The sequence below is a fragment of the Vicia villosa genome, unplaced genomic scaffold, assembly GCF_029867415.1.
Source record: "Vicia villosa cultivar HV-30 ecotype Madison, WI unplaced genomic scaffold, Vvil1.0 ctg.001451F_1_1, whole genome shotgun sequence".
NCBI classification, from domain to species: domain Eukaryota; kingdom Viridiplantae; phylum Streptophyta; class Magnoliopsida; order Fabales; family Fabaceae; genus Vicia; species Vicia villosa.
In genome coordinates, this window is record NW_026705622.1 from 200,281 (window position 1) to 272,369 (window position 72,089).

Genomic DNA, 72,089 nt, shown 5'->3' on the forward strand with positions numbered 1-72,089 from the left:
GTTGCCTAAAGAATAATGACTATTCTATCCTTCCCTAAAGACTACCTACCCTCTATATGGTAGGGACAGTTTTATGGCGAACGATATTTCCTCGATGACCCTTAACATCCAATGAAAGGACTACCTACCCTCTTTATGGTATGGATAGCCCTTTCAATCAGAAAAGTTTAAAGAATAGAAATCTTAAAATTAGGGTAGTTGCTACTAAATTGCTTGCTCTGATTTAAATTCAAAAACCTTTTTCACGCTATCTTCAAATACTTTCAAAAACAAGGCTACGCTTATTTACAAGCTAAAGTCCTTAACAAAGTTTTTACTATTCACACACTACACTTCAAACATTTTGAAAGCAAAAGTGAGCTAAGCAATTAAGAGCTCATGGATAACCATGGATACAAAGGGTGCTTACACCTTCCCTTTGTATAACCTACCCCCCGAACTCAAAGTCTTTTAAAAGGTCTTTTTCTGTTCTTTTAGCCTTTCCAATTGGATAAAATAAAAGTCGGTGGCAACTCTTGCTATCCGCATATTTCAGAAAAGTCGGTTCTCCCACCGTATTACACCAATGAATTTGATTGTTGAATGCAGTATGGATAATTTCCTAAGTGAGCAATATATCAAACACGTGGTGTATAATAACCAAATTGAGTTATAGATCAATGTGTGGTGACTAGTGATGTGTTTGTAGATTTTATCACACAAGTTTAACACTTTGATTTATTTATCAATTTGCGATTATAACTAGAAATAAGCACAACGTAAACGAAAAGATAAATGTGATACAGAACACGATATTTGTTCAGGCAGTTCGTCGACCATCCTTGCTACGACTACATCTGCCCCCAATTCCTAACGGGAATTGGGATGTCTTTCATTATTGATTGAAAAGAGTTTATACAAGAAGATAACAAAGCAATAACGATAAAACCGATTATGTTGATTCTTTGTATCTTCTTCTCCTTGATCTTAAGCGAGATCAAGTGTCTTCCAAGAGCTTGTCGTTGATTCCCTTTCTGCAGTGTTGTGAATTGATCGAACCTTTGTTCTTCAACTTCCACACTCAGCAAAATTGTTGATGAAGCCTCTTGACAAAAACCCCCAAAATTCACCAATCTTGAAGGACAAAATCCGCAGATTTTATTCACCAAAAACCCCACAAATCTTCACCCACTAGGAACCTTCAATCCCTTTCCATGGACGTTATCAATCTTGATCATAAACCCTCACCACAAGAATTGTTATGTGTAATTGTGTTGGAGTTTAGAAGAAGAAGGAAGATGAGAAGACTTTGTGTATCTTTCAGTTGTTGGTGTTGACTTGAATAATTTACAGAAAATTATATATATATATATATATATATATATATATATATATGTGTATGTGTGTGTGTGTGTGTGTGTGTGTGTGCTAGCAGGATAGGCTGAAGACAGAGCAAGATTTTCATAAATTTTGGCGCGATAGATCGACCTACTAGATGCTTGGGTCGACCTAAATAAAATAGATTCAAAAGTTAGTTGATTGTCTTCAGTTACGTTGAAGTTCTGGGTCGACCTAAAGTCAACAGAAGCTTGTTCCTTTGATTTTCATTCTTTTAGGTCGACCTAAGTGATTGGTTGAGTCGACCTAAATGAAGCAGAATTGGAAGGTAATTGAATCCTTTAGTTTGTGTCGACCTGGGCTGAAAGTAGGTCAACCTAAATGATCCAGAATCTTCCATAAGATAAATGCAATAGTCTAGGTCGACCTAGGTTTAAGTTGAGTCGACCTAAGATGTCTAAAAGTTCCAAAAGCTTGTTTTTCCTTATGTCATTCACTTGTTGCTTGATATTTGTTCAATGAAGATGTTTGCCATGAATCAAAAACTATTGTTGAGTGAGTGCTTGCACTTACATCAAGTACCATTCAACAATCAGATTTGGAAGCACAAAATACAACCACACACACAGAATTAACAAACCATACCTCGAGAGGCAACTTTTCGGCGAAGAAGAGTGGTAGTCCTTCAAGGTTTAGTGAATCCAAAACCCAAAACAGAAACGGAGAAGCTTCAATATGGCGGAGGACTGAAACGGTACAAGGACATGAAGGAGAAAACGAAAAAGAAGTTTCAAAAAGAAAGAGTACTGAAGCGTTACAAGAAAATGTGAGAGGTTTCTAGATTTTCTGAACATATGAATGACTTAAACTCAATAGCTATTCCTCTAAAGTCTTTGGGCAGTGCAACAAGTACAGCACATGATACTTCTCTTAGTTCCCTCACGCAAAACAAATCCCCACCACTCATTTCTTTGGATTCCCTGGCACTTGCATCTCCACCCTTAGATCAAAGAGCTGTTGGCACAGCTTCCAATTGCCAACCTGGGAACACGCGAAGCACGCGGGATGAGCTGTCTCCCACTGTCGTTTTGGCTCATTCAAAGGGAAAGCAAAACCCTAATGTTTCTGGGTTAAAGTGGGATGGGCCACTCCAATGGGCCTCTTCTAAATCTACAATACAAGATTTAATTAAACCTGACCTTGAGGACAAGGTTGCTTTTGGACCGGATGGTAGTGATATTAGATCCAACAGAATTAAACTCAAGCCCAAGTGGATGCAAGATTATGTGACAAAATAAGACTATTTTTTATTTATTTTAATTGTAATTTTCTTTTATTGGGCTAGGCCCATTTTTTACAGCCTTTAGGTCTGAACCCTAGAGTATTTATTTGGTTGTCTCCTTCTTGAGAAGTTAAGAAAATTATCACAATCTATTTCTTATTTCTTTATTGTTGCTACAAATTTGTTTTTCCTTAGTTAACCTAGATATAGATTCAATAGTTGCTCAATTTCTTTTTATCATCTTTCTTGAAAACCCTATCCCAAGGAAAGAATAATTTTAAAAATTCACATAATTTAGACTAAACATGATCAATTTCACGAGACAAAATGAATAATTACAAAAATTCATAGAATTTAAAAGAAAATTTATAGAATTTAGAAGAAACATGTGTAACGAACAATTTCATATTTCACTACTTCAATTCCAAACTCATTCGCATGTATAATCACTTCACCAATTAGAAGGAAAAAAAAAACTCCTAAGATAAGGATAAAACTGCAAAACAATATCCTCGTTTTACATGAGAAAAGTTAAAATAATTCGAATCGCATCAAGAATGAGAGAGAGCGAGGGTTGGATACAAGTGAGTTCAAGAAGGAAGAGAGATAGAGCACCGAATCGCATCAAGAATGACAATCGCATCAAGAATGTTACGTTCGAGATGGGTAACGATGGAATAACGACATGCTACGTGAACAATCTTCCGGATGGTGTGACTAGGAATGAGGTAGAGCGGAAGTTTGCTAGGTGGGGAAAAGTTACAGATGTGTATATAGCAAGAAAAAGAAACAGGTCGGGAAGAATCTTTGGTTTTGTCAGATATGCAGGCATAAAAAATCACATATGGTTAGAGAATCAACTCAAGGACATTTGGTTTGGAACATATAATACTTGGGTGAATATATCTGTTTATGCGAGAAAGGAACAGTATAGCAGCAGGGAAGCTACTGAAAGACAATCAAATTCAAAGCGCAAAAGTGTGGCGGATCAAAGAAACAGAGAATTCAAAGGCAAGCAAACAGTCCAATGGATTCAAGGAAATAGAAGGGAAGGAAAATCATATGCAGACGCAATCAGGAATTACACCGGATAACATAACAAAGACGAAGAATTCATATGGAGACAAAAGGACTCTAAGGAAATGCAAAAGGCAGCATCACAAATGGGTGGAGGTATATCTATAACAGTAAACGATGAAGAAATGGAGTGGGCAAAGAAAGGTTACATGGGGGTGGTACGTAATGCAGATGTTATAGAATCCTTACAACAGAATATGATAGAAGAAGGAATTGTCACTGTAAAAGTTATACCTTTAGGGGGAGAAAAGGTGTTTCTAAAGATAGACGAAGAAGAGAACTTCAGAGAACTATTGGAGGATTCAAAACAGTTTTTCAACAAATGGTTCAGCTTAGTCAGAGCTTGGGAACCAAGAGATGTAGGGGCTGTGAGATTCGTATGGTGTCGAATATACGGAGTTCCAGTGCATGCTTGGAGGAAAAAAGTGTTTTCAATTTTAACTTTCTCTTTAGGAAGTCTTGTAAAGCTCGACACGGCAACAGAAGATATGCTTCGTTTAGATATGGCTCGAGTATTGATTAGAACACCTAGTTTGGAATTTATCAACTTAAAAAGGAGAGTTCAGATTAACAAAGAGAGCTTCAACGTTAGCATAATTGAAGAGGTTTGCGACTGTATAAGCTATGAAGGTGAAGCGCTAGAGTGTGAGAGTCCTGATGATGAAGGGTACGATACTGTAAACTCGGATGAATCCTTCATCCCTCCATCAATTATGTCCAAGGAAGACGAAGAGGCAAGAAAGAAGTTAGAGGAAAACTTTTGGAAATTAATACAAGACGAAAAGTCGGAGGATCGAAATTTTGATGGGCTCGAGGAAGGAGTTATGACAAGGAAGAACGGGGAGAACAGATCGTGCACCAATAGAAGTGATGGAAAAGAAAATTCAGAACAAGCAAAGGTAGGAGTAAATGAAGAAAGAGAAATTATGAATGAAAAAATAGCAATTAATTACATAGAGTCAGAGGTAGGAGGCGCAGACAAAAGTTTGAATAATGGGGGGGTCGGTGCAGAGCACGGGGAATCTGAAAGTGGAGATAAGGAAAATTTACAAGTGGGGCAAAGCATAGTACAGGTGGAACATAATAGAAGTGTGGATCATAACATTTTAAAAAGCCCAAATAAAGGAGTGGATATTGGACAATTGGGTCTCAACACAATTACAAGCCCAAAGCCAAAAAGAGCAGAACAGAGAAGCAGAAATGTTGAAGCCCAGCAATCCTTACACGGAATCGAAGAAGGTTGTGCCAAGGAGAGGAATTTGAGCAAGGAGATGGTAGATTATAAAGACAGGAGACGAAGGAGATCAGAAATTTTGAAAGCTAAGAGGAAAGAAAGAAGGAAGAAGAAAAATGAGATTTTAAAATGCAGATGTAATTATAGTAAAAGCAACCAAAATCAGGTATCTTCTACTTCTGATTTAAATTTAGTGGGTAATGAGCCCGAAAGAAATAGCTGGATACTGTTACATGGAGAAGCAGTAGAGGTGGTAAAAGACGTGTGGGATTTAGGAAAAGAGATAGGCCTAGTACACAAAGGAGAAGAAGGAGAAATAGTGCAAGAATTGGCCATAGGAGTGAAAAGGGGAAGCGGAACGACCTAAATTTGATTAGGTTTTCGGCTTGAATCGGGGTTAAAATAGATATGTCAATGAAGATTATCAGTTACAATATAAGAGGTTTAGGAGGGGCTGCTAAGAAAAAAGAAATTCAGAATTTAATCCGAAACCATAATCCGTCTATCATGTGTATTCAAGAAACCAAGATGGAGAATATAGAAAAAAGGTTGTGTTGTTTGTTGTGGGGATCAAATGATTTCGGATTTGCTAGCAGACCATCGGTAGGGAGGTCAGGAGGAATTTTGACAATTTGGGACAAAAGAGAAGTTGATGTCCAAAGAATTCAAAACTATGAACATATGGTGTGGGTGGAAGGGGAATGTAGAACAAATAGTAAGAAAATTCATATTGTGAATATCTATGCACCGTGCGAAGGAAGAAGGAAGCGTGAATTATGGAATAGTTTATCTTCAAAAGTAATTGAGAAGAATGGAGAATGTATATGTGTGCTTGGAGACTTTAATGCAATCAGGAACGAAGAAGAAAGAAGGGGTTCAACCGAACATTTTAGAAGAGAGGAAGCGAATGATTTTGATAACTTTATTACAGGATCAGATCTGATAGATTTACCTCTCTGTGGCAGTAAGTTTACATGGTCCAGGGCAGGGGGTACTGCCATGAGTCGTATAAACAGATTTCTAATTTCGGAAGAGTGGTGTAGGTCGTGGCCCAACTGTTCTCAATGGGCATTAGACAAAGAACTCTCAGATCATCAGCCTATTCTTTTGTGTGACGCAACCCAAAAGTGGGGGCCAAAACCGTTTCGCATGTTAAACTGTTGGAAGAATGTTGAGGGGTATCATAACTTTGTTAAGGAGCAGTGGCAAGAAATGTATTTGGAAGGATGGGGTATGTATGTGTTTAAGGAGAAATTAAAAATGATAAAAGGAAAATTAAAGGATTGGCACAAAACTCACACTCAAAACTTGGAAGGCAAGATTAAAGAGGCAAAAGAAGAGATTAATAAGTTGGAGCTAAGAGCTGAAACAGAACATCTAACAGTAGAGGAAATGAATAGAAGAAGAGAAGTTTCAGCAGAAATTCATAGATTATCAAACTTAAACTGCAGTATTCAGTGTCAAAGGTCTCGAGTGAGATGGTTGAAAGAAGGAGACGCAAATTCCAAATATTTCCATGGCTGCATTAACAAAAGGAGGAAAGATAACGAAATATTGTCAATTGAAGTCAATGGCAGAACGGTGAAAGAATCGGAGGAAATAAAAAGAGAAGTATACGATCACTTCCGGGATCTGTTTAAGGAAAAGAGGGATAGACCTGTTCCAGCCAATGTAGAATTCAAAAAACTGGATGAAATGAACAAGGAAAGCTTGGTAAAGGAGTTTACAGAAGTAGAAGTGCGTAATGCAATTTGGGAATGCGACAGTTCGAAGAGTCCGGGTCCAGACGGTGTTAATTTTGGTTTTATAAAAGAATTTTGGGAGGACATTAAAGGCGATGTTATGAAGATGATGTCAGAATTTCACTCTAATGGTCGATTTGTAAAAGGAGCAAATTGTTCTTTTTTGGTTCTTATCCCAAAGAAGAAAAGCTCGCCAAAGATTTCAGATTACAGACCAATTTCATTGGTCGGATGCATATACAAAATTATATCTAAGGTCTTGGCAAACAGATTGAAAAAGGTGATCATTAAAGTCATTTCTGAGACACAATCAGCATTCATTTCAAGTCGGCAGATTCTTGATGGGATTCTTGTCGCAAACGAAATCGTGGATGAGGCCCGGAGAAAAAAGAAAGAAGTGATTCTTCTTAAGGTGGACTTCGAAAAGGCATATGATTCAGTCAATTGGCAGTTCTTAGAGTTTGTGATGGATAAAATGGGATTCCAATATAAATGGAGGAGATGGATTCTTGAGTGTCTTAGCTCATCTGCATTGTCGTTTTTAGTAAATGGCAGCCCCACAAAAGAGTTCAAGATGGGTCAAGGGCTTAGACAAGGCGACCCCTTATCCCCGTTTCTATTTTTGATAGTGGCTGAAGGCTTTAACGTTCTGATGAAAAAGGCTACTGAGTTGGAGAGGTTTGCAGGGTACAAATTTGAGGCAGGTAATGAAAGGTTGTCACATTTACAATATGCAGATGATACACTGATCATAAGTGAAAAAAGGTGGACCAACATCCGGACTATTAAGGCAATACTACTTCTGTTTGAGGCGATGTCCGGATTAAAAGTAAATTTCCAAAAAAGTTTAATTGTCGGGATTAATATTCCTCAATTCTGGATAGAAGAGGCTGCCAGCATCTTAAACTGTAGCATTGGAACACTTCCATTCAATTATCTCGGTCTACCAATAGGGGCAGACCCAAAACGGAAGGATACATGGGCTAAGGTGATAACCACGGTGAAAGCTAGGCTCTCTAAATGGAAGAACAAACACTTATCCATCGGAGGACGGATTGTTATTTTAAAATCAGTATTGTATGCGATTCCGGTATATTTTCTCTCTTTCTTCAAGGCTCCGACAGGTATTGTATCTAATCTAGAGTCTATTTTCAAACAATTTCTTTGGGGGGCTGTGAGGAAGAGAGAAAAATTAATTGGGTTAAATGGGACATGGTGTGTAGACCAATTGAAGAAGGGGGGTTAGGGATTAAAAATTTAAGGGTGTTCAACAAAGCTCTATTAGGAAAGTGGAAATGGAAGGTTTTAGTTGAAAAGAGGGGTATTTGGTACACTGCGTTGCTAAATAGATATGGGGAGAATAGGTTGGATCAGATTCCAGGAAACAACGAATCATCAAGATGGTGGAAGGATATAAGTCAAATAGACTTAGGAGGGGTAGAGAGTTCGGGCGAGTATTCAGTGAATGAAGTCTATAAAGGGTTAATGTCAGAAGACTCCTTGCCACTAGAGCTATATTGGCCGAAAGTTTGGAATAAGGCGATTCCTCTAAAAATATCTAGCCTAGTGTGGAAAATGTTTCATAATAAAATCCCTACAAAAGAGAATCTTGTTAAAAGGGGAGTGTTAGCTCTTGAGGAGGATAGGTGTGTAGGCGAGTGTGGGAAGGAAGAGTCGGCATCTCATTTGTTCTTCGAGTGTCCTATTTTTGCAGATGTTTGGAGTGCTATTTGCAAATGGATAGGAGTGCATACAGCGTTTCACATTGTAGGTTGGCAGCACATGGAACAATTCGAAAGTCTACTTGGATTAGGAAGAACGATATTAAAGAAGCTGGTTGTGATCTGGTTTGCATGCGTGTGGTGCATTTGGAAGTCACTGAACAATAAAAATTTTCGGAATGAGGAAATTAATCTTGAAAAAATCATTGAAGAGGTCAAGCTGTCATCTTGGAAGTGGTTAAAATTAAAAGCAAAGTGGATAGAATGTGATATAGGCCAATGGTATATGTCACCTAAAGTTTGCCTTGGTATCACTGCAGTCTGAATATTCTCTTCTGTCGATGTGTAGAGATCAGTGGAGGTGCTATGTAGTACATTTATTCTTCGAGCTAGGTGACTATTCCTTAAGGTGAAGGCTGGTTGTTCGTCATTTCATCATTGGATCAGACCGCAGTGGCAACTCGGTTGGGTCTGTTTGTTCTGTGTGTTTGGAAGCAAGGGAATTGGAGCATTTCATAATTGTTTATAATAAAGGCTGCAGTAGATCCCAGAGGTTATCTTTACCAAGGGTTAAAGGGCCTTTTGGTAAGTGACCTTTGGTTTTTATGATTTGAGATGCTTTATAGGTGATTATGCAGTAGGGGTGGAATTCCTTTTGGTTAGGTCTCGTTCTGTTAGCGTCTAGAATGTGTTAAAAGGATAGGCCTTGTTCTGTTAGTGCCTAGAAAGTGGTAGCTTCTGTGAATATTATTGGTTCTGAGCTTGTAGCAGTGGACGCGAGATCCATACTCACGGCTGATAGTGTCGACAAAATGAGTGGTTGTTGAGAGGCTTCCCAGTGCTGAAGGTTTTGTTATCGAATTTCTTGAGTAAGGTCTGGTATTGGCTTGGTCTATCCTCGAGGCAGCTGATCGGAGGGAGCGGAGAGGGTGATATAATAGGCAAGATGAGCAGACGGAAAGCTCTAATATCATTATTTTTTGTCGCGTTGTCTTTACTGAACACTGCAGCATTGATTTGGAGTATAATGGTATCAAATCTGTGATGTTATTCCTAGTATGCTAGGGGTTTTTTGCGAAATTATCAATCGGTGCAGCAGGGTGGTGATAGTCTCGGAGCACGTAGGTATTATCCAGAAATATGGTTACTGTATCGTGGGGTATGTCATTTGGAGGTCCTGAGCTGGTGCATCTACTGGAACAGAAGTGAAAAGGAAATTGATTCAGATTTTAATAAAAGTCAGGGACAGTGGCATGCAGATTTCTATAATTCAGAGCATTCATAGTTTGGCGTCGCAATAGCGGTGTGCCTATTATATTCCAGCTAGTGATGTTAAGGGTGCTGTGTGGGCATATCAACATCCAAGTACTGGCTGCATCTGGCTGCATGTCAAGTTTGAAGTAAGTGAGTTTCGGTAGGTGAAGCGAATCGGTATCTTTTAAATATGAAAGAATTGGAGATCGGTTTGTTGCTAAGTAGGAAATTGTCTCGAGTTTTGGTGGTGCTTATTGATGAAGAAGCCGAAGAATTGTACTGTTTTAACAGCCATGGTGTGCTCTAATTTTGGGGAGAGTAGCTGTCTGCTGGGCTGAACTTATGGTCTGTAATTAGTTTATCAGTTGGTGTGCAGCAATTTATTTTTGGCATGTACTATTGGTTAGTGTCTTTAATATTCTTATGCTTGGTAACATGGTGTACTAACGTTTTGTAACTATTACACTAGCATCTCTTATGCTAGTTAAAGTATTAATATGAATGTCTTTTTGCCTTTTTCAAAAAAAACATGAGAAAAGTTAAAGGCCTTGGCTTAAGAAAGAATACTCTAAACCTATTCGTGTAAATGTTACAACAGTTCCCAGAGAAATGCTGGGATAACACTTTACACAGGCAATGCGAAAAGGCCTTGGCTGAAGAAAAAAATACTCTAAACCTAATCGTGTAAATGTTACAACAGCTCCCAGACAAATGCTGGGATAACACAGGCAAACAGTCTCCGAATTACAAGAAATATCAAACAATTGACAGCAACCTAGATGCACCATCATCACCAAAAACAATTACACATACTTACACGTGCCTATCATCTAATTCTACAAAAAGTGGTTTCTGAAAATTTTAGTGTCTGTGAGAATGTTTTCGGATGCCATAAGTAACCTCTTTTGTTTCCCCGCTCCTTCTATGAATCATCCTTAGAGCAAACGAAATGCACCCAACAGCGGCCATAGCATAAAATGCTCTGTCAGGAGACAAAGCAAGACCAGAAAAATAGGACCAGTATCCAGCTATGAGATAGACAACGTATAGTCTAACATTACTGAAGGGTACCCCAGGGATAGACAAAAAGAATGAATTGAACTCAGGCTTCGAATTGCAGATGCCATGAAGTATGACGCCAATGCAAAGTACTGAATCTAAGAGCCATGGGAGGCTCTCACCCATTGCCAGTCTCTACAAAATTGATAATTAGAAAAATATTAAAACAAGAGAGAATGTACTGCATGAAGGATAATCTAGATCAGAGATACATAAAATTCTGGGTCAGAGATCTTATTTTACCGGCTTGTTAATAAATGGCCGAGTTTTAGAGTATTTGCATGAGTTTAAGAATGATAAGGTAAAAAGAATTGGCGTATCTTATACCTGCAACCAAGCTACAACAGAAGGGGCAAACATCAATGTTGCGAGAAGATGCAATACCAACAAACCATGGCGATGGTGAAACAAATCTAATTGTGCTTCACCAAAACTTTTTGATGAGTCTGGACTGTTGGAGTTGTCTTCTGAAGGAAAAGTCCGGTTAAAACTACCATCAAAATTGTACTTCTGTCTTTCAGATACCTTGTAATCATCACTATTACTATCGATAGTTTCATTATTTTGTTCATGGCTGCGACATGATGCTGTCAGAAAACTGCTACAAAAACAAAAGGAAATTTTAAGTCACAGCGGTCATACACATGTTCATGACATACGAAAAGGAATTTGCACCAAACTCTGAACCCTAAACACTACTACACTTAGCTTAGCAACTTCCTACAACATGCAAACTTAATTAAAAAAATTATATGTAAATCGATTAATCCATTATTCATTCCTCAGATTAAAAATGGTATTAAAGCATTTTGAACTAATATTGCATCACAACAGAAGACAGAGGCATAGGAAACAGAAAGAAAACAACATGCAGTATATACATATTCTCTAAGCCACCACCAACACAGAAAAAAATTACAAATATTCGCATACATGCAGATTTAAGAACTATCAAAAGTGAGTACATTTGCAGACTTCACAGCAACAACTATAAACAAATGTGATAAATGTGGATTTACCTGCATAATGCATTGTGACAGCAAAAAAAATGAGCAGCGAGAAGTATAAGGAGACCAAAGGATGGGTGAACCAAGCATGCCAAGGTCACTGCAGTAAGGGCTGTAACAAGTACTGGATTTGCTCTTAGAACCCGAATCACCTGTTTAATGTAAGCATCCCATGTGCAATGGTTAATGTGATGAACTTGAAGCAGAGTAAAACAAAGGGTGGATAGTGAGTCTTCATCAAACCTTCTACTAGTATAAGTGCCCCCCCTCTCTTATCTACTTTCAACTTCCATTTAATTACCCCTTCCCTCAAAAAGAGTATGGAATCCACGTATAAGTTAGTACTTTACCTTAAGAGAAAAGAAGCTAGACAAACGATTAAAAAACCTTCGGAGAAATATAAATCGAACATTTTGTTCCCACATTTGCCACCTGCAAAATAAAAATATTCATGATATATATCATTCAAAAGGCAGCAGCATGATTGGCAAACTTATAAAACTCCCAAGAGTTAAAAGAAAAAATATTCACAGAAAATATGATTTGCTAAACCAGATTGCTATTAAGATATAAACCCTGCTTGACTTAAGAAGATTTGTATCAATAGCACAATTTAAGGAAGTAACCATTAGTCTACTAACCTTGCCTTGATGAAAATATGTGTAACAGCAGCCACAAAGAATACCAAGTGAGATATCAAAATTATAATGGCTATAAGCCCATTTGCTACGATATAACAAATTAGAGAGATGCTGGTGAAGCTAACAAATGAAGGAAGTGGTTGAGACATAAAGAAGGAAAGAAACAAGGCAAAGAAAATAGGTAGAATGGCTAGGGGAAAGAAATGTGACATCAGTGTCAAATTGGTTTCCACCGCAGTCAGCATTGACGGTATTCGAAGATTAAGATCCCAAGAGTATGCTTGTTGCATTAGAGCAAAGAAAACAACAGCAATAGAGAAACCAACAATCTGCACAAACGACATTAAATTATCAAAATTAGTCAGCATGAATTGGCACAAATGTATAAGCATGGATATGGTATGGAGATATGAAGGAACAAGCAAATATTAAGAACATTTGGATCATATGTATGATGAACAACTTACCTTTGCAAATTACTCAAAAACACATTGCACAAAAATAAAAAAATAATAAAGAATTGTCAATGGAAATATAACAGTATATATTCTAGGCATCAGAAAATCGAAAGTAAAAATCATTGAATAAATTGCAAGATAAGTAAATGTGAAAATAAAGGTTATGGAAATTATTACCTTTGAATTATACAATAGCAGAAGCCTACTTGCAGCAGCACTGACAGAAATTGAAATGCTACTTTTATAAGAACAATGTGGGTCAACCTGTAGAATAGTAGTGAAGAAATTCAACAAAAGTGATTTCAAATGCTAATAATTTAAATTTGCTATGTTGTCCCTCCACTAAATGTATTGTTGTCCCTCCACTAACTGTGACGCATGACATGTCGCTTAGTTTTTTTTTTTGTTCAAGAATTAAAGGGGAAAAACAGTTCAATTTAGTTTATTGGGTGATTCCTACCAGAAGAAGAACAATGGTTTTATCAGATTGCTGAGTGGAACTCCATTGTGCCGGTGAGGAATCAACAAAAATTGTTTCACTGTTCAAATTTGGGTATATATGAAGCCCAGATATGTCATCCCAAGCAAGTGCAACAGGTGGAAAACAGCGCAATTTACAGAGCCCTGAAATACCAAGCTATAGTTGTTAATAAATACTATGCAAAAAAACAATGATCACAAATAAATAATGCATTCAACTATAAGAAGAATTGTTATCGTAAAAAAAAACTATAAGCAGAATTGTTATCGTAAAAAAAAACTATAAGCAGAATTGTTGATCATGTTCAACATAATAGTCAAATACTCCTCATTATAGATGAAATCATTAAGTAACATTATTTAAGCTGTTGGAGATCATTGCAAAGTAAGAAGCAAACCCCTCATTCTTGATAACTCTCAACAACTTCCAAATTCTCCATGAAAGTCTAACAGAGCCCAGAAAGAGCTCTGGTAATATTTGATAGAAATCGGTATCTTATTACTGGAAAATGGGGAGGAATTCCTGTTGATTAAAGAACAATGACAGAGCTTTGAGGATCAGCTAAATTCCCAATTCCAAAAGGCCCTAAATCATTTGAATGACTAGATGGCCACTCTCTAATCCTACCTACCATTTACTAGAAAGTGGGGAAGAATTTCTCTTGGCTATAGCACAATGATATACCTGCCTCCCAATGCTAAAAGGCCGTAAGTCACTCAAATGACAAGATGCCCACTCTATCTTCCATCCTACCTATTTATAGGCGACAAGCCTTCTTTGAACAGGTTGTTAGCTATGAAGCACTGACTCTCTTAGGCCCTGTAATGAAGTGATTGTATCGAGTGATTAGTTAGTACATAATGAGTCTCAGGACCCAAAGATATGGAGGGTCTATACACACAAGGGAAATTCAGCTAAAGGTGAGTGAGTCTCAGCTGAGCTGGCAGTTTCTAGAAGTGAGAGAATAATCATTTCTGTTTAGTTTGTAATAAAAGGAGCAGTGGGTCCGGTAGTCTGGATATCTAGGAATATTCCTAAGTTTGTTAGAATGGAGAGCATACACTTTCTGTAGGGGCTGAGCCCTGTGGCCGCAGAAAGACCTCCTTTCTCTGTAAATCCCTCATTTTCCATCAATAAAAATGAATCTCTGCCTAAATTTTCTCTTATAATTGTGTTAAGAGTCTCTGGTTCCTAAGAGACCAGACATGAACACCGAACAGGTTCCGTGGACAGTTCAGAGATTGAATTCAGTTGTGCAACTTAAACAGGTTCATTGGGTTTATTGCTTTATTAATTGCATTTCTTTTCCATCTTTTGTAGGTTGCAACCACTAGAATACACCAAAGCTCCAATTTAAGCAAATAATTAGGTCAAGTATTAGGGTGGTGTGCAACAAGCACGATGAAAAACCCTCTAATATAATAAGATTGGTGACCTAATAAATCTAATACCGTATTCCTAATATTATAGTAAACATTATTGTATGATGAGCATTCAGACGTGTTAATTTGAAGAAGATAATATCACTCTGTTAAACTGGTTTATAAATACATTCACTTGGCCGCATCAAAATGCTTTATACTAACTAGAATTGGATTGAATAAAAAATAATCCCTTCACACAACATACAATTCCATGACCTGCAAAATGATTTTCTGCTGGTTTTAGCATGCATGTTGGAATGTTGTCCATATAGTAAATTAACGAATGTCATAACTCTTGAGAACATGTACGCCAAAGATAATATCATCATAAAAAAAACTTTAAGAAATTTCCCAACTGGAAGTGGATTAGACTTCTTACTACTACTTTCAAGGTCTCCAGCCTCTTCTTCTGGAAGTCCAGAGTTTCTAATTCCACAACTGACAGTATTCATGAACAAAGTAACAGGAAGAAGGCCCAAGCTAATGGAAAATGACAATTTAACAGCGAGAGGATGAGATTCCTCCAACTGCAATTCCTGCATAACATTCAAAAGTTAAGCATTAGACAGTGAAAAAACATCACTAACTGTTACATCCAAACTTAAGCTTTAGACAGTGAAAAAACACAATTAATTGAGATTTAGGAACGAATGTTAAACTCATAAGAGCATATTTTACTACTGTTGTAAATAAACGTTTCATATTTATATCTTTAATTTGACTGCTGTAACTTAGTATGACAAATGTTAGGAATATTTGGTTTGCCCAAATAACAGTAGATTGTTGTAATTCGGACAAATACTACTTGTAAGTATCAAAGTAAAGGACTTACACTAAAATAAGTCTGTATGTTATGAACTACTTAGAAATTAGAACAATTAAATAAATTAAAGAGTTGAGCATTGGTCTTGCAATGAAAAATACTCAATAAATAAATATAGGAGAATCAAACTGCAATGAAGTTCACAGGTTAGTCAGTACTGCATGAAAATAGAAACCTTTTGAGAATAGGTAGATTGGAGCATAAACCATGGAGATATATCTTTATTTCCTTCCTCTGGGTTAAAGAACTGTCCAACTGCCATGGATGCCGCTGGTGGTGGTCTTCCTGAAACAGTCTGAGCACTAAGTTGTCACTATAGATATACAAATAAGGATCCTACATTCAACTAGAAACACAACATAAGAAATTCATCATTTTTCATTAAAAGATGTGTTAATGACATGACGTATTCTATTATTACCTTATTTCCTACATATGATTTAATTTTCTTAGATATAGTTGATTCATAGCTGTCATTTTTCTTAATTTTTATTTTCTGGGATTTCTTTTCTCGAGCCATGCTTAGAAATTTTAGGCCTTTGACAAAAAATATTGGAGATACATAACATAATATAAATTATTAATCCTCATTTTTTTGTTTTGGACTATTGAACTGCAAAACCATGTTATCACGCTTGAGAATTCACTTTTAAGGAATGTCAAATGGTGAGCAATAATGCATTTCTTAATGCTTAAAGAAAATAGTTCAGTTTAGATAATGTACCGGACGAGGTGCAACTGAGATTGTTAAAAATCTGAAGCCATGCATATCTTCAGGTCCTAGCCAAAATACAGCAGATGGAGGAGGTTGCTCGGTTTGACTGCCAGGTTCAGGCTATAACAGTATTTGCGTATTCAAATTTTTGAGTAAGAATACCAAATTAATTAAATTTCTTCCAAATATTATTTGAGACAAATATTATCACCTCCCTCAATAATTATAATTGTAAGTTCTAATGTACTTAAACACTAATTGAAACAATAAATAAATCAAAGGAAGCACAATATACCTGCCGTGGTGCTGGACCTGAGGGAATATGCATCATCTTAGACGTTATTTCCACAACCTTATCATTGAGAGGCAAACTTGAGGTTGATTTTCCCTTTTCAGGCCACAAGTGAAGTCTGATTCCAGAACATGGCTCAAGATTGGTCACTAACACAAAATGACTTTTTCCATTTGAACCCTACATACCCAGATTAAAAAACTGAAAAAAAGCACCATGGCATGATTTTATTTAACATTTTGACAAGTGAACTATGACATGATTATCTATGGTGTAAAACAGAAATTTGAAAAATCAAGAATTCTTGGAGCTAGGAAAATAACTTAAACATTTATATCCGAAATTTGAAAGAACATGATTTTTATCCGAGTCAGCCATGCTTAATTAACAGAAACATTTATACCTTCTATTTGCAATTTAGCAATGTTCAACAGATCAAAACTAACATTAGTTTATTTGAAGTTGAACAACTAATTTCAAGATATTCTATGCAAAAAGTTGAGTGTCTAAAGAGATTTAGTTTATTGAAAGTTGAACAACTAATTTCAAGATCTATGCATAAAGTTGAGTGTCTAAAGATATTTAGTTTATTGGAAGTTGAACAACTAATTAAAGATATATATTTTATGCAGAAAGGTGAGTGTCTAATGAGAGATTGTTTTGAGTAAATATCTCAACTGACAAATAGAATTTACGAAAAAGAACTGTTACAATAATATCATTATTTCTGAAATTATTACTGAGAGCAAGAGTTCTCTGGTTATAACAGAAAATAAAAAAAGAACAGTACACGGAAATTTTATGAATCCGGTCTCTATAGTCTCCAAACATTCCCATGTGTAATTTAAGCAAAGCGTAACAATAAGATGCATCATTTATAACAATTTTTTAAAAAGGAGGCACATGGCAAGTGAGCAGTTTATGTGGTCATTTTAGTCGTAGTCAAATGTTTGCATCTACAGCCTACAGGATATCGTGATGTATATAGATCTTTTTGGTATTATGCACGCAATAATTTACAAGTCTCAAATTTCAGGAGGTCCAGTATAGATTAGTGGCAGTTTAATCATGACAAAACAAATGGATGTCCTATTTAACTACGATTTAAATATAGACCCTGCACAGATTAGTCGCAGTTTAAACTTTAAACGTGACAAACATTATATAAGGTACTATTTAATCCGAATTAAATCGTGACAAATTTTGAGCCTTGTGCAGTAGTCTGTCGTTCATACCCTCAAAGACTGCCCTATTTATAGGCACAGAGATGGACAGCCTAGTTGCATTGTTGAAATTTTCATGTTCTTTTTTATATCTAGAAATTCCCCGCTCATAGGATATCTCAACCTCTCCTTATTTCTACTTGACAGAATATCAACACAAACATTTTAAAATAACATTATTGTATAATAAATTTTAGATTATAATAAATGATTTCTCAGAAGTGTATTTATTTTTTGACAGAATACAAGTGATTTTCATATTTCAATATACTCCATTATTTATTTTCTTATTGAATTAGGATTATTACACTATATATCATATCATTTCTTCATATTTATGCATTAATATAACCAAATTTTTTATATTTATAAATCAACAACCTTAAAAAAAAAAGTAAATTACCAAAATACACAATTTTTTAACTTAAAAATCAATATTTTTTTTCACAATTTTTTTTAATAAAGCTGTTGGTTTATAAATATCAACAATTTGTATCCAAGAGCATTTAGATTTGGATGAGATACTAAGATATCTCTTCCAATTAGGGATGAGAATAGGCTGGACCGAGTCAGCCTTTGCCAAGCCTAGGCCTGTCTGCCAGAAAAATCAAAACCTACTCTGGTTCGTAGTCTGTCATAGGCTTATTTTTAAGCATGAATCTGACATTTTCGAAAAACTGGTTAGTCTGTTAACTGCCTACTTAAAAGTCTATTTCATTTAGACATGTAAATAAGCAATTCAAATAATGTTTAAATAGACTAACAAACTAAAAGACCAATAAGACTAAAAATTTGTTTCTATTGGCTTATCTAAACTTATGTATTAGCATATGTTTTGTGAGACTATTTGTTTAGGAAAACTTTTGAAAACAACTTACGGCATTGTTCATAGGGTGTTTTAGACTTATTTTCATAAGTTCTTCAAAATAAATAAGTTTTATTTTTGTATTTTAATTCGAAGTACAAAATAACCGTTTTAACTAAATAAGCTTATAAAAAAATCTAGGTCTTTCCTAATTAAAAAAAAAAAAAATTATTGGTCTAACCTGTGTAGGCTAGGCCGTAGGTCCCTGTTAATTGGTCTAACAAATTCCCACCCGTACTTTCAATTTAACCAGAAGTCCTAGGTTTGAATCTAACATACAACAGTGTTAAACTCTCTTGAGTGAGAACTTTATGGTAAGTTGCGCAAAGAATTGAAGCCTAGACGAGTTGTTTACCCACCCACTTTTTTATACAACCACTTAGTAATTATGAATATTATTGTAATTTGACATATTTATTCAAAAATAATTTACTTCATAAATCTATCAACAAAATTCTATCATAAAAATAAATTATTTATGCATTATGTTTATTACATCAATTTACAGTAAATTTTGTTTTCTTATTACACTTTTTGAAAAACTGTTTAACATTGTTTGCTTTTTTGTTAGAATTCAAATATGTTAAACATCCTTTTATATTGTTTAGTAAAACCAATTAAATATTATTAGATTTTTATAATTGATATTTTTATTTATTAAAAAACAATATATACTAAATTGAAACTCTTTTTACTAAACAGTTCAATTTAAAATTAATATCATTAGTAATAATATATTTTAATTTTATCATTAATATATATATATATATATATATATATATATATATATATATATATATATATATATATATATATATATATATATATATATATATATATATAGAGGAGGGATCAAATTACACCCGAAGAGTTACACCACGAGTTACACTCGTTCAATAACTACATCTCTGATATTATGTTTCAATCCAACGGTTGAATTTAAAAAATATTAATTCGAGATGTAGCTATTGAACGAGTGTAACTCGTGGTGTAACTCTTCGGGTGTAATTTGATCCCTCCTCATATATATATATATATATATATATATATATATATATATATATATATATATATATATATATATATATATATATATATATAAAGAGAGAAGCAATCATTAATTACAATAATTTAAAAAAATGTAAATTACAACAACACTGATTAATTTAAATAAATATCAAAATTAAAATGATAGTTTTTTGGTGAAAATAGAAAGACGTACGTTACTAACTTATTCCTCAGTTATTTATTTGATTGTTAAAATAGAATAAAAATAAAAGAAGTTGCAAATTTGTATCTGATTATTTAAGAAATTAAGTTATTTGATTGGTAAGGAAGGATAAAATGGAAGAAAAAAAAGTAAGTAAAGAATAGAATTGAAATAAAAAACTGCTACACTAAAACTTAGGGTTGCATCTAAAGTGAGGTATCTATTATATGCTTCACTAATGAGGTCTTCTGGTATTTTTTTTTTTTATCTAATGGTTAGTTTTAAGGATACATAGGTGAGGGACTTCATTGAACACTCCCCTTAAAGCAAATTTTAAAATGAGGCTTTTAAAATATGTTTTAAAATAATAATTTTGTGGTTTCTAAGAGTTGAACTCAAGACCAAAAAGAAGAAAAACCAACATTTTACCAACTCTAATATGATAATATGTGTAAGTAATGTGTCATTATATATTTTTATAACTAAATAAAAAAATCTGAGGCCTCTTTTAAGCTCAAAATTTTGAGGCCTAAAACTCTAGTCTAGGTTGCTTGGCCCTTGGGCCGGCCCTGCTCTGCCAAAATTCCTATCATTTTGATAACGATTTTCCTCTTTATATGTTGAATACTTATGATATTGTATTATAAACAAAAAACAGATAGACTAAACAAATACCAATTTTTGTATGTCCAACCACCGCCTTCGACCATCCATTGCTAATACAGTCACCTCATTTATCTGAATGTATAAGTCTCTGTCTAGGCCCCCATCATTCCAATGAATATTGTGAGGACATGTAACTGACCTCGGCATTTGAGATCCTGCAGCAATTCAAAATGTATAAAGTCTTCACAATGTGGTAGGATGTAATCAAAATTACTACCATATGTTAAATATTAAAATCTATAAATTTAAAGAAATGTACAACTGAAATAATCGAGTAACAAAAGTAATCATTTTCCTATGGACTAAAATATTACAGAAAGTTGTTTACTGCTTTAGTTATGACAAAATCACAAACAATAAACATTCAAAAGAGACTAAAAGTTATTCCAATATAAACCCGGCTGATCTGTTGCAGAAGAAAGTATCCAGAAATAACATAATGATGTCTTCTTTATCCAGTACCCACAGATCAAGCATAATTTAACTTATATATTATGAGCATATGCTTCAACAGCAATAAGCAATATAATAGTATTATAGAACTAAAAAGGAAGCCAGAAAAATTTTAAGCCAAGTTAGATAAGAATCCAAGACTAAATTAGAAGTAATCATAAGATTCGTGATAATAAAACTAGAAACAGCAACATATAATACCAGAGCCGTCTTTTGTATTCTGGACTGGATTGTTTATAGACTGTTTAGAAGAGGGTAACAGCATCATCCGGTTGAAATTATGGGATATTCCACTATGCAGCATTCTTGCCAAAACTTCTAGCCTCTTCCGAGAATCAGAAAGAGGTTGTCCAGTTCTGGCATCTATCAAGCTAAGAATGGTGTGTGATACCTAGATAAGAATGTAAATGATAAATAGAACATGAGGGAAAACCAAACTTTAACCCTTGACACGTGAAAAAACCACTTACTTGAACAACCAGTTGATTACACCACATTATAGCCTGATGTTCCATTGACAACCACACATTTTTCATGGCTGTACTGCTGATCATGAAGCCATGTGTTGGTGGCACAATATTATCAAGTGATGCTAACTTTGAACGTACCTAAAGGAAAGAAAACTAAAAATAAACTACCATGCAAAGGTTCATATATAGAAGTCATGTAAATTAATTTAAAATTATGTTAAGATGAGAAGACATTAGGAGAGAAAAGTGGAAATATGATTTAGTGAAACTGAATACTAACTTGAACATAACATAGAGTGATGTCAGAGTACTTTATAAATAATATTTTGAAATACACTGAGGATAAAATAGTACTTTATCCAATCAACCAAGCCTTATCCCACTAATCTCATTAAGTGGGGTCAGCTACATAGATCAATAATTTATGGCATAATGTTTTATCAAAAACCATGTTTCTTTCCAATTCGTTAATCTCAAGATTTCCCCTAATAGCTTCTCTTATGATTTTTGTAGGTCTTCCCATACCTCTAATTGCTTGGCTACCCTTATGGTCTCCTCTCCATACTATATAATTCCCGGGCTTTCTCTCCACGTGCCAAAATAACGTAAGACTATTTTTCACCATTTTTTCTAAGTGTTTCCCCCAACACTCTCTAATATTGTATTTATAAACTTATCGTGTTTAGTCTTATCACACATCCATAAAATAGTATTTTAATAATTACAAAATTAAGTTAATAATTGATATCATCCCATTCCCTCTAAATTGGAAAGGAAAAAAATGGCGGTGAATAGAGGAATGCATGCTATTAGATACCATTATATTCCAATTTTTTTTTAAATATCCAAAAAAATGGAACACCTTACAAAATAAATAAATGCTTAGTTTTGGTGTAATTATTCATCCTAACTCGTAAGATACCGTTTTGTGCATAATTGGTAATAAAAATTGAAATCTTTATTTTACAAATTTTGTTTTATTATTTATTAATAATAGCTTATGATTACTGCATTACATATAGAGTGGAGTGGAACATAGTAAAGCATTAATATTATTACCTGATAATCATTGTATGCTCCAGAAATAGATACAACAACAACGTCGGAGAGTACTGGATTAGACACAAATTTTCCTGTGTTAGTGGTTTGCACCTCGTATCCTTCTCTCCATTCTGAATTTACACGTGCAAAGTAATGACCCAGAGAAGGCTGCAATGCCACAGGAGGTGATCTGAATAAAATTCAGGTAATCTTGTCAAACATTTAAGCAGACCATAATTAGAGAGAAGGATAAGGGAAACCAAAAGAGGGGAAACACTATACTGATGTGGGGTTGAGAGTGTAAGAACAGTTTGAACTACTGATTTCCTAAGATGGGGATGGATAACAGCAGCTCTAGCAACAAAACCACCCATAGAGTGACCAACCAATATGACACTTTTGGGCAAACTTCCAGCATTCGCAGCACCTTCTTTTATTCGAGCATCATAAGACACTTTATATTGGTCCAAAATCTGCAAACGATGTTGCATCATAACAATGTTGAACAAAGTGATCAATTTAGGAATCACTGCCTCAAGCAAGTATAGTAAGATAGTGAGATAAGTACAAACTTCAGCACTACATGAGGAAAGAAAGTAGTGCATGGCACAAGTCTAATAAGGTATACGTTAAACTACTTGAAAAAGAAAATAATGTCGTTCACAGTAACAACATAGCCATCCAGTTTTTTTCTACCACAAGATGATCAAAAACTGGAATCAATAAATAAAGTTTGCATGCCCTAAGGCAGAAAGAAAAGGCTGGAGGAAAAATATTCAGAGTTGTCCATTTAACCAAAATCAGTCTAACATGGCACCTAATTCAATGGATTTTAGTCCACGGGTACTCAACAACAAGAAACACATTCAGGTTTTGGAGTCTGTGTTTCATTAAAGGAAACAGTCTGAGATCACTTTGATGACAGACACAATTCAAAACAAATCACCCATCAACAAACTATTAAAAAAATTCCGTCCTCAATATTACAAGCAAGTCATATTTATCCAATATTCATTTATAAAGGATAAAAGTAAGATACCTTGTGTATAGCATATACAACATATTCAGTGTGTTCTTCAAGAATTGCACCATCCATGGCAGAATGTTCGCCTTCAAGATCAACGGCAAACCAGTCTAACCTGCTAGTGTATTGGTTAGGTAATTGGAAATTGGAGAAACTGATATCTGCATCTCCTTCTTCGGGTATTTGGGAAGCTTCTCGGTAAAATGAATGCTCAAGGGGACCATTTTGATATGCCCTGTCAGATTCTGCTGCCAAAGATCGTACCTATTATGTGGATAAAAGCAGATGAGAAGGTTCATAGAAATATAAAATTCTGGGCAAAGATAATACCTTGAGTGTTAATAAATAATCAATTATAGAAACAAATGCATCAAAAATCATTATCCATGTTAACTTAATAACTTTTATGGGATCTATATCATATTTCTCCACTTCTAGCCAAATTTTAATGTTTTCATCTTTTTCTGTTTTTTCAACTTTGCTAATACAAAAGGACGGGGAATTTTACTACTATAAAGAAATTTAAAAAATCCAGATAAAAAACAATCCAATAATGAATATAACCCTAGATTCAATCAAATACCTTGTCCAGCAAGCAAGCAACCCCAAGGCTTTGAAAATAGCTAGCTAGAGATGCATATTTTTGTCTACATGCTATCATACAACCTAACAAATTAATCACACATGAATCAATCTCTTACAACTAAACCAAATTCTTCCATAGGAATTAGAATGATGAATAAATACCACAAATTCCTAATTAATCTTTAGATCATTAATTAAATTGAAGGGTGTAAAACTTTGGTCTCTAACAGCAACACCAATGCTTTTGGGATCTCAACACGAATTGCATCGCAATCACACCAGCCATGTTTGTCGCGATTTCCAGCAATTTAAAGAATCGCAAAATTATCGCATCCACAATGTAAAACCTTACCAAAATGACACATGCAGGGATAAGTTCCCAGTTTTCAGTTTTTGCTACTATCATTTATACCAAATTAAGAAATATCTCCTTTAACATGTTGAAATAGTTTCACATAGTCCATAAAACCAAACCAATAAACAGCACCGAAATTCATAAAAGAAGAAAGAAGACCTTGCCTGTTTGTAGCTTCCCCCATTGCCTGGAATGAAAAGAACAGGTACACCACTAAGCTTTTTAAGATGCTCCCTATAATCAATCTTTTTCCAACCTTCATGATACAAGTACAATCCATACTTCACCGGCGTAACACTTTCCGAAGACGTAATAGGAATGTAGGTCGGATACATATAGGTCATAACACATCCATTCGAAATCGGCTTCAATAAACCATACAAAGCAGCAAGACAAATCCCTACTACCACAACAATCAATACTCCAACCCTCACTTTTCCTCTAAACGTCGGCATTGTGGATCAAAACTTCTACTCCGAAATCTCTAAATCACTACAAACTTCGATTTCACCTCAAACTAACTAGCTCAAAATCGAAAAAATCGAAAAACAAAAGTACCTAAAATCACAACAGAAATTCAAATTCAATAAACACAAAAACAACTTAGTTTGACTAATTAAGCAACAAACTCTTCCAGCTCCACAGCCAGATCACGAACTTACAGTTGAATTCAACTCTAAACTCTCAAATCAAGATTCATATAGTCATGGATCGAACTGATTCTGCTGCATAAAAACAAATCAATTATCCACAGTTAAAAATGAGATCTAAAATTTCCGTGCCAAAACCACAAGCAAACAAAAAAATCAAAAAAGGAAAGGAAGAAAAATCCACAAACAGTGAAAACGAAAACTACTAAATCAAGAGCACAGAGTTCAAAACAGAAAAAGCAAGTTCAATCGTAATGGATAGATCTGAAAGAACTCGAAGAGGGAGAGAGTGAGAGAGAGATTACCGAATCGTGAGGATGAAATGGCGTTAGGATAGCGGTGACGGAGGGTGCAACAGAAATTGTTATTTATATGAATGGAAGTTGGGATTGGGATAGGAGAAGAAGCAATGAGGAGTAGTCATGGTGAGAGTGACAGAGTCAATAATGAAAGAGTTGATGCAGCTAAAGCACTAGAAAACACTGATTGGGATCTAACTGGAGTTTATTTAATTCATGTATTATGTAACTCACTCCCGTATGGTAGGCATTAAAATTATTGCCTTTTTTACAAGCATTGACATAAAAAGAAATTACTATATTTATAATAATCAAAATTAATTTATGGCATATACCATAAAATTTTGTGTTGCATTGCCCAAATTAAAGAAGAAAAAAAACATTGTCTTAAGATAAGTAATATCATACTCAACTTCAATAAATATAAAATGTTATTTGTATTTTTCAATTTATATATATATATATATATATATATATATATATATATATATATATATATATATATATATATATATATATATATATATATATATATATATATATATATATATATATATATATATATATATATATATATATATATATATATATATGGAGGGTTATATTGACTCCAAGAGTAAGTGTTCAACACATACTCCAAATCATAACTATTGATTTTCATTAATCCAACGGTTTTAATTAAAGTTTTATATATAAAAAATATTTCCAAAAATAATTAAATTAAATGATCAATTAAAACCGTTAGATTAATGAAAATCAATGGTTATGATTTGGAGTAAGTGTTGAACACTTACTCTTGGAGTCAATATAACCCTCCACATATATATATATATATATATATATATATATATATATATATATATATATATATATATATATATATATATATATATATATATATATATATATATATATATATATATATATATATATATATAAATATATATATATATATATATATATATATATATATATATATATATATATATATATATATATATATATATATATATATATATATATATATATATATATATATATATAGGGGACGACTCAAGTGAGAACACTTTGTTATTATGAGAAATGAGAACAATGAATCACGACCATTAAATTTTTGATTTGTTGATTTTAATGGGCTGGATTGGTTTCTCTTTCTATGATCCTTAATATTTATTTTAAATCAATATAGCAAGAGAAAACAATTCAGCCCATTAAAATCAACAAATCTAAAATTTAATGGTCGTGATTCATTGTTCTCATTTCTCATAATAACCAAGTGTTCTCACTTGAGTCGTCCCCTATATATATATATATATATATATATATATATATATATATATATATATATATATATATATATATATATATATATATATATATATATATATATATCGGATCAAATGACACTAAAGTGTAAAACTTAGTAATATGACACTTCCGATATATTAAAGGTAGTGATCAAAATTAACGGTTTTGTTGAAATTTTGTAAGACATTAGTTTTGATGCATCTCGTTGACATATCAAACGATTTTCGATTAATGTTAAATTTTATAGACATGTTCTATATTATAGTAGCTTTCAATTCAACAGTTGATTATGTTATATGATAAGTGGTAAAGAGTTATCAGAGATGTCATGTTACTAAATATATGGATAGGATCAAATGACATTAATATGTCAAATTTAATAACATGACACATCTGGTAACTCTTTACCACATATAAGTTTCGAAGTATTGTTTGTTTTTTGAGCTAAGATTCATTTTGGTCCCTCATAAAATTTAGATAGTCCAAATTAATCCCTAAGAAAAACGTTTTTATTTAATCCCTTAAAAAATTTAATTGAGTTAAATTAGTCTTTTTGTTAATATAGTTTTCAAATTCGTTCTTCTTCCTACATTTAAACCGTGACTAAACTGCCATATATATTATTTATTTTCTATTATTTTTAAATCTATGTAATACTCATTTTTTTATTTTAAATTTTATTTAGTTATCAAAGAAAGCTGAAAAAAATAAAATAGACTAACATATGTATTATTTATGTTGATGTGGACTTATTGTTTTTTATTTTTAATTATTTTTAAATTCATGTAATATTCATTTTTTTTAATTTTTTTAATAAGATTGTATAACAGAAAACAAATTGTTACAAAAAAGGAGTGGGTGGATTACACTAAGACCCACTCAGCTAGAACAAAACCTAAAAAATGGCAAACCAAGCCTGTTCTTTACAAAATCGACTCTCAAAATTAGAAATCGTAATAAAGTTAGTGTAATCAGGAACCGTTGTTCCCTATACTAGCCAGAGAGTCGGCACAGCTATTTCCTTTTCTGTAAATGTGAGTTGCAAGAAAGGACATATTTTCCGTATTTAATTATTAGATGTTTTATTTATTTAATTATTATTTATGTGGTAATTAATTATTCGGTGTGTTTTGTGATTATTTGAATATGTGTGATATTTGAATAAGTGAATAGATGTGTTAAAACTAGTAATTAGTTCATGGGCCTAATTAAATGGAATGAGGAGTTGGGTGGGTTAAGCCCAAATGACAAACTAGAGATAGTAAGGGTTATGTGAAAAAACCTAGAATTAGAGAGATAGAAAGAAAAGAGGCAAGAAAGAAGAGAAGAGAAGAGAAGAGGAAGAGGAAGAGGATAGGAGTTCTTGAAGAAGAAGGACTAAAGATTCAAGGTAAGGGTGTGAATCCAAGTGATTATAGGTATATATAATTGGGTAATGTTGTGGGTAATGATATGCTATGTGTATAATCTTCATTCTCTCAATTTCATAGGTTAGAGTTTGGTGGATTTCATGAGATTTTGTGAATCAAAGCATGTTTAATGATGTTATGATGTTAACCCATGAATAGAAACATGTTAGGACCCTTATATATGTGCTGGAATTCTATTTTGGTTGAGTTTTTGTGGATTTAGAGAGATTCTTGTATGCTGTCAAATTGGATATGGGAATTCTGTTTTCACCCAATTCGCTCTGCAAACCAAGTTTGCTCCGCGAACACCTATTATTTGTCATCGCGCCGCGGACAGAGATGGCGCCGCGACCTGACATGAATTTTAGAAAGTTTGGCATCTTGATTCTTTGGCTTGTGATTATGTATGCCTATGATTTTAGAAGTATTTCCATGAGTTTTAATAATTTATTCAAGGTTGTTTGAATAGGTTTAGAATCGAAAATGGAAAGATACATGATACTTGTGTTTTAGTGTGTGTATGATGTGAATTTATGGAATGTGTGAATAACATGAATTAGCTTGTGTGCTATATGTTATATGGAATCATTAACTGTTAAGTGTATACTTATTTAGTGATAATTGTGTAGTGTGCACATTTTGGTGAATAGTTAGAGTTGTACCAATTATGTGATATGCTTGGATGATTAGGATTGTCAGATAATAGAAATTGCAAATGTTTTGTAATTGTATGTATACATGAAGCTTGAGTTTAGCGAATGTATACGTTGTTGGTGGTGATTGTTGAGAATGACATGAATCGGCTTATGTGTTATAATGAATTGAGGTGAAATGTGAACAATATGTGTTGGTATTGTTTAGTATATATTAGGATGATGGGTTGAATTGGTGAATACTATGAGTATGAAGCGTACATGAGTAAAGACATGTTACTTGAATTGTATTTATGTAATATGTGAATTGATGTTGGGTGGTAATAACATTGTTGAGCTATGATGTTATATATTATTGTGATGCATGTAAATGTTTAATGTTATTTGGACGCATTTTGATGACATTTACATAATGGATGTATGTTATACAATTGGTGGATAATTCATTGTGTTGAATTATTATGGTATGCAGTATGTTAAGATTGTTGAATGATCTTAATTGCATATGTCTTGTGGTAATTGTACATGCATTCATGGTGGCCTTGATCCTTAAGGGAAACAAAGGTGATGAACTTTATGTTCTTTGGTAGTGTGCCCATGTAAGGTGTGAGCTACGGTTTGCTTTGATCCTTATGTGGAAACATAGGTGTAGCTTTGTTTCTTTTGTGGATTCGGAAGCGGTGAATTATATGTTCATATTTTGAGGGCTTTGGTCTTGTCCGGATCGGAAGCGTGGCTCTGGTTTTGAATCGGGAGCGGTGAGCTTGATACTCACAATGGTACCACATGCATGAGTCACATTAATTGTATTTCGAATCGCATTGTGTGTTATGTGACTATTTGAATTGATGTGAATTGCTTGTGTGATATTTGGAATTTGTATTATGTGTGGTAATCCATTTAACATGAATTGTTGTTGTGGTGTTGATGCGATATATGTGATTGAAACATATGTGATGAATATGTGAATTATGCATGTATTGATGATATATGTATATATATGAAGATAACTTGTATACTTGAAAATATTATTATGTACATGGTTTAGCAATTATGTTGATTACTTGAAATTGAATGAGCCATGTCGTATGATATAAACATATGAATCTTGATTAATGCATATTATACATGTTTATATGAAGTGTGGTGAATTCTAGGAATGTATTTGTTGTTGTTATACATTTCCTATATTATGCTTATTTATAATGATTTGAATTCTCACTCTTTTGTTTGAATGATGTTCAATGTGATATCGTGCAGGTTTCGAGGATAGTGGTGCTTCGAATGGAGCTTAACTTGGAGATTTAGATCTCTTGTAGAGTGTCTTGACAAAGTATTCATTCGTGCCCTGGTCATGTAACACTTGGGATTTGGTTTATTATTTCTATTTGAATTGATATTATGAGAGATTGTTTTACTCATATGTATGTCATATTTGTATTATGTTATATTCTGGATGTGTGGCCTTTGAGCTAAGATAATTGTGATATGGTGGATGATGTATGAGAATCATCTGAATTTACCATGTATTGATGAGATGATTATTCCGCTGTGGTTTGGCATGTTAATTATGAATTTTTAATTCCGTGTTACTCGTATGTGACCATTGCATGTTGGAATGTTATATTTTGATAAATATGTGCAATGCCCTCATGAGATGCATGCTTCTTTACTATGATTTATGCAAATGTATGTTTTATTTGTTTAGTATAGAATTGGGGGTGTTACAGTTGACACAATTAATCCATCTTGTACGGATTTTCCAAGGAACGTTGAAGGGGGGAGAGAAAGCATGAACCACCGCTACAGAATCGGTTTTTAACCAAATTTCCTCTAGCTCTTCTCATGAGCGAACTCAATTGCAAACATTGCACCATTGAGTTCGGCAATGAGAGAGTTGGAAACTCCAAGAAATATAGCAAAAGCTCCAAAAACCTACCATCAAAGTCTCTAGCAATACCACCACAAGCCGAGATACCCGAATTGCCTTGAGAAGCACCATTATAATTGGTTTTAATCCAATCCTACGGAGGCGGCTTCCAAATAACTTCTAAAATCTTAGGAGTGCAAGGAGGTTGAATAGAAACTTTAAAATACTTGAGAATTTAAAAGTCATGAATATTAATGAAAGAATGAGTTTTGAATATGTTTCCTGTCAGCCCACAAGCCGAGAATCCAATCCTACGGAGGCAACTTCCAAATAACTTCTAAAATCTTAGGAGTGCAAGGAGGTTGAATAGAAACTTTAAAATACTTGAGAATTTCAAAGTCATGAATATTAATGAAAGAATGAATTTTGAATATATTTCCTGTCAGCCCACAAGCCGAGATGATTCTAGAAATAGCAGAGGAAGGTGTGGTTATTTTTTCCTTGAATCTTTGATAATTACGAGCTAACCAGATCGAATTAAAAATTTGAATAACCACCACATTGAAAATTAACTTGCAATGATTAGACCAAGCCCTCTTGTAAATGCACCAAATATCCTCCCAACAAAAAATCCTAGTATTGATGCGCAAAGAAGAGGTAAGCCATTTCCAAATATGAGCAGCAAAAAGACAATCGTAAAACAAATGAGTAGAACTTTCTTCTCCAGCAAAGCACAAAGAACATATTAAAGGAAAGGAAAAACCTCTCATCTTGAGTTGATCGTCTGTGGCTAGCTTATTCAATAGCATCCTCCAAACCAGAAAAGATTTAGAAGGCGGGATAAATTTCCCCCAATCCCATCTCCACCAATCCAACTGAACGCCTGGTATACGCTTAAAGTTATAAGCATCCCGAAGAGAAAGCGCACCCGAATCAGAATGGTTCCAAATCTTATTATCCGGGCGAAAGTCGAAAGGAATGTGGCAATTCCTTATACGGTTATAAATCGAAATCGGAATATAATTGGCTTCATTAGAAAAATTCCACTTACCATCAATAATAAAGCTAATGACCATTAAAGAGTCAGCAACCGTAGGTGTCTCTAAAGCAAGCTAAAGCGGTCGCCACACCACCGGTCTATCCAAAAATTAATCTGCTCACCGTTTCCCAGCAGCCCAGAAGAGTTGTCGCATATGGTCAGGATTTCGGCTTTGATACTCGACTAGATCGAAGAGAAGATATGGTGGTTGATGACATTGTGTTTTCTCAAAACACGACTTCTAAGCGAGGTGGCCCAAGTCTCATCTGAGTTGAAGAAATCTCAATCAAGTTTTAAATTAGCAGCCTCGTTAAGTATGTAAATATTGTCATAAGTATGTAAATATTGCTAACTTTAAAATTAAATACTCCAATTAATAAATTATATATTTTTCAACTCCAACTAATTTTTCTAAAAATATTAACAATTTCATCTAAATTAAGTTTTTTTCACTAAAATGAATATCAATGATATAATTTTTGAGTTGATTGTAGAGCCAAATAAAAAACAAATTGAATAGATAAAATTGAATTAAATTAATCAAATTTTTTTTGTTAATAAATCACTATATCCATGATATTTTTCAAAACAAAAATAAAGGAAAAAAGAGAAGGGAGTAGAATATATATTTTTTAATTTTTTATTTGAGAGACTAGTGTGTAGAGAAGTTTGGTTATTTTTTTAATTTGAAGCAGTAAAAAAATAATCAGGACAAGTTAATTGTTTTCTAAACATACATATAACATGACAATATTTATTAGTTAAAAGCCAATTGGTTAAAAATGTAATATTAGTTGTTAAAAACTTTAGGATTAAATAGTCTCTTGGTCCTTATAAATTAGCGAGTTTTTGAATTTAGTCCATGTATTTTTTTTTATTGTCTAAGTTCCCATATGTCAATTTCTTTTTCACTTTGGTCCCAGAAATTAAACTTGCATGCGTATCCACTAAACCACTTATATTTTTTGTCTAATACATGCAATACATTTGTAAATGATAGATATAAGCAGCAAAAATTTTATTACATTAGTAGCAAATTGTCTTTTATATAGTAATGTTAAATTTGATTTAAAATGTTATAATTACCTTTTAAATTTTGTTTAAAATGTTTAAAATGATATGCAGTAATTTGTTTTGTTATGAATAAATAATAATATATGATTATTTATATACTAAATAGTTTGACACGTTTTATTTATCATTTAGCTATATTATTTTATTATTACAAATTAAAATCTTTAATATTTAATATACTAATTCAACAGTTAAAATATTATAAAATAATTATTCAATATATAATTATTAAATTTTTTAATAGTTGAGATATTAAATAGTTAAAATATTTAATAAATAATTGAAATAATTATTAACCTATTTAAAAAATATTTGAAATATTTAATAAATTAATTATTTAGCGTTAATATTTATCAAATATTAAAATATTATTATGTATATACTTAGTTATGTCTAAAATATTAAATATTTGAATTATTTATTTTAATTTATTAAATATTTTATTTATTAATTTTTTAAATTGAAGACTAGTAAAAATTAAATATTTGAAACATTACATAGTGGAAATAATATGAAACATTTAGTAAAATATTGGAAGTTATTTATCACTGTATATTATTATTTATTAGAACAGAACAAAAATTAATACCATAACTCAAAGCAAAACAGAGTCTATTTCAAAAAAATCACGTCATTATGTAATATATACAAATGAATTGCAAATATATGATAAGTGAAATAAATAGCTTGGAGGAAAGGCTTTAGTGCGATTAGGCAAATGTCTTAGGTTTGAAACCCTTGGGACCATTTTTGAAATGGTTTTAGGGACCAAAATAAAAAATAAAAAAAATGCAAAGGCAAATCACAAAAACATTTATTTATTAGTTACAAACCAATTGAATCTGCGAGGTCAACTACCCCCATTTATCATAGAGTAGATTCGTTCCTGTTCCAAAGTGCATTGACATGTTACATAGACATCTTCAAAATATAGTACATAATATCAAAATGTTACATTGACATCCTAAGTCCATAAACTAAATAAGACCTAAATACTACTAGATGGTAGGGGTGGCAAAACGGGTTGTGATTCGCCCGGCCGGACCGCGCATCCTCCAAAAAATGGCGGGTTGGGTTGACATTTTATGTCTGTCGTCCGCCATAGCCCGCCCTGCCAAAACCCGCCGCCTGCCACGGTCTGCCCCGCCAAAGCCCGCCGTCCGCCAAAACCCGCCACTCCGTCAAAATCCGCTATTTTTTAAGTTAATTCTACTAATTTTAATTCTTGATGGTTTTATTTTATACATTTATTTGTGAATATATGCAATATTTTTAAGTAAAATTTGTTAAAAAATGCTTTATAAAAAATTATTCTAAAAACTATGCGAAAAATCTAATTAAAATGTAAAAAAATCTATTAAAAAATGAAAAAATAATAAATAAAAAAATAGGCGGGGAAGTCTGCCGCCCGCCAACCCGCCACCTTGGCGGGGCGGACTAGATTTTTATGCCCATTTCAATTTGCGGGCTTGCCCATACCGCTCTTTTTTTTTTGTGGGCATATGATGGGGCGGGGCGGGGAGGGCCGCCCGCTTTGCCACCCCTACTAGATGGTTCTCTTTTATGTGGTTCTCTTGGTTGGAGTAGACCTTATGGTGGTAGGACCAATCACATTCTTGGATGCAGAGGATCTTATTGTTGGTCTTGGTGGAACAAAGGGCCTTCTCACACCAAGTTTTTGTTGCTTGCTAGTTCCTTTTGCCTTGTCAGTTTTTCCTTGCCTTGATGTTGTCTTTCCTCGAGGAAATTGAGTTGCATTTATGTATCCCTGTGTTGCAGCAGCTTGTTTTGCAGCAGCCCGTGTACCTTTCGCATGTGTAACATTGGCCTGAGATGAAGCAGCTTGTGTTGTTGAAGCATGTATAGCATTGGCCTGAGATGCAGCGTTTGTATAGCAGTGGTCTGAGTTGCTTCAGTTGGTATGACCTTGCAAGTCTTTTTGTTATGTTATGTTTTTTGGCACCTAGAGCACTTGACTATAAAACATGTTCTTCTCAATTTTTTGTCAGTCCCATAAATCTCACCTTGCTCAAGGTTTTTCCTTTTATTTTAGTCTACCAGACATCTCTCTATACTTGGTGGCTTTACATTTGGATATTGAGTCTTTTCCCACAAATTGGATCCATTAACAGGGTAAAGCACTTGCTTGTAGACTGCCTTGTACCTAGATATCCTATAATATTCTGAATATAGTTATCAACTTTAAAATTCCTGCTCTTCATAGCTGACATTGCATGGACATATAGAAGTCTTGTGAGATATTATTTTCTACAAGAACACGAGTAATCCTTCGAGTTCACAGTGAATGTTTCAGCTGGGTTTTTTACATGCCTTACTTCAAACATGTGCTCATCTGACATTCTACAATAACACCCAATGGTATAAGTATAAATAACAATAACAACCAAAATATGTGTAATAAAATGTGTTTCATACCTGACAAGTCATAAGTTTGTAAAACAACTTACTATATCAAGCTTCTTCTTAATGTTGGGCAAAATATCATTTCCAGATACATCTTGGAACCTCATCCTATTTTTTCCCCATCTCTCCACGATGTAAGTTCTGACCTCCTCGAGCATTGTTACTAGTGGTTTAGCTCTTGAGTCAAGAATAACATAATTAAAAGCCTCTGACATGTTATTGAGCATAGCATCACACTTGTTGGTTGTCCTAAAATATGATCTACTCTCGAATATTGGCGGGGTCTTCATGATATGAAAAAAATCAATTTCATGCCATTCATCTCTTTTTCCCAAAGCTTGTGAGTATGTAGACTTTTTAGCCTTCCAAATAATTTCCTTAATCATTTTTCCAGGTATAATACGGTGGGAGAACTGACTTTTTAAAAAAGTTGCGGATAGCAAGAGTCGTCACCAACTTTTATTTTATCCAATTGGAAAGGCTAAAAGAACAGAAAAATACCTTTTAAAAGACTTTGAGTTCGGGGGTAAGTTATACAAAGGGAAGGTGTAAGCACCCTTTGTATCCATGGTTATCCATGGGATCTTGATTGCTTAGCTCACTTTTGTTTTCAAAATTTTTGAAGTGTAGTGTGTGAATAAGAAAAGTTTGAATAAGAACTTTAGCTTGTAAATAAGCGTAGTCTTTTTGAATTTGATTTGAAAAGAAGTGGGAAAAAATATTTTTTGAATTTGAAAAGAGCAAGCAATTAAAAGCAATTACCCTTAAGTTAAATTTTCTGTTCTTTAAGACTTTAGTGGGAAAGGGCTATCCATACCATAAAGAGGGCAGGTAGTCCTTTCATTGGATTTTGAAAGGGTCATCGAGGCTTTATCGTTCGCCATAAAATTGTCCCTACCATAAAGAGGGCAAGTAGTCTTTAGAGAAGGATATAATAGTCATTAAGGCAACCATGAGGATACCTTAGCATTCGAAGGGGCGATCATCATTTTATTCGAGGCAACACTGAGGGACTAGATCTCATATGATGATTTTATTCGTAGGCAGTAGGCTAAGACATCCTCATATTCGAGGGACTTGACTATTTTTGATCGAAAGGCAGCATAAGAGAGATTACCTTAAAGGTGTGTGAGTGCAACAATCCTGTGATTTGTTATACCCCAAAATTTCCCCTCATATATTTACGATTGCCACTTTATTACGAATAAAAGTGAAGACATATTTGGTAAGAGTGTAAGGTTTGTGAGTGCGAGAGGTCCCGGGTTCAAACCCCATTTTTAACATTTTTCCCTTTTTATTTTCTAACTTTATTTTATTAGTATTTTATTCAAAATCACAAAATTAATTTTTATTTATTTATCATTTTAATATTAATTTTTCGGTTTTTTAGAAATTATATATATATTTTTTATTAATTGTATCACAAAAATATCAAAATAATTATTGTCATTTCTTTTTAGTTATTAGGATATCATTATTGTTATTATTATTATTATTATTATTATTATTATTATTATTATTATTATTAAAGCAAAGAAAATAAAAAGATTAGAAAGAATAGAAACACCAAATCACACGTTTCATTCACCATCATCCACATCAATGCATAAAATCATAACTTTCCAAATTCAAAATGCTCACAAATAATACCGTATTATTACAATTCATTTCATGTTTTTTTTTCTTTTTTTAATCTCATTCATTTCAAATATTTCATAGTAATTGCTACCTTAAATTCCATTCAATTCTCTCCTCCCAAACATTCACGTACATACTCATATTTTAGACCCTTTTCAATTTTTCAAGTGAACATTCACGGAGAACAACAATCCTAACCAAAAAGAACGAAAAAAATCACACAGAGAAACCCACTAAGTTTCCACCTACATCTCCTTTAACCATGCCATGATCCTTTTCTAAAGAAGCTAACATCACAATAACCATCAGAACCTGTGAAACAAAGCTCACAACAACATACACCTCACTTTCAATATACAAACCTTATCAATTCCATCACCATCGTACAAACTCATAAACCATAATCACTATAAACCAATTGAAGAACATTAGAACAAAATTAACAATACAAATTGCAATTGTTTTTCCTCTTGTTTTTTTTTTATTTTTTAGGAAAGAAAAAAGATCCAAAAAAAGGAAGGAGGATCGGAGCACAAACAGAACGACACCGGCGCTGTTCCGATGACACCTCGGTGACCACACCACCGTGTGGCTGCGACATTTAGCCATCCGAGGCTTCAGCGTGCAACCGTCACGCCGACGGCATCAATCAGGAGGCTGAAGCTTTTCGGCCAGTCCCCTCCGACTCACGACGGAACAATCAGCAGCATCACAAGTTACCGATTTAGATCCGTGAGAAGCTAAACAACCGATCTCGCTACCACAACACCGCGTCTCATTGCCGGTATTAATCTCACCTTTGTGTGTTTTCTGATTTATTTTCCTTATGGCTTATGAATTCGGATCTGGATTATTGTTTTGCTGGTTCTATCACTATTGTGGATTTGTGTTTGTTTGATTTAAGAAAGAAGAAGAATAAGTTTGTTATTGTTTTGCTTTTCCTAATGGTATCTCTCTCTCTCTCTCTCTCTCTCTCTCTCTCTCTCTGTTACAATGGATTGAATAATGTTTTTTTAATTAATTTTAATTTAATTATAATGGCATGTGTCACGATTTCATTGGCTGTTGGATAAATAATAAAAAGAGAGAGACGAGATCATGTTTGTTTTTTTCTCACAAGTTTTTATTTGTTACAAGTATTAATAAATTTAGTTTAATTTTAAATCACCCTTTTTAAGAATAATAAGTTTTGATTTTGTTCTCCCATTTAACTAGTATTTGTTGCTAAGTTATGATGTTGAATAAGTCATCCATTTTAATAATTAAGTGCCTACTATACTCCCATATTTGCTATTCTTTCTAGCCCATCATTTTTATTGTCTATTTGTTTTTTTGTTATAAATTTTATTTGTTTAATAACAAAGAAAAACACAAAAAAAAATTAATTAGATGTTTTTATAGATAATATTAAAAATACAAAAACATGTTAGTAATTAGAGTTTTATTTTTCATATCACATTAAAATATCAAAAATATTTTAGTTAATTCTCTCTTTAGAAGTTAATGTTTTCTTAGATATATATTTTGTTATTTGCTTGGATAATTGTGAATATTTTTTTTATCATTTATGCATCATTTGGTATATATCCAAACTAACATTTTCTTTGTTTTGTGAGGAACTACCATCTTGAGTATTGAATTATTTGGTGGACGCTTATAATTCTATTTTGTATATATTATTTCCGCTTTAATTTTCATTTGGGGTTTGTAATAATTTTATCCCCATTAATTTTCATTGTAAACTCCCTCACCCCGAAGCCATGTAATAGCGTAGGATTTAGTTTCCGCCATTTACTTTCCGCACCATATTTATCTGCTATAACTGTTAGATGTATGTCTTAGGATTATATGGCAAGATAAAAACTGGACATAGCTCACTAACTCAGAATAAAATAACTGAATACAACACACTTGCACACTTACACCTCTAAGGTATACTCTCTTGCTGCCTTTCGATACATGGTCATATACCTCGAACATAGAGGTATCTTAGCAAAACGATGACCCTCGAGTAAAATCATCATAAAAGATCACAGTCCCTCGATGTCCCTCAAGGTTGCCTTCGGTAAATGATCTTGTCCCTCGAAAAATGATGATAGTCCCGCTCAAATGCTAAGGTACCTTTATTTGTTGCCTATACGACCTCGATGACCCTTCGATTGTCCCGAACGTCCAATCAATAGGACTACCTACCCTAAATGGTAAGGATAGCCCTATCCCTTTCTTAGAAGAATAAAAAGCATAGAAAAAGACCAATTTAGGGTAGTGCTCTTAATATGCTTACCTCGATTAAAAAAAATATCTTTTTCAAAACTCTTTTAAAGACTAAGGCTATGCATTTACGCTAAAGTCCTTATGTCCCTTTTCAACTTAAATCAAACAAAACAAACATGAGCTAAGCAAATTAAGAGCCCGTAGACAACTACGGATGAAAAGGGTGCTTACACCTTCCCTTTTCATAATCTATCCCCCGAGCCCGCTTTTCTTAAAAAGGTCTTTTTCTGTTCTTTTTGCCCTTCCGAGTTATTGGATAAAATAAAAGTCGGTGGCGACTCATGCTCACCGCAACATTGCTTGCGAAAATAATAAAGTCAGTTCTCCCACCGTATTACAGAACTGACGACTCTGCTGGGGATAAAATAAAAAGAGGGGTTACCTTAGAGTTTAGTTCACTAATATTTGTTTGTTTTGATTGCTTTACCTTTCAAGGTTATTTTGGGCATTTGAATGGAAGATGAATCCTATACCAGGATTCGAGTGCACCATAAGATAGGAAGTGACATAATCATGGCGGCCTCCCTTGTGTATGCTTGGGATTGGTCAATATGAGAGTTCACGCTTAAGTTAGGCCTCTATGGGTGTTTAAATGCTTCTCTTGTATGAGGGAGGTTCGTGTGGATATCTGTGGTTGAGTCGGAGCTTAAGGACCTTTAGTTACCTTTAACCCATCTTGGCCTTTAGGAACGTAGTGGGGGGACTACTCTTGATGTATGTTGAGGGCATAGTCGCTACCCGATACTACAACTCATATAGGTTCTTTCTCAAAGTATCATTGCATGGTATGTATGTATCATGTTCGAGGGTGCTTTAGAAGGACTGGCCATTCTGAGTAACTTTGTAGAACCTGTTGTTGATTTCATCCTTATCTTTAGAAGTACCTATTGGGGAAGGGTGGTTACCTGGTCCGACTTCATGCAAGCCCTTAAACCCAAGGACACTTGTGTAACTTGCTTGTGTGTGTTATCTAACCACTTGATTTCCTTGCAGGTTCTGTTTGTAGGACGTACTTGTCCATACTACCTTATGCTTTTACATAACCTATTGACTAACCTTTTTCAAGGATCTTAGGGATTTAAGGCGCATAGTTTCCAGGTACTATTATGGCTCTTGATAGTCCTTCCATATTAGTACTTAAAAAAAACATTATTCAATTCATTGTAAGAGAGAGAGAGAGAGAGAGAGAGAGAGAGAGAGAGAGAGAGAGAGAAAGAGAAATACCATTAGGAAAAGCAAAATAACAACAAACTTATTCTTCTTCTTTCTGAAATCAAACAAACACAAATCCAAATAGTGAAAGAACCGGCAAAACAATAATCCAGATCCGAATTCATAAGCCATAAGAAAAATAAATCGAAAAACACACAAAGGTGAGATTAATACCGGCAATGAGACGCGGTGTTGTGGTAGCGAGATCGGTTGTTTAGCTTCTCACAGATCTAAATCGGTAACTTGTGATGCTGCTGATTGTTCCATCGTGAGTCAGAGGGGACTGGCCGAAAAGCTTCACCCTCCTGATTGATGCCGTCGGCGTGACGGTTGCACGCTGAAGCCTCGGATGGCTGAATGTCGCAGCCACACGGTGGTGTGGTCACCGATGTGTCATCGGAACAGCGCTGATGTCGTTCTGTTTGTGCTCCGATCCTCCTTCCTTTTTTTGGATCTTTTTCTTTCCTAAAAGTAAAAAAAAAACAAGAGGAAAAAAATTGCAATTTGTATTGTTAATTTTGTTCTAATGTTCTTCAATTGGTTTATAGTGATTATGGTTTATGAGTTTGTATGGTGGTGATGGAATTGATAAGGTTTGTATATTGAAAGTGAGGTGTATGTTGTTGTGAGTTTTGTTTCACAGGTTCTGATGGTTATTGTGATGTTAGCTTCTTTAGAAAAGGATCATGGCATGGTTAAAGGAGATGTAGGTGGAAACTTAGTGGGTTTCTCTGTGTGATTTTTTTCGTTCTTTTTGGTTAGGATTGTTGTTCTTCGTGAATGTTCACTCGAAAAATTGAAAAGGGTCTAAAATATGAGTATGTACGTGAATGTCTAGGAGGAGAGAATTGAATGGAATTTAAGGTAGCAATTACTATGAAATATTTGAAATGAATGAGATTAAAAAAAGAAAAAACATGAAATGAATTATAACGATACGGTATTATTTGTGAGCATTTTGAATTTGGGAAGTTATGATTTTATGCATTGATGTGGATGATGGTGAATGAAACGTGTGATTTGGTGTTTCTATTCTTTCTAATTTTTTTATTTTCTTTGCTTTAATAATAATAATAACAATAATGATATCCTAATAACTAAAAAGAAATGACAATAATTATTTTGATATTTTTGTGATAAAATTAATAAAAAATATATCTATAATTTCTGAAAAACCGAAAATTAATATTAAAATGATAAATAAATAAAAATTAATTTTGTGATTTTGAATAAAATACTAATAAAATAAAGTTATAAAATAAAAAGGGAAAAATGTTAGAAATGGGGTTTGAACCCGGGACCTCTCACACTCACAAACCTTACACTCTTACCAAATATGTCATCACTTTTATTCGTAATAAAGTGGCAATCGTAAATATATGAGGGCAAATTTTGGGGTATAACATGATTCAATTCAGTTATATGTATCTTATAATTAGTGATCCAGGTCCAATTAGCAGGCTTATCACTCCTTAGGTTACTAACCACGCAGTATAATAAAGGCAGAAATATAAGTGCGGAAAGTAAAGTCCTACGCTATTACAAGGCTTCGGGTGGGGGATTACATAGCCAAAAACCCGTGGACAGAGAAATAAAAGGCGGAAAATAAAGGCAGAAAATTATAAACCTAAACTATTACAAGAAAACTTATTGTGACCTTACACATTTTCTAGAATTTTAAATGACAGAAAATTAAATAATTGAAATAAAGGCAAAAATTTAAATAAAAGGCAAAAATTAAAAGGCAAAAAACATTAAACAGAAGGCATTCGACAATCACAGAGATGAGAAGAGAAATAGCGCATTTTAGAAATTCAAGGTTTGAAGGCAAATGAGGTGTTCATGGTGATAAATGAGGTGTTCATGGTGATAAATCCTAAATCTTAAAGGTTAGCCAAAAATTAGTTTAAGGCGAAATAAATTATAACCTAAAAATGAAAACGAGGTTAAAAATTAATAATCCTAAAATTAAATTAATTAGCCTAAACATAATTATTAGCCTCGAGAAACCCTAACCCTATTTGACAACGTTCACCTGAGGGAGAAAACCTAGTGCGCAAAAAAAACCTAATGGGTAAAATAAACCTACAGGGTTTAAAAACCTAATGGGTTTAAAAACCTAATTAACTAAATTAATTATTTTGGTTAAATAACCTAATTAACTAAAGGTTAAACCTAGACGAATGTTAATGGACAACACCTACCTATTTTACATTTTAGGGTTTTTTATGGTCTTTGGGTTAAGGCTAAACCTAATTCTAAATTAATTATAAGCCTAAAAATTAAATCAAGGTTAAATAAAAAACCTAAAATTAATTAATATAGTTAGCCTAAAAATAATTAAACCAAAAATTAAAACCTAAAATTTTTATGTTTACCTAGGAAAATAGGGTTTATGGTTAATAGAGGAAAAATTGAGATTTTACCAAGGTTATCAAGGGGAAGTAACAAATGGGAGATAAGGGAGATAAGATTTACACCTGTTCTCCTTTGCCCAAAAGAAGTACCTGCAAAAATATGATAATAATAAGAATAAGAATAATAATAGTAATAATAATAATAATACAAGAAAAATAATTGGGGTTTAGAAAATTAAATTATGGCCAAAATTATAAATAACATTGATTTGACCAAATACCAAAAGGTTTTTGGCCAAATACGAATAACCTTGATTTGGCCAAAAACCAAAGGGTTTTTTTGGCCAAATATGAATAACCTCGATTTGGCCAAAAGGCAAAAAGCTTTTGGCAAAAAAAAAACACTTGGGGTACCCCTTGAGGTCAAGGGATAAAGCTCCTTCCACTTGGTCAATCCATAAGAAACTTGTTCATAAACCAATGCAATGTTACGGTTAAGAAAACAAATGAAAAAATAGAAAAGTGATCAAAATAAAATCAAAAAAATATAAAAACTGATTATAAATCAAATAAAACAAGATAATGAAGCTACAAAATTTATGAGTTTTTTTTTAAATAGAAATTAAATTAAATAAAATAGAAAAACGAGGAATTTGTGATTTTGAGCGTCGAAATCCTTTAGATTTTTTTCTAAAGGAGTATTGTTTCTAGATTTTTTTTCTGAACTTCTGGAAAAAATTCGGAGCAAATCGAAACTATAGTTTCAGAATTCGGCTGATAGGCTGGAAAATTTATCACTCTGCTGCAACCGGAATTAGAGTGACAGAAGATTATTTGTAACGGTCAGAAATGATGGTAAAGGGTTTTTTGTGGATGGGTGTAAAATTATGAGAGTTGTTGATTGTTAGTGTATGGGAACAGAGAATTTGGTAGAGGTGAATTGTTGGTGAATGGTTAAAAATAAGGGTTGTTAGTTATTTATAAGAAAATATTAGGTTAAAAGGAATATGGGCTTGGACCTCACTAAGAGCTTAATTTATTTTATTTTCTTTATTTTGAATTATTCAAATGAATAAATCAAAACAATTGAAATAAAACAATTTAAGGGGTGATTGGATTAAAACTGTGGCCCAATAATGAATTTCTCAATTTGGATTTTATGCAGTGACTCAAAATTTCCCAACTTTCACCAGCCATAATTTTCTCAATTTTCATTAATTGGAAATAATTTTGAATTTGTTGGAAAGCTAAGAGTGTCCTCTTCAATTATTTTCGCATTTGAAGATTTTTGTCTTTAAAAATGAGAGGGCAAATTTGGGGTATGACACCAGGATACCTCTTCTTGAAATTGTTGTACAACTGCCTAACACAAAATATTTGTTCAACATTGGGCAATAACTCATCTATTGCAGGTAAAATTCCCTATAATAACATTAGAGCTTACACGGTCAAATAACAAGTTTATATACCAACATAAAACATGTAATGATAAGAGTTTATATAGCAAGTTAATGTACCTTTTGTTGGTCTAAACTAAAAGTATATGTGAGACATTCAGTTACACCTCCTAGGTCATCGTACAATTGTTATAGGAAGCATCTGATAATTAAGATGCCTTCCTATAGCTGTCAGAATTTGTCCTCCACAAAGCCCCTTCAAAAAATAACCATCCAGGCCTATGACATGTCTACACAATTTAAAGCTCTCTTTGCATTCTGCATAACATATATAAACCCTTCTAAAAAATGGTCTTTGGTCCTTAACACCTTCTAGAACAGGTTCAACAGTCACCTTAACTGTTGGCTTTGGATTAGCTCTTAGCAGTTCATAACCATAGTCATATATCCTAGTGTAGTCCCCTGAGAAAGAACCATCATCCCTATCCCTGGAAGCCACTCTTGCTCTGATTCCTTTAGTCTTGTTTAATCCTATATTCCACTTCCTCAATGCCTTTTCCTTTATATCATTTACCTTTATCCTATGATTGTTTTTCAATGCAGTTTGAATTCTCTTGCTCAACCACTGTGTACTCAGTATCTTAACATTATACTCCCTACTACAGTTATGTTTGTCAGTTACCTTCCTTACTTACTAAGATTCCTTATCTTTTAACTTTGCAAAATACACCTCCCACTCACAACCATCCTTACATCTCACCCTCACCCTTCTCTTGTCATTTTTTTTTGAACTTTAGGTCTCTACCATTATGAACAACGTATGTGGCTACTACATCCTTAATGTCATTCTTTGAGGTAAAATACATGCATACCTTCCATTTGTAGTTGGTCATATCTTTGGATGCTTTGAAAATTGGATACTTCTTCCTCTTAACTTCATCACTGTCATCACTGTCACAACCACTTTGAAGATCATCATTATCATTATCACTCCCCTTGTATTCTTGGGTATCTTCTCCATACTTTCCTTTCCCCTTAGCCTTTCCATCATTTTCACAAATAAGGAAATTATCTAGCTCCTTTTCATCAATATCATCATACCCATCTGATTCATCTTTAAAGGTTACTTCAAGAGCACTATCATATTAGTAGCTCTCATCCTCGCTATCATCAAAACTGTATTCATCATGCACCTCACCAATATTGTCTGCTTCCACTCCAACAATTTTTTATTCCGCTCTAACATTCGTTGATTCCACATCAATATTGTTTGCTCCCACTTCAACGTTATTTGCTTCCATACCAGTATTGTCACCTTCATCCCTAACAATATCATCATTCAATCTAACATTGTAAGCTTCTTCCACCCCAACAATACCATTATTTAATACAACATCACCTTCTTGCAGAACAACATTCACATCATTCACTGCAGCATTGGAACCTCCATCCTCAACATTATCACTATTCAACTTCTCCACAGTGTCATCATGCAGCTTGTTAAGTACCACTTCCACCTCATCTATAATGTTTCCAGGCGCCTCATCTATATCATCCACAGGACCATCAAAATAATCAAGTTGATACAAATTGTGTTTAATGTAGATATCAACCCTTTGGTGCAACCTATAGAGGTATGCAATTTCTAGAGTTCCTTTGTCATTAACTAGGGCATTCGTCATCAACTAGGGCATTCATCCCAAATTGTGGGTCCTTGTAATTCATTTTTTCAATATTGTCCATATAACCTAACTCTTTCAAAGAACCAAATAACTTAAACTAAGACCACTTATCAACATCTACGGTCAATTGAGCTACCAAGCCTCCCTCATACAAACTATGTTCAAGATCAACGAATGCACCACTATGGTGAATTGTGAGTTTCATAAATTCGTCCATTACCACTATTCGAGTAGTAATCATCACCTAACATAAGACGAAAACAAACATTAAAAGTCGTAAATTTACCAAAACCCTAAATATGCATAAAGCCCTAAATCTACAAAAACCTTAAATATGCATAAAACCCTAAATCTACCAACAATATGAAGAAAGCCATAATCTAGTTGCAAAAACATTTAGGTTTTACTTACTTGGAATCGAAACTTGGCCTTTAGTCGTCCTTACAATCACATTCACCACCTTCTTGAAAAATCGCCTTTGTCGCTTCATGTTTGTTCTCTAATGTGTTCGTGTAGGAGAATTAACAAAATGAGCTTTTGTTCATGTCACTTTGCCTAACATAGTATCAACCATTCATTTCCTTTGCCATTTGGACTCCACTTATCCACCTCATGAAGTCAACTGCCACCTGGAACATGTTTTTGGACTTTGACTAACGGTTCACTAACGAAAAGACTAACATGGTTGCTTTAAAAAAAATTAAAGGACCAAAGTGACACGAAAAAAGATAAGGGACCAAAATGAACCAGAAGGTATAGTTAAGGGAGCAAAATAAGTATTTTGCCTAGTTTAAATAAGAATTATTATAGGTATTTTTCTTATCTCAACAAACATTTTAGTTTTTTTTATAAAATATCTTCAACTTTTTTGAACAAACTATCAATTCCCAATAAGTACAAATTAATAGTGGTATACTTCTAAATTTATGCTTGACTAATCATTTCAGCATCCATTTCTTTCTGGGTTCCACTCCATTCGTTTTGACTTTGGAATTTTTATTTTTTTTAACACACGATTTTGGGATTATCTACCATATAAGAAAAGTTATACCTCTAGAAATTACATTTCTACCCATCCCTAATTTGTATACACCTATTAAATTTGTTGGTTCTTTAGTCTTTGTACTATTAATAGACTAATTATAATATTAAACAGTTATCTCACTTATGCTATATCTTTCTTTCACCTAAATCTACTTCATTTTTCTCATCTCTTTCTCTCTCTTCCATTTGACGTTCTTTCTTCTCAAACCTGTTTCCCTAATTTCTCTTCTTTCTTCTCCTTCTCTTTCATTACCAGTTTTGTATTTCATGTCATCCACGCCACTATTTCCAAAAACCGTCGCCATTCATGTCTCATCTCCGGTAAAAGGTAAAAGATATTTAAATCTTTTTGTTGTTGTTATTGAGTGCTAAATCTTTTTTTCTTCAATTTGCAGCTTTTCTGTCGGATCTGGATTTTTGTTGTTGTTGTTGTTACTGAGCAGCTTTTCTCTCGGATCTGGGTAAATATGGTTTTTTGGTTCGATTTGCAAGTTTTTGTGAATGAAAAAACTGCAAGTGAAATAGTGATGAGTTATTTCGTTTACTTTTTTAATCTGGTTTTTGTTCTATTTGCTGATTTTTTCTCGGATCTGATTTGTTATTGTTATTATTGAGTAGCTTTTCTCTCGGATCTAGGTAAATCTGATTTTTTGTTCTATTTGCAGGTTAGTGCTCAGTTCGTCACATGTTAGTGTTTGGTTTGTTTGTATTGAATTGTAATTGAAATGGATTTGAATTTCATTGGATGTGTTTTTGTTTCTGTTGAATACTTTTGAATTGTTAAATTGCAATTCCTTGTGTAGAAGAGATTTGATTTGATTTAGAAGTGTGGATACATTTCGTTACACACATATTTGATTTAGATGTAAATTAAATAGATTTGATTTAGATCTAAAATATATTAGATTTGATTTAGTTCTAAAATAGGTATTTTGAGTTTTTATAGTTTTGGGTTTTGGCTTAGGGAGCAAGCTAACCTAAATCTATAAATAGGGAGTAACCCTCATTATTTTGAAATTAAGTCAAAAGGTTGTATTCACAGAATTTGCAGTTGCAAGTGAATAACAAAGTTTTCCACAGTTTGTGGACAGAGAGTTACTCTACATAAACCCTAATCCTTTCTTTCTTTAAATTTCTTTTCTCTTTTCATTATTATCATGTGGTGAAAACAATCTTGTTCAACAAGATTGATAGAAATTCATCATAGATTTTGGTAGATTTCCAACATCTGATATCAAGAGCTTCGGTTTATCAGTCAAGGGAAGAAGAAGAAGAAAATCACGATGGTAGTGAATTATGGGAATGGAAATTATTCACCAAGTTTACCAATTCTGAAAGTAGATAACTACGAGAATTGGTGCAAATAGATGAAGGTTCTATTCAAGTGTCAAGGTCTTTGGGATCTTGTAAAGGATGGAGTAGAAGAGCTTGAAGAAGATGCTTCAGAAGAAGAAAAGAAAGAACATGAAGAATTGGAGAAAAAGAGTTATAAAGCCCTCTTCATCATTCATCAATGTCTGAGTCTAGACAACTTTGAAAAGGTTAGTGAAATTCTGGTGCAGCAGACCCAGATGTCCTAAAGGATATCGAGACATTAGGTCTGTCATGAAAAACATAGGGAAGATATAAACAGTTTTGTGTGATACTGAAAAGAAAATAACACAATCAAATTTTGACCCAGTTTGGTGACAAACACACCTACTATAGGGGCTACCAAACCAGGAATGAAGTCCACTATCAGTAGTATTAATTCAAAGCTAAACTCCCCCGTTTACAACTCTTCACTTAATCCCTACCCAATGACCCTTCTACCTAGATCCTATTTAGGTATGAGAAACCCATCTCACTTCCAATCACCTCACTAATGTTGTACAGTTTTCCAGTCCCCGAAATTGTAACAACGGCCTAATCACCAGTATTCTGATCACACGGACAAACAGTTTTGGAAGACACACTTCCATGATAATACCTAGTCAAGACTCTTGACTAATAAAAATAACAATAACTTGGAGTTACTTCAAAGATTCCTCGAAGAACATACGTACTCCTCTTGCCTACAGGCCTCGAGGATTACAATGACCTTCCCATAACCCAGGAGGTTCACTTAACCTAGCCCTAATGATTACATGTTGATATACTTCGTCTGGCTTATTTTTTCTAGGTTACAAACCCTTCTATTTATAACCTATACCCAACTGGATTTGGGCCTTCAATCACAGATAATTTGCTGTTACAAATAAGTAGTTACTTCTGCTACAATCAAGGTCTTCAATCCCATAGTTTCCGAATATATCTCCATATTTAGAAACTATATAATCTTCAAATATTCTGATTGATTCTTCCGACCTTTTAAACATATAAAGCCTTATATGTTTTGCACAATATTCAGAGAATATTATGCATCTGTTAAATTGAAACTGAATCTCATTAATCCAGTTCAGCAGGCGCGATGTCAATAACTATTCCATAGGACATGTTATTCCAGAACATGTTTCAACATCTCATAGGACATCTTCTTACTGTACCTGTGTTCTATTAGCAAGTTTTACATCCTATTCTACATTAAATTATTGCTGGCATTATTTGTTGTACAAAAAATTAAGCCAATCCTAAAAACAAAGAACTTACAATATCCCCCTTTTGCAAATTTTTGGCTAAAACGACCAAATAACCCTTGCATCAGAAGAACATCAACAGCAGAAAAGAATAATGCAGAGTAAACAACTCCCCCTCAACACATGCTAGCACATACTAACAAAGTATATACTGACAAAGTGTACGACAGCAACCAGAAGCAGGCAACTAGCATACTCTCCCTCAAGCACACGCACCTCCTGTGCCCAAATTACAGATTACTAATCTACTAATAGAAGTACAGTAGATCTAAGCAATTGTGTAGTAGACTTCAGCAACGATGTCGGGACATCTTGTTCAACATCTTCAATCCAGCATTTTGCATGAGTTCCATTGCAGCACAAACCTTAACACCAATGATTTGGTGTACATGAGAAAGAAGATGAATTACATTCCCCCTCAACCCAGAACCAATTCTTCTCACAGAAGACTAATGGTGGCATAAGAGAACCTTCACCTGTAGTTAAATTAACAACCAAGGGTCCATCAGGGACAAATTCGGAAACCTGATGCCAAATCAACCACCACCTCTGGTAACTCAGAACACATGTCACAATTGTATTCATAACTCATATCACAAGTCACAAAGGCAATCCAAACCTACTTATGATAGAACATATGATCCGACATGTTTGAACTGTATCTGGCAATACAACCTCCTGACTGAACATCTGAGCAACAAACCCTTTCTCCCCTTTTTTTGGCCAAAAACTGACAAATGAGGCCTTCACAAAACCAGACCCAGCCACAACTTGCCCATACCCGAAAGAACCCCATTCAGAATCAGCCGAAACACACACTCACAATGTGTAAAGAGAAAAAATAACCTCTATAAATAGCTGGTCCTTTGCTTGGGAAATAATGATTCCTTGAATGTGACACCATCTGGTCAAGGATAGCGTTATTTGAGGAGAGAATAACACCAAAAATCTATGTCTACCATCCAACAAGACTTTGAATGCCTTTATTATGCTTGGACTATTTCTTCTGGATAATTCAGTCCCAATGCATGCACATGCGTTGTCAATAACACTTTATAATTTTCCTTTTTACATGTGGCTGACTGCACAGTCTAGAATATTCCTTTGTTCAACTCAGGAAAACATGTCATGAACAATGTTTGACATCCTACCAGACATTATCTCTAACCTCAAACACATCTTTAGTAATTTTAGTCAAGGATGTTTCCCAAACTACTTCATATGCCCAGAGGCATGACTATAATGCCTTCGACTGAATTCTCCAAGTGCCCTCTTTTCACTTGGAGTTAGTGTCACACACCTCTAGACAAACCAAGTGTGATAACTCCCAACAACCAGTAGGATAATCCTTTTATCCCATGAGCCACTGCAGAGAAACATAAATTATCAGGCAGGAACAACACATCCTCTTGAAGTAGGATGGTGAAATCTAGCTTCATTTGGCTAGAACTCCAGAGACCCTCATAGGGGCAAAACTAGCTACTTTTTGTAGCCACATGTCTCAGCATGTTATTCAACATCATCCTCATAAGAGGGTAATAACTCCATGAGCTTGACCATTGCAAGCTCTAAACAAACCAGTTAGTCCACTGACTCCCCCTGTCATGGACAACCAGTATTCCAGCTTTTGCACTGACTCCCTCAGTAGAATCATTAACAAGGACACATCTGATTCATACGCTTGCAAATCCACACTCTGTATTATGACCTATTGTGTAGGCAGGTTGTCATGAATACACGATGTGAAGTCACTCACCAACTTCAAAAGAAATTCTCAGTTTGCTTAGAAGCTTTACTAAGATTCAGATATAACACTTGTCTATAGTGACTTGCAACAAAAGAGAACCACCAGATCAGACCTCAATATCTGACACACTTCTTCTGTTCTTACATCCACTATTAGTTGCTGATGCTAGTGGAGTCTTCAATAAAATAATTATGCATTCACATACTACTATTGATAGGATTAGATTCTCCACATTCGAATCCTCATTGTTAGAAAAATACTTCTCACCATAAAGCTTGAGTATCCGATTTTACCTGCCCAATCTCAAGCACCTTCCAAATATAGTCATCAACAAGCATGATGTTAAGACATTATTTGACACATCATCTTCTGAAACCAACTATGGGTCTTGAATCATTTTTCCAAGGACTTATTGTGTATAGAGGTCCTTCAAGAAGCTAAAAAAGGAATCTCATCATTGCAACTTGCGAGAGAAATAAACTCTCAATCATTTCCTTACAACATTAGGTCAGAAAGCAGACTTGTACACACTTCATATTTGTACCCTGACCCTGTCAAGGTTGTTCATCAGTTATGTGTTCCTCTTCCTATAACCAGCAAATGATGTGTTTCACTACAAGCTTCTTTTAATCAACTGATTAGAGTGCCTCCAAAAAACAGCACATGACATTATTTTACTCCACTTGAAGTGAGTGGATTCTTCAATAAGACACATAGTCACGTTATCCATTTCATGTTTGGTCAGTGACTTGACCCTTAATCCCATCCTGAATCAAATGAACTTCTTTAGTTGGGGAAGCAGAGAACTGAAGCGATGTTCATCCATTAGTTCTGACATTAACCACACTCTCAGAATCTTGCTATGGTTCTGGATATGTCTTCCATAGAACCCCACCATTCTTGTAAGGGATGCAGGAGGATTAACCATTAGTAGTTGCTCAACCCTTCAAAGACCATATCTCTTATGCACAATGTATATACCTTTTGTCTGACTAAGAGATGCTTGGATGCCATTTTTGTGCACCTATAGAAGAGATTCCCCCTAACAGGTTTCTGAAGTAGATTTCAACGAACATGGCATTAACTGGTCTTTTACTTGTTACGAGCAGACTGTTCAGACTGAGTCTGCTTCTTCAAAGCACAAGGATCCACTTTATTCCTTGCAATATCACTGATTCATTATGTGACGACATCACATAAATAAACCCAAGAGAAGCCTTACGTAAATATCAGGGAACCTTAATCCTTTGATTCTAGAATAGTATTTCCTCATTGCTTCATCTGAAATATCCATCCTAGGTGATTTGAATGACATTCCGAAATTCAGACGCACATCAACCACATAATATCGATTAATGTGTCTCCAATGCTTAGCATCCTTTTGAAGGTTTTACCATTAGAACAGAAGTTTCATGCCCTCATAGACTTGATTATTGAACCAAGTTTGAGTAATAAACCTCCACTCTGTTCTTGAAAAGGTCTACCAGACATAATGAGAAAAATAAATTCTCAGTATAAGAGATGTCAAGCCATTATGTCTGACACTTCCTTCAAGTTCTTCTAGCTTCAGATTGAGGACTCTTCCTTATAAATTGCTAAGAAACACTTGAGAATAGAACATCAATATCACCTCCTGTATTATGTAAGCACAAGTTATTCTTTTTTGAACAGGATATGTTCCATGGCCATAACCAAGATTCCATCAATCTGGTTCCTTTAATCAAAAGGATCCTCTAGACATGAGCTCATCCTTCATAAAGGATCTGATGGTGATGCCTTTATGAGTTCTTCTCAAGAGCTCAGAGCTCGACTTATGTACTTCCATATACCTTAGTCAGAAATAAACTGACACAAGAGGTAGATAGACTGTAGATCGTGTCTTGATCAACCTGCATAACTCAAATGTCTCCTCTTCCAGATTAGGAGTAGGTTCTATTAGAACAAGATTGAGAATCTATGTTCAGAATCTGATTTTGATGATAACAAGCATATATTTTGTGAGTAACAATTTTACGACTAATGCTTTCATTAAGTGTGCAGATATTATGCTATAAGCCATATACGACTGCATCAAAAACGAATTCAGACAAGCTTCAAGGAATTAAACAGAAATATCAGATACATGAAGAACTCATTACAACAAGAAGATCACATGAGTAAATGATCAGAAGTTCTGCACATAGAACAAGAATTCAAATTAGTGATAGAAGATCATAAGTCATCGTAGAAACAAAGGCTAGATGATACAAATAATACTAAGCTTCCTCAGAAGTACAAGCGACATCAATATTCACAGCAACAGAAGTTTTGACTCTGTATTTAGAAGCTTCGAAGAACAACATAAATTGCTCCAATTAAATCACATGCAATTTATCGTGTTACTCAATGCAAAGACAAAATTATGACATCTATTGTTGTCTACATTTTGACAAAAGGTAGGAAAACACGCTACCAAGAGAAAATGTCTTGAAAGAAGAAAAACAAGGAGAACACGCTACCAAAAGATAAGATTCGCCTTGGAAATAGGTGTGTCATCACTCAGTCTACGGTAAGCAATAAATGCTTTGTTCAAATATGGTTCAACGGAAATATTCCAACAATAATAACAGACTTCTATAAAAAGAACAAAGCTATGATAGAAGAGATACGGTGTGAAAGTAAGACATCGTGAGCAAGCAAATAAGTATAAGATAAATTAAGCTGCTCCAACAGAGGCAACACACACAAAGTGTGTGATGAAACGGTTATGTTGAAATATACATCATAAGACTATGAAAAGAAAATCAAAAGGAGTGAAAAGGAAAATCCTGCATGTTTTGCAGTATGCTCCAATGGAGTTATAAGAAATCCACAAATACTTGATCGAACCATACACTTCTCATGTTGTATGACAACGAAACTGAATACACTGAGTTGCTGCTCGATAGTGTTTCATGTTTACTTATGATCATCAATGTGTCATCAGCCGTTACAAGCTCAATGATCAGTATTCAAGAAGAAGAAGATGAAGATCAATGAATAAGAAGCAATTCATACAAGAGTTGTTGCTCTTAATCTTCTTTCAGAAGAAGATCTCATCCAGAAGTTGAAGAAAAGAAGACTGCAAGAATATTTTTATTTCTTGTAATTATATGTAAAACACATAGAGTTGTTGCTCTTATTGTGTTATATCTTAGGAAACTTCTGATAGATTGTTTAGGCACCAGAAGTGACTTCTAGTCAGTGTGTCATAAACATATGTACTTAGAATAGGAGAAAACCTGCTTGACTAAGAAGCACACTTGTAATCTCCAGAAGAACAATTCTGATAGAATTGGTGTTCCTTGGGTATCCTATGATATGGATACTTCAAAAATCCTTGAGATCTGGTTAGACTCTTGGAGGGTTCTAGGTCAATAAACGTTATATCTTTTGGAGATCACTGAACGGTTTATTGTCTAGGGTTAGTCACGAGCAGTTGGCTTGTGCAAGGTTAGCCACGAGCAGTTGGCTTGTGCAGGGTTAGTCACGAGCAGTTGGCTTGTGCAGGAGTTACTAGGTTGATGAACGTTATATCTTGCTAAGATCACTGAACGATTCATCATCTAGGGTTAGTCACTCGCGGGTAGCTTGTGCAGGAAGTCAGTCCCGACAGTTGATCGTGCAGTTGTAATCAGTTTGGTTATAGTGGATTAAGTCGTCGATAGAGAGAGGCAAAATCACCCGAGGAGGGTGGACTGGAGGTAGCCTTATTGAGAAGGTGAACCAGGATAAAAATGGATGTGTCTTTTATCTTCTGCATCTTTCATTTAACTCAGAATGTTCACACTGATTATCTTCAGAACTTTCCTTGACTTAGTCAGAAGCTCTGATGGAGTTAAGAAGTTAAATTGAATATGTATCTCATTGGTTATGTCGTGTTATCTCTAACATGCTTCCGCAACAATAATCTAAGCATATCCAGAAAATGAGATACTAAGAAGAAAGAAAAGATTTATAGAAAGGGAAATAAAATTTGAAAGAACACAATCCAAACCCCTCTTTCTTGTGTTTTTCTCCACCTTCAGGTTCCAAACAAAAAGTATTCATAACATTTTGTTCACCACCCAAAACATATGCTTTTCAACCTGTAGCTGCATACCTGGTGAAATAATGTTTTAACATCCCATAAAACATCACACCATCCTTGACAGTCTACAAGGTCTTCAAACAATATGCGAATGTACATGAGCTTCATTGATCAATTGATTCTCATCAACCTTCTTGATAAATGTCTTCATGAGTGGACTTAAGGAAGATCTCAAGTATCTCTGACACTTTCAAAGAACCTGTTGAAACACCTGGCATATACTTTGTTGAGGGCAGCAACCCTAGTATCCTCCCCATACTTTCAGGGTCATATCAAATACCATGCAGCGGAAAAAATAATAAGCACCTCAACGATATTCAGACACAATGATTATACCACCATTCAAGTATAAGCATGGCAACATAGGATTGAAAATAGATCAACCCTATATACAGCATCTTTCCACCAAGCTACAGGCCTGAAGGCAACAAGAAGGAACAACTTCTACTCCAGATAACCAATGATCATTGCCAAGAGATCATCCGTACAATAGTATGAATTCTCCAAGTTCATACCTCTTTTCAATAAGAGTCTTCCTTGCCAAACCAGAAAGGATCCTCCCAGGATATCATCTAGAGATAGAACAGGATGCCCGCTCTGATACCAATTGAAATTCTGGTGCAGCAGACCCAGATGTCCTAAAGGATGTCGAGACATTAGGTCTGTCATGAAAAACATAGGGAAGATATAAACAGTTTTGTGTGATACTGAAAAGAAAATAACACAATCAAATTTTGACCCAGTTTGGTGACAAACACACCTACTATAGGGGCTACCAAGCCAGGAATGAAGTCCACTATCAGCAGTATTAATTCAAAGCTAAACTCCCCCGTTTACAACTCTTCACTTAATCCCTACCCAATGACCCTTCTACCTAGATCCTATTTAGGTATGAGAAACCCAACTCACTTCCAATCACCTTACTAATGTTGTACAGTTTTCCAGTCCCAAGAATTGTAACAACGGCCTAATCACCAACATTCTGATCACACAGACAAACAGTTTTGAAAGACACACTTCCATGATAATACCTAGTCAAGACTCTTGACTAAGAACAATAACAATAATTTGGAGTTACTTCAAAGCTTCCTTCAAGAACATACGTACTTCTCTTGCCTCTAGGCTTCGAGGATTACAGTGACATTCCCACAACCCGGAAGTTCACTCAACCTAGCCCTAATAATTACATCTTGATATACTTCGACTGACTTGTTTTTTCTAGGTTACAAACCATTCTATTTATAACCTATACCCAACTGGATTTGGGCCTTCAATCACAGCTAATTTGTTGTTACAAATAAGCAGTTACTTCTGCTACAATCAAGGTCTTAAATCCCTTAGTTTCCGAATATATCTCCATATTTAGAAACTATATAATCTTCAAATATTCTGATTGATTCTTCAGACCTTTTAAGTATATAACGCCTTATATGATTTGCACAATATTTAGAGAATATTTTGCATCTGTTAAATTGAAACTCAATCTCATTAATCTAGCTCAGCATGCACGATGTTAACAGCTATTCCATAGGACATGTTATTCCAGAATATATTTCAACATCTCATAGGACATCTTCTTGTTGTACCTGTGTTCTATTATCAAGTTTTACATCCTATTCTACATTACATTATTGCTGCCGTTATTTGTTTTACAAAAACTTAAGCCAATCCTAAAAAATTAAACAATAATGTATAGTAAATTGTAATTGATTTATTATAATTACTGTTTATGTTCACAATATTATAAAATTTTAAAATTAACTATTTTTTTACTTATATATATTTGTCTTATGATGTTTATGATGCATAATTATTATTATGATTATTCTCATCTTTTAAAATATAAAAATTAACTAGTTGCTTAAACCGTATGAAATTAATTAAATTATTAACAAATGAAAATATATAAAAGTATTTATTTGATAAAAACAATATTAAAAAAAATAGCTTATGTGAAAACAAATTATATAGGAAATGTTGTGGTTTTTTTTATAATATTTTGTTTTACATTATATAGGATAGGTGTAACACCCTTCTAAACGCTGCGGCAATTTAAATAAATAATCAGAGTAAAAACATATACACAAGGGTGCCACAATTATGTAAAACAAATAAACCAACTAAGGTCAAAGTCATACTTCATTAGGAAACGGTTCACCAAAACATAACCATGTTTATCACAGTGGAATAAGAAACATCGTCAATACAAATAAATGGAATTATAATCCAACACCAATTAAAATAGAGTAATCTCATAAAACTCTAAAACTATCGTTCCCCAGTGTTACAAGATCAGAGCATGACCGACACGACCCAACATAAACGGATAAACTCTACGAGTCATCCTCATCGAGCGCTAATGCCGCTACTTCTCAAATCTGAAAAATGTCAACAAGTAAGGGTGAGTCTCATTCGCAATTAGTAAATATTATGCAATTCATAAGCAACAAGCATCATAATATATCATTCACCCAATTATACATATTCAGATTCACATCTATTATTCGTCAATTCACACAATAATAGATTACAACACAAAACACTGAATCCATACAATCATGTTATGACAAAATGCAATATGACACAACTGACACTATGCATGTGGTACCAAAATTCGTGAATCACATTCACAGGACTTCTCTCTATGATACTGCCCTTCAAATCGCTCATACCCCACATGGGCACACGATTAACCTCATCGCTCACACCCCCATGGGCACATGATGACTGCTTACTAATCTCCACACAATGTGAATTAGCCACCAACGATCCACTCATCAACGGGATCCATCCTCAAATGCATATGAATGAATGAAACACACATAACATACTTAAAAACATCACCGAATCACGATGAACAACTCATCTCAACACCACATCACCGAATAAGTATGTACATGTTTTCAATATCATTCAAATAGTCATGCATTCATCACAATCATAATAATAATCACAACAAATTCATCATCACATCAAATACATTGTCACACCTATCTCATATGCACACAATGTTCAATTCTCATCAAGTAATTAAATCGAGTTTTAAAGAATAAATTTGGCCACTGCCCATATTCATCATTCATCATATAAAACATTTAATTACTTGCACAACGCCCAAAACGGCACTAAGAAAGGATTCACGGATCAAAAGATACGCTATTTTAAAGTTTTGAAAAATTTTCGTTCAGCAAGGTTCGCTCAGCGACGCAAGGCAGAAGGGAATTCCTTCAGACCTCCGCTCAGCGGACCTCTAGCGATGTTAGACAAAAGCGAACTACGTTGGGACCTCCGCTCAGCGGACCCCCTCCGCTCAGCGGACCTGCGATTTCAGAAATTCTCAAGTCCGTGACAGACCCTGCGATTCCACCTAATTTCAGTCCAAAATCAACCCCAGACATCACATACAGGCATATAATCATCATACATTTAATCATACACCACAAAACATCATTTAAACTCATTATTAACCAAATAGTTCACACAATTTTCATCAATTCAATCCAAATTATAACACCCTAACCTAACAATCCCAATGTCTAATTGAATCAAACCATACATCAATCTACCTATTACCTAAGACCACATAAGAGATACTAAAAGGAAGAGTCCCCCCTTACCTCGATTCACGGTTGGATTCTATTTCTCTTCGCGTTCTCTCTACGTATTCCTCCATGTTCTTTGTGCCCTAGCTCTCTCCTTCTGCCTCTTCTCAAAACTTTGATCGTACATAATGAATCCTCTCTTTTCTCCTTTCTTTTTTTACCCCTAGGACCCCTAATATGGCCTTCCCATATTGCCCTCACTTACTCTTCACAGATGACCACTCTTACCCTTAATATATCTAACACTGATATTATTTTATTTTTTTACTAATTAAAATAATTCCACTTATTATTCTAATTATTCTAAATTACGCTAAAATTCATCGATACACATAAGCCTCACGCAAACCACCACGACATCAGATGAATCACCAAGATATCACATAAGTCATCATAATCTCAAACATCACAGATCATCACAAACCATAATAAGGACTCAACATATCATCACATTTTCAATACTTCACAATGACTCATAGATTCACGCTAAAATAATTAGTTGGGTTAATTCAACCATTTAAAATTGCACATGAGAGAAGACATGAGAGAAAAAACTGGAGAGGATCCAATTCCATGTTAAAGCTCTATATGCGGGAATCATTAAAATGTGCGAGAATCATATTTTTTAAAGACTCAAACAATCTGGTCTAATATACATTACACACTGCTTTTGTAAATATGTTTTTGGTTTGTGACATGATTTGTTTTCTTTTTCAATGATAGATGTTGTGGCTCTACAAAATGTAATAGCATTTCAATTCATGGATAGGAATAAGAATCTGATAGAGTTAATAGTAATAAATGATGAATAATTATTTTAATAGTATTTTACGTATTCCAATGGATGAAAAGTAGAAAATCAGTTGTGTGGATCATTTGAAGATATGGAAAAATATGCACAGATATGTAATAAATGCAAACGTGAAAGAAAATCAGAGAATCTTGCTCTTAATATACCATCAAAAGATAATGATTTTTAATTTATAATTATTTTGTTGTATGTAAAAATAATCATTATGATCTTTAATATTATTGATATTTGTTGATATAAAGTTTCTTTTAAAAGAAATTACATAAGGGAAAGTTGAAAACCATAAACAAGTTAGTGGAGTAACCTTCATGAGCCAGCTATTCAGCACTACAACAATATTGTATCGTGGGATGCAAGTTGGACATAGATATTAGAGAACTTACATATTCAAAATTATTCAAATAAAATCATAAACATATTATTTACAAAATATTAGAAATATTGTGAACCTAAATAGATAATTTTATAATCTCACAATCAAATAAAATAAAAAGTTATTTTTGAAAATTATTTTAAATTTTTTTCACATACATAGAATGAAAAACAATATTTTTTAATTAAGTTTTAATAAATTTTTAATTTGTAAATATAAAAAAATTATTTATATTAATATATAAATATAAATAAATCGAATTTATCAAACTTATGAATTTAATAATAAATAAATCATACGATTAAGAAATTTTGAAAATTTTGAATTTATGATTATAAATTTATCAAATTTATAAATATATGAATTTGTATATTTATTTGTTCTTTTATAAAATTTAGTTTAATAGACAAATTGTTGATATTTTTATTATGAATATTTTGTTCTATATATGAATATGATCGATTACACATTTGAATTTTTATTTAATAAATCAATAAAATCAATAAATAGTATCAGTTTGTCTACATTGATTTCAAATAATAATAATAATTAAATAAGCATTTAATTATGATAATATTTTTGGTAAAAACAGTTTTGAAATAAAAATAAAATTGTTTTTACCGAAGATATCAATAATATATATTTTAATTTTCTAAATATTATTTTAAAAAATATTGTATCTTAAGTTATAACTATTTTTCAAATAAATTTTGCGTATGAATGAATTTAATACTAGTAAAAACTTTGAGAAAAAAGTAGGGGTATGATGTAGCAGAAAGCATTCCGCACTGCATTAACCAATTCTTTTATATTCATCACTTCTTCAATATTTCTTTCAATCTTCAATAATAATTCAACTTCTTTTGAAGATTCTATTCTCTTTCAATCTTCAATATTATCTTAACAAATGTTGTATCTTAAATTTAAAATAATTTAAAATTAAAAGTAATTTTCAATGTCCATTTTTAATTTTTCTTAAAAGTAAATCAAATGTTATTTCAACGTCATTATTACATAAACAAAAAATATTAATTATTAAATATCTCTTATATAACATAAACAAATTTATATATTCTTAATCAAAATTAAATCAGTATTACAAAAATTATGACAAATTAATGACATTTAAGTGTATTTAATTTCAACAGATATTTTTACCCATCAATAATATCCTTCACTAAAATTTTTCTACATCAATATTCTTCCATGCAGTTCAAATTTATTAAATGTAGTTAGTGAATAGGAGGACACGCAAGATTACATGACATATTTAGCTTACTAAAAGACAGTTTTATGTGAAAAAATTATAAAATTTCAAAGACAAATAAAGATATAATCTCACATTATTAAACAAAATTAGAACTTTCAAATCACATTCTAATCTCACATGAACTCATTTAGATTTAAAATAACGTGAATTAAAAGAACAAGAAAAATTAAAAATCGAAACTAAAAAAAGCATGACTAAAAAGTGCAGAATAAATTTTTAAAAAAATAACAAACCTGTTCATTTTCAGAAGGCACAACATAAGTAGTAGCATGTGGGGACTCCAGAAATTTCAACAGCTTCCCAGAAATTCTATCAGCTACAATGACTTTATCACCTGAACATCAACCACAACACTTTATGTTACAATACTAAGTTTCTCCAAAAATCCATTTTTCATAACAATCATCATTAAAAAAATTAAGAGAAGAGTGCAAGAAAGTTTCATGATCAAGAGCTCGAGTTCATACCTGGAGGTTTTGATTTCAGATCTGGAGGCTTCAATTTCAGATCTAATGGTTTCAATTTCAGATCTGGTGGTTTCAAAATACTCGTTCAGAAAAAGATTTGTGAATACACAAAGTGGAAGGGCCTGCAAGGAAGAATATATCTAAGCAACTCATGCCCCAAAATGTTTGTTCTGAAAAAGATTTATGAATAAATTTTTATTTAAATATACCTTTGTTCATCTGCACCTTCTATTGCACAAACCCTAAGATATCTTGAACAATTTCTTTGCATTCAAATAGTGCTTCTGCAAGATCTGAAACAAACACGTGATAATAGTTAGTAAACAAAAAAATATTTAGTCAAGAATCTGACCTCAACAAATTATGAGGCCATGTAATCAAAGTCTGCAAGATGAAGACGACAAACAAAGAGAAAGTAAACATTTATGTGAAATTAGAAGAGGGAAGAGAAAGTAAAAAGAGAAAGAATGAGAAAGTGAAAAGGGAAACAAATAAAGAAAAGAAAAAAGATAGTAGCCTCGTGGAAGAAGAAAATAATGTAATATTGAGACAAATGCATATATGGCAACTTGGTGGATCAGCAAGGGCAATGTGGTCTTTTCCACAACCATCAAAGTTCTTATATGAGAGATGTTATTCAACTCATTTTAATTTTAATAGAAGGGTTTATCATCTAATAAAACGTAAGTTTATTGTCAAAACTAAATCAAATCAACTCAATCTTTTATAGGTTGGATTGAGTTTGTAGATTGTGCATAAAACAAAATAATAAAAAAATTATTTTAATTCTTAAAAATTTTAACACAAATAAATTGTGCATACTTAAATCAGATAAAATATTATATATAATAAAATTCAATTCATTCCTATAAGTTGAAAATGATGCAAAAACAAATAAAAAAAGGTGTGAGTCATAAAAAATAAGAAAAACTCTTAGACTTATAATTTAAGTGATTTCGTTGGTTCAATATTGGTCTAATAATATTAATGAAGATGAATGAAAATTTGAAAAAAAAATAGTAATTTGTAGTTATATATTAATTAATTTTTTATTTATAATAAAATATATAAAATAAAAAAATCATTAGTTTCACATTAACAAGCTCAAAGATTCATCAACACAAACTCAATCACCAAACGAAAGTTATGTGATTGTCGTGGGTTGGATTGAATATATTGGTAAATGAACTATTTTAAATAATTAATAGGTTGGTTTGGACAATAGGCAAATATTTGCTTTGTATAACTGTTAGTAGAATGAGAAATGAATACAATTTGATTATATAAATTGTTCTAAGAAATAAGAGTACTTGAATTTTAACCCTTATTAAAAAAATTATTTCGATTTCACTATTGTATATCCTGGAATTGGCGGTTAACCACAAGATGGATGAATAGGTCATAATCGAGTTCGACATGGCCATTTCTAAGTCTAGGAGTGACATAGGCCGCCTCAAAGTCTAGATATCCCAGACGAGCATTTATGTGCATTTATCGCGTGACACCGGCATGTCCAAACATGTCTCCTTAATGCAATAATAACTGTAGAATTGGTTATTATAGCTCTTGATTAGGATTTAACTCAATTTATATCCCTTGTCTCATATTAGGCTAAAGAAATCAATATAAAAAGGAATGTGCTTCAAACCGAAAGGCAGGCTCAATTTCTTATGGAGAAGTCATATAATGTGGCTCTTTCTGACCAATATTAGAAGAGTTATTTAACTAGTGTTCTTTGTGTGAATATATGGCACCCACCACAGAATTCTGGTAAAACTTGCATGGGCCACACAAAATTGCAAACCACCAAACTCGATATCCTTACATGACGAGAGAAAGCAGTAACAATCGAGAATTACAGTCTGCCATTGAATAACTAGTCACCATTGTGGAAAACATGCGCTACCAAAACAAGCTATTGCAAAGCAGCATGCACGCCTTTAAGAAAAATAAACATCATCATCCCACCATAGGATGATGACATAAAAGAATTAATCAATCCATAACCTCTAACAGTGGAAATTAGAGATGACCAAGTCTCATCTAATTCAAGCCGCCCTCGTTGGCCTCTTTTGACAGGAAAAGCTACCTATAAGAACATATCATAATAGTCAACACTCAAATGAACATCATCTGAGCTACCAACTTGCCGAAATGCAAACTTATGGCGGGCACGTTGAAGGATGTCTCCCTATGCTAGTACACGAGCCTTCCCAAATTCTATGTAGCCAACTATCCGGATCTAGCGAGGAAAATAATGCATAATTTATTCGTTAACAAACACAGAAAGGTGTCAACCACGAGCCTTTTCAAAGTCTATTAGAGACAAGGTGAGTCGTCGCAAGAGTACCTATCTCGTTTTAATGAACAAATCGTCAACGCCGCCCATCCTAATTAGGAGATGTTTGTGGGGGCCTTTCAGAACAGTTTCAAGGTAGAGCACTTTAACGAGTCCCTGGCCCAGAAACTGACGACAATAATGGAAGCCTTTCAGAACCTAACTCATTTTAATGAACAAATCGTCAAGGCCACCCATCCTAATTAGGAGATGTTTGTGGGGGCCTTTCAGAACAGTTTCAAGGAGTCAGGAGATATTGGCGCAAACATAACATTACATTAAGGAGAGAGGATTGTAATACAGAGAAAAGGTCGACGGATGAAAAAGAGAAGGAAGTATCAAAATCATAATCATAATCTGGTGGGCAAAGAAAACATAGGGACCAAGCATCTCCAGCAGAAAGCATCGTTCAAACACAAATCGCAGGCCATTCAAATATTTCACCCTGTTGAACATTAAACATGAGAGATGGATACTAGAAAATGGTGTAAATATCACAGGGCGTGAGGTCATCACACTAATTATTGTCATAATTTAAAGTAGGAGATAGTGAAGCTGATACAGAGATATCGTCTTCAGAAATATGTACAGAATGGTAATTGAGGCACGAATAGAAGGAGATCTACATCACAAGAACCTTAGGGAAGAACCTCTAACCAAGAGGACACTAAGCATGCAAGAAGAGTGTAACACCCTTCTAACCCACAAGAAATATTCACAATATAATACAAAATTAAATCAATTAAGAGTCACCAACAAGGGTGTCACATTGTCAAATAAACATCACAATAACTAGTCCTGCTCTGTAACACGAGTTACATCAATTTTAAAACATACATCAAATGACAGTTCAACATATTTATTCAAATACTTCGCATTGCAATCATAACCTCATCTTAATTTCAGTTATTTAAACAAAACTCAATTAAACTTCATAATTATCAATGTTAACACCAAATAACTTCTCAAATAACAAAATCAACATAAATATGTTTAAAATGAGAAAACATCACAACTCTTATTCTAAGCAAATGATAAAAAGGACTCCACGAAGCTATCCTCTAACTTCCGCAGACTACTCCTGATTACCTGCGCGTTACCCATGTGGAGGCAACATTCAAACAGAAAGGGTGACTATTTCATAATCATTATGTAAGAAATAAGGAACAGATATAGTTGTGACATACAAACAACCAATCACACATATACCAATACGACATATCCATCATATACACACACTTACTTACACCTGCACATCATCACCTATTCACAACATCATCTCACAAGTCGATCACAATTATCACTTAAGTATTTCACATCACAAATAATCGAATATCATCAATCCACACAACATCACAATACTGCAATGCATCAACAATGACCTCGTGCATGTGGTACCAGTTCATCACTGATGACTCTGTCATCGTCCTCCAAAGATCCCCACCATATGATCGATTCCTATTTGGAACCGAAGCTCAACATAAAACACACTCAATCCACACAATGGGATTAAGGCCAACACTAGACCAAAGGTCCTACAACATCACTGGACTTTCGCCCTATAATTATGCTATGAATGCATGATGCTCAATGTCACAAAATCAACGACCACAATTAGTCAAAATGGCATCATCATTCATGAATTCATCAAAGTCATGTCATCACTCAAACACACAACATCACAAGCATCTTGTTCAACACAACACACAAACATCGATTAATCATGTTATCAATCAACACAACAACATTCACCGATGTCAGGTATAGAAACACAAGAATTCATAAAGTCAAGTTTCATACAAAATGCCTTATGAACCGACCTAAACGTGCATAGTAAATTCCAGAAAATTCTCAGAAATTCTAATAAAATATAAGCTACCATATTCTGAAATTGTTTTTCGAAAATAAAAATTTTCATTTTCGGGGACCGTGTGAGCACCAAAATACCACGCTAAGCACGCCCTTTACTGGAAATTATTTTTCAGAGCGCGCTGAGCGGACTCTAAAATTCTGCAGAAAATTCCTGCATGACCTGCATCATACTAGACCCAAATCTTTATCCAAAATTAATTTTAATCAATAATTTTCTACGATTCAAGGTCTATTAACCTAGTTCTAATATGGTTCAATCATTCTAATCACAAAAACACACATATTCATTATACCTCCATCATTTTCATCAAATCCTCAACAATGGTGGATTCGAGTCTAAATCATGTTATTAATCACTAATACAACAATCAACAATATCATACATCATATTAATCATGCAATCCAAACAATTCATCATGGTATTTCATCAATATCATCAAATTCATCATAAAATCCGCAAACCCAACCCAACATATACAATTATCAATCCCTTAAGGCAAACATAATAATTAAGATAACCCCCTTACCTTAGATTATTATCTTGATTGATTCTCTTCCCGAATTCTGCGGTCGTTCTTCTTCTTCTCCTCTCTTGCCCCAACTCTATATTCTTTTCCAGTTTTCTCCAAAATTTTATGACAAATGAAATTCTCTCCCTTTTTCTCTTTTTACTTAGTTAGCCTTAGGACCTTTTTTTATGAACTTTCTCATTTGCCCTTACTAACTTATCTCACAATATCTCTTATTTTATTTAATTAATTAATAATGCTAATTAGAAATTATATTATTATAATATTCTAACTAACACCTTAATTCTACTACCCCACACACATCAACATAACATCACACAATCACATCAAAAACATCAAATAATAATTAAATAATTAAATCTAATTATCAGGGTGTTACAAAGAGCAGGCACACAGTACAACATAAATCCATGATAGTTGGTAGATTCGCATGCAGCGGTGAATCTAGATCGTCTCGAAAAAGTATGCTCGGTAGGTGATGCATGTTGCCATTGCTCCTCCCATTGAGTTTAGAGCCTCGTTCCTAACCACCAGTTTCTCTCACAGTGACGTTGAGGGTATAATTCCATATGAAGACGATCCAATGGTGAGTAATTTCTAGATCCATGATTGGAATGTGGAAAGAGTATTGATTAATCCTGGAAAATACGCGGATATCCTATATTAAAATACATTCCAAGGATTAAAGTTGGACCCGTAAATCCTCCAGCCATTCAAGGGATCACTTGTAGGCTTCTAAAGCGAGTAAGTGCAGGTCTTGGGTTATGTTACCATCAAGACCACCTTCAGAACAAATGTGAATGAGGATACGATAAAAGTAAGGTACATGGTGATAAATGCTTCATCACCTTACAACATCACCATAGGTAAGTCAACCTTCAACACTTTAGAGGTCATCTTATTCACGTTATATCTGACCATGAATTACCCATTGAGCAACGGGAGAGTTGGTGTAATAAAAGGAAACCAGGAGTTAGCAAGGAAGTGCTATAGGGACAACATAAGATTAAAAAAGAAGATCAATAAGGAGCCTGACTCGGACGTGCACAAAATCCACCATGTTGACCTATATCCTCATGGAGACCTCCAAAAGGTATATTGGCTCCCATGGAAGAAATAAAGACCGTTTAGATAATATTTGAGGAGTACTAAACTACCCAGATCGGAACAACCCAGCTAAATATGTAGATATCAAGATTGTCCAACTATTGCGAAATAATGCAAATATTTTCACATGGGATCAAGAAAATATGACCGGGATAGATCCATATGTGGTGTGTCATCAATTGGCCATAAAAGCCGGAGCAAAACTCGTTTCCTAGAGGAAGCAAAAAGGAGGGGAAGAGAAAAGACTGGCCATGGCAAAAAAGGTAAAAAAAAGTTGATAGATGTGAGGTTCATCCAAGAGATCAAATATCCCACATGGTTGGCTAACATAATGATAGTGAAAAAGAACTCGAGAAAATGGTGGATATGCATAAATTTCACTGACCTCAGCAAGGCATGCTCTAAATATCCATATTTATTTCCTAGTATCAACAGGTTCATTAATGGCACGTCTTGTTTCAAAATGTTGAGTTTAGTAGACGCCTACTATGGATAGAAACAAATTAGGATGAGCCTCAGTAACGCCTAAAAAACAACGTTCATGACAAATAGGAGAAATTACTACTATAACATCATACATTTTGGGCTAAAAAATACACAAGCAAGATACTAAAGACTCATGGACATTGTATTTTTTGATCAAATATGCCGAAAACTTGAGGTGTACATCCACGACATAGTGATCAAAACCCGAACAAAAGGTGACATTATAGGGACCTGAAGGAGACATTATCATTGGTCAGAAGGTTCAATATGTGGCTAGACGCAAATAAGTGTTAGTTCGGGGTACATGGGGGAACATTTATGGGCTTCATGTAAACCAGGAAACGAATAAAGGTCAATAAAAACAAATGTTAGGAGATCATCAACAAGATAAGCCCAACCTTAGCTAAGAAAATTTAATAGTTGACGGGAAGGATATCAACATTTTCTAGATTTTTGTCCTACATGGGTGGAAAATCCATCCACTTCTTTTCTACACTTAAGAACTATGCAATTTTCTATGGACATAAGACTGTGATAAGGCTTTTCAAGAGTTGAAAATTTTGAGTCAACTCTGCCCTTACTTACTTACTTACTTGTCACAAGGAAGGGACACCATTAATCCTATATTTATGCATCATATAGAAAGGCCGATAAATTTTCTCAGTAAAATCTTAAAGGGTGCCGAGTTACACTAGCAAAAATATAGAATGATTGGATTTAGAAGTCTTGATTACGAAAAGGAAGTTGAGACCTTATTTTCAGGTACATTAGATCATTGCTAGGATGAATTATCCGGCCAAACAAGTGCTGAGTAAGATCTTGCTGATAGAATGTTGGCTTAGTCAGTGGAGTTATCCGAGTATGATATATCATTTGTACCTAGAAGAAGTATCAAATCCTAATCCCAGGAAAATTTCTTGGTAGCGTTGAACGTCTTCATCAAGGCAGAATCCCCATCTTGGAAGCAAGCATTGGAGCATGAATCATGTTGGAAATACTCGGTGAAGTATTATTATAACATCTTTATGTTTCAACTTCCAAGCCAACAATAATTAGGCGGGGTATGAAGCTTTTATAGTAGGGATGAAGTTAGTCCACGAGATGGGAGCCATCCACCTCAAGGCCAGAAGTGATTCTCAATTGGTCGCTAACCAGGTAAAGGGAGATTATCAAATAAAGGCACCATTATTGGAAATATGTAGCATATCGTCAAGATGGCGAAAGGCTTCGAGACCTTTGAGATGTTACATGTATCTCATGAAGAATTTTTTTAGGCTAACTTGAAATTTCAGTCACGGTATCGTATGACAACGCTTATTTGTTATTTGATTCTATAATCATGTGCTTGTATTCTATTTCACATTTCATTTGTAAACGCTTCAGCTATTGTGTTATTTTATAACTAAGAATCCTTATTGCTCATTTAATAAGAGTGTTTGATCCTTTATATTATTTCTATTTTAGCCTAGCTAGTTACTACTTTGTCGTTTCACCAGGTGTAGCTTGAATCACAAATTAAAACTCTTAAATATGGATTTTCAATCATTTGATTCGAATCAAGTGTAATATATGATTCAAATTAGAAGTTGTGTGAAAAATGGGATTTGCCTCTAGAGCATTTGATTCAAATCACAAAATAGACATGATTCGAATCACAACCTCATGTGATCCGAGTCAAGTGCAAAAATTAATTTGAATCAATTGATTCCACGAAGCTATATTTAGGCTCTGATCAAAATGATTTGAATCACAGTTTTCACTTGATCTGAATCAAAGCTCCAAGACCCATTTTTCATCCTTGATTAAAATAGTTATTTCTTTGATGAAAGTAACAAGTGAGTGAAACATATGGGAAAAACTCATAGAGACAAAAAGTGGTTTTTTCTTCTCTTCTTAGTGTGTATATACCCATAACCATGATTCTTTATCTTTTTCTATAAAACAACTTTTTGATTATGAATTCATGTCGAATTCATTCTCTTTTTTATTGCATCTTGTTCTTATGCAATTTGCTGTTGTGTTGAGTGAATTAGAGATAGAAAGTTGATTAATCTTGTCGTGTTGTTCATGATTAATCAAGTTGTTGATAACAATCAAATCCAAGGTCCATTTACCTAGAAATTTGAGAGAACCTTGTGTGTGTGTGTGTGTTCTTCATTCATATTCATCTAAACTATTAAGTAACACCTTGTTATTTTAGAGTGTATGTGAGATATCCTGGTACTGTTCATCATTTTCATCCTTAGTCTTTTTCCATTGTTGAGGACCTTCATCTCTAAAGATTGAGTATTGAGGGGTACTAGTGGTACATTAGAGTATCTAATGTTTTTGTGTGAAGTTTGATGTGTGTTACAGGTGCATATATCATTTCTTGAATGCAATTTGGCATTTGTTGTTATTCATCAATATGAGAGTTTCATTATACTACAAGGAAGACTTTGGGGAGATCAAATATCAACTATCCGTAAGGCAGAGATGGAAGTTATCCATCTTTGGTGGAGTTGGAGAAAGATTGTTTGCAAACAAAGTTGGGAGTTGTCCAATCAATGCTTAGCTAATGGCAATCTCTTAGACAAGAGATCGATGGGATCATGTGGATTGCCACATACAAATACTTGGAGCAGGATTATTGTGGATATCAAGGTTATTGAATCAAGATCTCTTAGAGATCTTATTTTTGTTAGCAGTTAAGTGTCTACGTCAATAGAGGGAATTATCATTTGATAGTTTGTTGTAACCAAAATGCTTGTAATCAAACTTATCAAAATAGTGAAAGATCGTGATTATTTTCCAACAACATCATTGAAGAGTAGAGTAGGCAAAGCAACGAAGAATGTCGAACCACTATATACCTATGTATCTTTTCTTCTTCCCTTATCCTCTTTTAATTTTCTAGTACTCATCATTTTGATATTGCATTATTGCATTGACTGCATTCCATATAAGATAGACTTTGCTTATAGAGATTTAATGTATAAGCTTAGATTTGTGGTGTATCAATCTTATTGAAATATCATGAATCCAATTATGTCTTGATAGAACATCTATGTAAAGAGTTTTGGAATAGATTTGTTTAAAGCAGCTTTGGTTGTCTTGTGATAGACTTACATTAGAAGCAATCAAGTACTTAGTAACATTATGTATTATTTTATTTGGTTTTATTTATTAAGATGCTTCTAAGCTCTCTTGTTTTTGTGTTTTACTTATGCGCTTCTTAAAATAACTGCTTTCGTACATGGGACCTAAAATGTTTTTGAAATTGTCTTAAAAGGTAAAAGGTCTATTCACCCCCCTTCTAGACCTCTTTATGTCTATATTCTCACCTAAATTAACTTACTAGTAAAACTCGCTAGAGCTAAAAAGTCTGGTCTCAACATAATAGTGATACAGGAAACTCTCGACAGTCCGAGTACAAAAGTCGAGGAGATCATGATGATAGAAAATGATGAAAGTTGGATAACCCCCATTGGTGAATACTTAACCAAATTTTTTTTACAAGATAAAGAGATGGAATCCCAGAAGATACAAATGATTGAAGCCCATATTGAAATATATCGTTGAATATGAAGTAAGTTTGGGGTTGGTTGAGGTACATAGAGGTATACGTGGAAGGTTGGAAGGTATATAGGAAGGACAAAATTATCAAGAAAAATCCTAAGGGATGGATATTATTGCCCAAAAATTCTTAGAGACAATCCCAAGTTTATTAATCAGTGTGACAAGTGTCAAAGGTATGCAACATTCATCCATACCCCTGTCGAGCTTCTGCACACAATTATCTTGCCACAATCCTTCGACAAATGGGGCCTGGACATACTTGGTATGTTTCCTTTAGAATTGGGTAAGCTAAAAGTTCATATTGATAAACTTTAAAAAATATTTTAAATTTTAAAACTTCTATATTAAAGGTTAAGAAGAACGAAGAAGATGAATAGAAAAACGCAATGGAAATAATATAATTAACAAAAATTAAAGATAAAAGAGCTTAAAGAGAGTGCACAAGAGATTTATATA

The 72,089-nt window shown here is 33.8% G+C and overlaps 1 protein-coding gene and 1 long non-coding RNA gene across 7 annotated transcripts; both read right to left on the reverse strand.

Moving 5' to 3' along the window:
- Positions 1 to 10,180: 10,180 nt before the first annotated feature.
- LOC131635243 (GPI inositol-deacylase-like) lies at positions 10,181 to 25,569 on the reverse strand. Of its 6 annotated transcripts, none has more exons than XM_058905849.1 (20): positions 25,375 to 25,569; positions 25,082 to 25,141; positions 24,584 to 24,977; positions 23,495 to 23,743; positions 22,738 to 22,928; positions 22,474 to 22,645; positions 21,415 to 21,552; positions 21,146 to 21,335; positions 20,501 to 20,646; positions 16,531 to 16,707; positions 16,245 to 16,355; positions 15,696 to 15,815; positions 15,077 to 15,233; positions 13,253 to 13,416; positions 12,970 to 13,056; positions 12,335 to 12,663; positions 12,044 to 12,125; positions 11,706 to 11,845; positions 11,014 to 11,287; positions 10,181 to 10,821 (listed from the first exon to the last, which is right to left on the reverse strand). In XM_058905849.1, exons 3-20 carry the CDS (start codon positions 24,872 to 24,874, stop codon positions 10,489 to 10,491), a joined length of 3,351 nt encoding a protein of 1,116 aa, XP_058761832.1. In that variant the 5' UTR covers positions 24,875 to 24,977; positions 25,082 to 25,141; positions 25,375 to 25,569; the 3' UTR covers positions 10,181 to 10,488. The 6 variants fall into 6 exon arrangements, with proteins under 6 accessions (XP_058761832.1, XP_058761830.1, XP_058761833.1 ...); XM_058905847.1 differs by having other exon boundaries at positions 25,082 to 25,144; XM_058905850.1 differs by having other exon boundaries at positions 11,014 to 11,284; positions 25,082 to 25,144; positions 25,375 to 25,568.
- Positions 25,570 to 61,511: 35,942 nt separating this feature from the next.
- LOC131635247 (uncharacterized) lies at positions 61,512 to 62,046 on the reverse strand. Its single transcript, XR_009293764.1, has 3 exons — positions 61,952 to 62,046; positions 61,743 to 61,864; positions 61,512 to 61,609 (listed from the first exon to the last, which is right to left on the reverse strand). It is a non-coding gene; the product is annotated as an uncharacterized LOC131635247 (long non-coding RNA).
- Positions 62,047 to 72,089: the final 10,043 nt, after the last annotated feature.

Bases quoted from the DNA above. Each gene is read 5' to 3' on its own strand.
- LOC131635243 (XM_058905849.1), bottom strand. From the start codon at position 24,874: ATGCCGACGTTTAGAGGAAAAGTGAGGGTTGGAGTATTGATTGTTGTG. The intron at 22,929-23,494 runs GTATCTTACTTT...CATCGTTTGCAG, and splicing joins TTGTATATGCTATACACAAG to ATTTTGGACCAATATAAAGT. The intron at 12,664-12,969 runs GTAATAATTTCC...TCGTTTGTGCAG, and splicing joins TGCTATTGTATAATTCAAAG to ATTGTTGGTTTCTCTATTGC.